This window comes from Lathamus discolor, chromosome 12 (assembly GCF_037157495.1).
Source record: "Lathamus discolor isolate bLatDis1 chromosome 12, bLatDis1.hap1, whole genome shotgun sequence".
NCBI classification, from domain to species: domain Eukaryota; kingdom Metazoa; phylum Chordata; class Aves; order Psittaciformes; family Psittacidae; genus Lathamus; species Lathamus discolor.
In genome coordinates this window covers 15292422-15360744 of record NC_088895.1, presented here as the reverse complement: position 1 = coordinate 15360744, position 68323 = coordinate 15292422, and the positions used below count along the sequence as shown (strand labels likewise).

The following is a 68323-nucleotide window of genomic DNA, read 5'->3' as shown; positions in this document are numbered from 1 at the left end:
AAATGGCTCAAAACGGGTTAGAAATGGTCAGAAATTCGTTAGAAGTGGCAAAAAAATGGCATAAAATGGGTTAGAAGTGGCCAAATTTGGGTTAGAGATGGCCAAAAATGGTTTAGAAATGGGAAAAAAAAGGTTTAAGATGGGTGAGAAATAGCCAAAAAATGGCTTAAACTGGTGAGAACAGGGCAAAAATGGGATAGAAATGGCCGTAAATGGCTCCTTCTTTCCCTCCCTCCGTCTTTCCTCTCCCTCCTTCCCTCTCTCCTTGCTTCCCTCCTTCCTTTTTTCCTTCCCTCCCTCCCTCCCTCCTTCCTTCCTTCGGAATGAGAGTGATTACAAGAGCAGAGGTTCTGAGACAATCTAATGGAAGAGAAGGTAAGAATACAGTTGAATACGGGGAAGAGAATAGAAGGGAAGAGGACCTAAGAGATTACTAGAGAAGAGCATCCAGGGGAAAAGAATACCAGGGAACATAAGAGATCTAACAGAATCTAAGATTAGAGAGCTAAAGAGCACCTAAGAAGAGAATATAGGGGGAGAGAGTATCATTGAATAGAAGAGAATCTAAGATTACAAGAGTAGAGAAGAGAATCTAAGAGAAGCCAAGAGAGAAAAATTGAAGAGCATACAGGAAAAGGGAAGAGAAATTTAGAGAATCTAAGAAAAGGAAAAGAAGAGACTGTAAGAGTATACCAGCAAATAAAACAGAAGGGAATCTAAGAGAACAATATGTAAGCAAATATAGAAGAGAGACAGGAATAAGTGAAAACACTATACACTGTAAGACAATATAGGAGAAAATAAGAAAATGTAGGACTACAAAAAAAGGGAAGAGAATATAAAAGAGGGAAGAGACTCTTAGAGAGCAAAAGAGAAGGGAATATAAGAGAAAGGAATATATGAGAAGAGACTATAAGAGAATCTAAGATAAGGGAAGAGAACGTAAGAGGAGAGAATTTAAAAGAAAAGAGAAGGGAATAAAAGAGAAGAGAATATAAGGGAGAGGAAGAGACTAAGAGAATACAGGACAAGAGAAGAGAGTAAAGAGAAGGGAATAGAAGAAAATGTGAAAGGATACAAGAGAAGGGAGAAGAAGAGAATAGAGATTAGAAAAGACTAGGAGAATGGATGGAAAGAGAATATAAAAGAATCTGAGAAAACAGAACCAGAAGGGAAAGGAAGAGACTATAAGAAAATGGAAGAGACTAAGAGAATAGAGGAGAACAGGAGAGAAAAGAGTACAAGAGACGGGAAGGGAAGGGAAGACAGACGGGAAGGGAAGAGACTGTAAGAGAGTATTAGAGAAGACAAAAGCAATGTGCTCCTGGCTTGATAAGGTCTTTATTTTTTCAGGACAACTATCTGACTTCATTAAAAGCAGGAATCTTTAAATATAAATAGTCTTGTCTGTCGTGGAGCTCCAAACCTTTGCAGCAGTCATCCAGCTGTGAGAGGCAGCTGCACAAAGGGAATCCTTTCTCTAAGGCGAGCAGCTGAGCAGCAACCTGTTATAGCCACCCATCAATGTCTAGCTGCGTGGCGACATGAATGCCACCAACGGAGCAGATAAGCTCTGGCACCAGCCCCCGAACAGGAGGGGACGCTGCTGCCTGCACGGAACGCAGAGGCAGAGCGCTTGCTGCGTGTGCACTGAGTAGCAAGAGTTTTCCATTCACATCCCCAGTGGCCTTACCTCTTCCTCCCCTGCCACTTTGCCGTGCTTCACTGCGGCACCCGAGGACCCTGTCCCTATACGGCTGGGTTCGTGAGCACACCGTGCGCCGGGCAGCCCGCATCACCTGCGGGGCTCTGTGATCACCAGGCTGCGGCAAAGGCAGCAGTAGAGAGGGGTCCCTTGGAAATGTGCTGTCTGCCTGCAGGCACCGCGCTGTTACGGCACCTCCTTGAAATCGGGGGCTAAATACACATCTCTGTCCTCTCGAGTGGTGCCCGGGGCTGCCGGGAAAGCGAATCTGTGGACTAGGCTCCGTGTGTTCTGGTCTGTGAGCCCCCCGTCAGCTGTGGTACAGCGGAAGTCCTGTCACTGTAAAATGTTTGGCAGATAATTCCCTTTAGGGAACTAGAAACCCGCACTAATGCTGCGTGCCTGGCAGGCTAGGAAAGGTAGATACATTTGGGGTTACGCACACGAAAGCTCTACACCCTGCTGCGGTTCAAGTGCCATTGTTCCTATAGGCAGATGGCAAAGCAGCCTCAGGCCTCCTGCTGGGCTCAGGGGTCCATCAGCTGCACCAGAGGAGCCTTGCTTTCAGGACGTGACACTCGCTATGCTGGTAAGTGACCAGTTCAAATAGGCTGAAATGCAAGCGAATTTGCCCAGAGCTGGGTGTTACTCCCACTGGTACCGGCACCTGTGGTAGCAAACATTTAATGAGAACCACATGCTGAGCAGACCTCAGTATTTCAAACAAGCCAGTTTCCCCTCCCTGGCTGCATTACACTATGTTCCTCCAGATGAACTGAACCTCATGTCAGCAAAGCACTTTAGCTCAAGGTACCAAAGATGAGCTTCAGCAAGGGCACAATCGCACCAGACACACCAAAGAGCGTGAGGAGGAGAAGCCCTTCCATAAGAAAGAAGGGTAGCTGTGGCTTTGGGGTTTTAAAGAGACCCTCAGCAGCTGCAGGGAAACACCTGCATGCCCTGGGGTTCTAACCATAGGATCACAGAATGGTTTTGGCTGGAAGGAACCTTTAAAGGTCACCTAGTCCAACGCCTCCCCTGCAACGAGCAGGGACATCTCCAACTACATCGGGGGGCTCAGAAACACATCCAGCCTGGCCTCGGATGTCTCCAGGGACGGTGCATCCACCACCTCTCTGGACAACCTGTGCCAGTGCTTTACCACCCTCATTACAGAAAAATAATGGGACTGACCTGCAGTGCCCGGTTCTCCCTCCCTCTGGCCCTTGCCTTCTCCTCAGCAGTGCAGCTCCTCTGCTGCAGAGCTGGGATCCCCCTCAGGAAAATCAACTCTGAGCCCTGAAACTGCCCCACGAGTCTCCGCCCACACAAGCAGGTCAGGATAGCAACGCTTTGTCAAGTTGTCACGCACATCACCTAGACGGAAGACATCGTAAACAAGGACAACACACAGGGACTCCCATCGGGTTGGAAAGACTGCATGGGTACTAATTCAACAAAGACAATACCAAGAGCTGTAAACTCTGCTGGCAGTACCCAAATGTCAAGAGGAAACTGGGGAGCTGCATTGTTACAACATCCAACAGGATGATGAGAAAAATAGTGGTAATTCCCCGCAGAGCTGCTGCAAAACAACCTGCAAGCAAATCGATTGCTGCTTAGGCAAAAAGCAATGCAATGGTCTCAAATCAGGAAAGCAAATCAAGCTGAGATTTCCTGTGACAATGCTTTCAATTACATGAATGTACTTGACTGGAAGGGAAAAAAACTTCTTGAATTAAGCACGCAAGCAAGTTGAACAAAATAATTCCGTCCTTGTTCAAGCAGAGGACGTGGTTTTGCTCTGATTTACTGGCCCCAGGTGTTCCTATAGGAGGATCTAGATCTGTCCAGCTGTTGAAGGGACACTCTGCATTTATGCCAATGTAAGAGGAAACAAAGTCCTGCATCCAGATCTTGGGCCCCAGCTCCAGAGGGCCGTGAAGCCGCGCAAGTGAGCCAGAGGAAACCATGGAGATGCTGAGAAGGCTGGAACACCTCTGCTCCGCAGCCAGGCTGAGAGAGATGGGCTTGTTCAGCCTGGAGAATAAAAAGTTCCTTAAGGGGAAACCTTAGAGCAGCTCCAGTGCCTACAGGGGCCACAAGAAACCTGGAGAGGGGCTTTGGACAAGGGCGTGTAGGGACAGGCCAAGGGGGAATGGCTTTAACCTGCCAGAGGGGAGACTGAGACGGGCTCTCAGGCAGAAGTTCTTCCCTGTGAGGGTGCTGAGGCGCTGGCATGGGGTGCCCAGAGAAGCTGTGGCTGCCCCATCCCTGGCAGTGTTCAAGGCCAGGTTGGACAGAGGGGCTTGGAGCAAGCTGCTCTAGTGTGAGGTGTCCCTGCACAAGGCAGGGGGTTGGAACTGGATGAGCTTTAAGGTCCCTTCCAACCCAAACCACACCACGACATTTTTCCATCCCTGGTGATAGGCAGGAAGGTGTTAAGTCCCCCGCTCCCCATCCCTCTCTGGGGATGGGCACTCACTGTAGGGGCAGCTCTCCAGCGCACAGGGCAATTCTCCTTTTGGAGACAGCCTCCTGGAAGGATGCAGCCATTTCATCCTGTTTCAGGGAAACACCTCTCCATGTGCTATCATCACAACCGGCCACAAACTTCCCCTTTGTTGGGGGAAGAGAGGGAAACTGATGTGTTTGACTCCTGGAAAGGCTCTGGGCTGTGATGAGAAACATCCTGCACACAGAAAAAAAAAAAAAAAATCAAGTAGTTTTGGGAAGGCCTGGCAAACTGCTGGACCTCGAGAAGAGCTTCACAGAAACTGCACTTTCCTGTTATTGTCAATCATTTGGGCTATACAGGCTGAGATACCAGAACATTGGAGTTACTGCAGATAAAGACTGTGAAGGTAGCATTTTATCCTGGCTGCTCTCCCCAGCCAAAACCACTGCAGCAAGCTGGGTTAATGCGTGGATTCACATGCTGCCAGCACCAATGCAGCCTCTGCTGCTGCACCTTTCTCTGCACAGTCACCCCAGCTCTAAACCTGGCTCCCACCCACATTTGCCTAGGGGCTCTTGTGCCTCTCAACACTCCCTCATGTTGTCTAGGCCTGAGGCTGCATTGAAGGTGCTGCTCAAATGCTAGAAACACCAGATGAAGGGACAACACTTGCAAGGGAGGCTCTTTAAGTAATACTTAAAAAACTAGTGCTCTGACCACTGTTAATTTTCTTGCAATGCACAAATGAGCACACCGGGGCAAGCTCTCCTCATTAAATTTCAGTGTGACAGAGCAGAATCTCACAGTGTTTGTCTTAAGTGATTCTCTTTTAATAGTAAAAATACATCATTACTTTTACTGTTAAGCAGGTATCCTGCTTGTATAGGTTTACTAGATTATTTTCCATGATAGATAAAATAACCAACTAGAACAGTCAACAATGAGTAGTAACCTCCAGGTCTGTCACCTACGTCAACTGCAGCTGGATAATATCTCTACCCTTTTCTTTATACAGCACTTGTGATTTTGGCAGAATAATGTTTTAAAATACATTGAGACATTGGTTAGCCAAATGCTTCTCTATGATTCTATGATACAACATTAGGTACAATGACCTACCTCCTTTCGCTAGGCAAAGCTCCAGGGTAATGGATATTTCGTAATATCAGAATTAGCAGTGGAATTCAGAACACTCTTTAGCCAGGCCCTGAAATATTTAACATGAAATAAGATACAACCTCCCCTACCTCAACTTCCAGACAATAACCCAGAAAGGACTGCTTCAGGGAAGCTTACTCTTGCCTGCAGATAACAGCAAAAAAAGCATCTGAAGAAAATAACATTATTTCTCAAACCCTTTTTTTGCTCCCCCAAACACATTTTCATGCTACTTTCTGTTGCCAGGTTTCCTTTTATAGAGAGCAATGATTTATGGGAGAACTCCTGACTTTCAACCAGCTGTAGCCACTGCTGAGATCAGGGAACAAACCTGACCTCAGTTAGGCAGGGAGTAATCTGCTTTCAATCCCGCCCCCCGCCCCCCCCCCCTTAAATGAACACAGTATATTTGAGAGTATTTTTCTTGTATAAAAACACAACACAATCAGCAGAAGGATATGAGGGGAAACTACAAAAAATGAACAAACTAAGTGCTCAAAGGCAAAAAATGAGCACTTTTCCACCAACAAATCCTAGTCTAGTAAGTGTATGTGCTATATTTATTAAGTAAAACAGTACAGAAATGACTTGATGATTACACTGAAGCTGACTGAAGTTTCTCCATCTATTTTCACCTTCCACTTGTGCTGCTAGAATCACACAAACTTGCTCTAAGATTAAAGAGCTGAGAGCACAGTGTCCCAGAACATTTCCTCTCTTAGTTGTGCACAGTGTTTGATTCATAACCCAGATCTTGTTTAAAGAGTCAGCTTCTGTCTGATTTCTGTTGGTGTCAGTTCAAATCCTACCGCTGCAATAGGAAGTAAAAGAATTCTCTGGACTCCACCTCCAGAAGGCAGAGTCTTAAACGCCTGAAGCACACCTCCTCTGACCCTGAGACACACTCATTAATTCCGGGTGCCTCAGAGGTTAGACAACATTTAAACCAGCCCGGCAGTGGTGGACGGTAGAGACAGCAGGCCCTCCAGCTCCAGCTCCTCCAGCTGAAACCAAGAAGTTTTGGGGAGGCAGTGGTAGACAAAGGGACAGTTTCCCTCAGCTGTGGGGTGTCTGGAGGTTTGCACAGGGACAGGGGAATTAGCTTCAGGTACCACAGATCTGACACAGTCTCAGAATCCAGACCCAGATAGTCAGAGATGACACGCTGCAGGCTGTCTTGTGCCAGTGGGATTGTTTTAAATATGCTGCCCTTTTAAGAGAAAGCAGTGAAGCTCTTGTGAAAACCACAAGTGATGACATTTGTCGTGGCTCATTCCACAGCCTCAGGTCAGCATTCAAGAAAATTCAGTGACCTGAATGTAAACAGGTCTACAAAAGATGCACAGAGTTTTTCATCTCAGTTCTGGGGCCCTCAAGGAGGGGGCATACACAGACAGAGAGAAAAATGCCTCTCCTTATCTTCATCAGGACTTAGTTATCGCCTTCTGCTTCCCCATTGTGAAGGCTGAACACAGAGCAAGTAGATTTCGAGGAACACAAGCGTTTTTCACTCTCATCACTACTGCGACTGCATTATGTCCCCTTACACATACACTAGTAGCCTTGCAGAAAAAGTATAAAGAGAATTTTGCTTACTTCTACGAGCGCCATATGCAGAGAAGATTTACCAAGGCAGAAACTGTAACAAGATCGTGGCTGAATCTCCTGAATATTTATTAACAGATACCAAGTTTAAAGGGCACTCACTAAACGCTAACCATGTTTGCCTGAGCTGCAGGTACACTCTGAAGTCTCTCTGGAATCCAGTACGAGAAACAGTGAGGTCAGATCCGGGTATTCCTTTAATATGGTTGTAAACAATGCCACATGCCTGTTAAAAAACAATCAAGATCAAGTGAGTGTTTCTGAAGAGTGCAAAGACAAGGCTGGGGTTGTTTTAAACCTTGACAAGTGAAGTGTTTTGCCCTCAGCACGTCAAGTAAGCGAAACCCAAACATGCATTACTGCAAGACTAGTCAGCTATAACATCACATCTATAGAAAAGCAAGATCAGTGCAAGTGAATGCAGACTAAGCACACCCTGATTAGATAGTTCAGGTTGCTACATCTGGTGCCAAGTACCAGCACAGATGGATTCTTACTAAATTTCGCTGCCATTTAAGCCCTTCTCGCTTAACCATGTTTAAACCTAGGCACTAGCTCTCCCAGCTACAGCATCTAATTGATGTAATCACTTACTTTCTGTGCCCAAAATTAAGCAATACGTAACTCAGCACATAACTCATTAAGCACATAACTCAGGAGCCTTAAGAACTGGTTTGACACGCTCTGCTCTACCACTGTGGAGTACTTAAGTACTATAGGATACTTGCCACAGTACCACAACCACATGGAAGTACTCCATCACCTCCTGATACGTACGGACCTTGTGAGGACTGTTAACGTAAGTCTTGCAGAACTGCTTGAAGTAACTCCACTGATTTGGTTTGTATCTGTAGGAAGCCTGAACGTCAGCGTAGGTCACAAACCTGCCTGGGCTCTCTGAGACACAAAGCTGCAAGAAAAGAAGGGTTTGAAATACCATAACTTCAACATGCACACTCTGTGCTTAAAGACAACGCCATCTTTGGGTGACAGTGTCGTGGTTTAAACCCAGTCAGCCATAAATCAGCCATGCAGTCTCTCTCTCACTTCCTCCCTTTTCTTCCCCCTGCTCCCAGAGGGACGGGAAGGAGAATTGAAAGAATATAACTCTCACGGGTTGAGATAAGAACAGTTTAGTAACTAAGGTATAACACAAATCACTGCTGCTACCACCAACAATAATGATAAAGGAAATAACAAGGGAAGAGCATACAACACCTCACCACTCGCCAATCGAAAACTCACCTCATCCAGCCTGACCAAACACCTACCGATACCTTGACCAACCATGCAGTGAACTAGCCCTTCTGGGTAACTCTCAGGTACATCCTGGGCATGACTTGCTGTGGTATGGAATACTTCTTTGGTTAGTTTGGGTCAGGTGTCCTGTCTCTGCTTCCTCCTGGCTTCCCCTCCTCCCTGGCAAAGCATGAGGCTCAGAAAGTCCTTGCTCAGACTAAACATCTGAGCAGTAACTAAAGACATCGGGGTTATCAGTGCTGTTCCCAGGCCAAAAGTCAAAAACACAGTGCTGCACCAGCTACTAAGAAGCAGCAAAAAATGACTGCTACTGCTGAACCCAGGACAGACAGACACGCTCTGCAGTTAAAAAGAATGCTATCTTTATACAACCTATGAAATTAAGCCACTGCAAACTGCTGTTGTAGTTAAACAGTAAGCTGGGGTACCAAATGTCTGCCAGAGAGTTCTGAAATCGAAACCTAAAAGGACATAAGTAAAGAAAGAAAAGGAAGGGGCCTGCTGGACACCTGCACAGGCAACACATGGCCAGAAGCCTGTCCACAGAGCACCAGGACAGTCTAGAAACAAGAGACTTTCCCAGAAACTAGTCCTGGAACATTTTCAATTCATCCTCAAGTAACCTCCTGTGACACTACGCTCATTTTCAGCCGCACGCAGCGACCAGCCAGGTCAGACATATTCTGTCCTGTGGGGTGCTGGATGCACAGGCTGCGCACTGGGCCATCCACAGCTGTCTCATATATTAAAAGCACGAGGATTCAAAGGGCGTTTGTAAAGCTTTAACGAGACAAACTCCGTTTCATCTTCAGACGGCATAATTTTTAGATGGCAGAAAATTCCATGAGCAACCCTTAGACCAACTGCTGCCACATCTAAGGCCTTCAGATCGACGGCCAGGGCAAATCAGCAGCAGAGCACATAAAGATCCTGCCTGTTCTCAACAGGTTGAGTCTTTAAATCATTCAGCATAAACAGAGCAGCCCTAAAGCCACCCAGTCTGATAGCTCGATGCGTCTCCTGCTACAAGCACCCTGCAACACAGATTGAGATCTGGATCAGCTCCCTCACAACGCTGTCTCTGCATCTGGAATACTAAGCATTTATGAAGAAACCTGATGACTTTACTGCAGCAAGGCTGGTGTCCAAAGTGGGGGAAACCAGAAGAGCAGCAGCAGCAACTGAAGTCAACAGAAAGGCTGTGATGAGCTGGCTGGGATCCCCCAGGGCACAACACAGTCTATTTGTAGAACAAAAGGAGCACAATGAGCCCTGCCCCTGCTGCTGCTGCTGCTGCTGCTGCAGACCTCACTCGTTTCATGGAGAGAGAATTTCAGTCTCCAGTTTCAGCATCTTAATGCTACCGTGAACAGCCTCATTTCCAAACTAACTCCAAGTTTAGATCCGAGGAAATAAACAGGGGATTCCTTGGCTACTTTCTAAATGGCTATTTCTATCTTCCCCCCTTTCCCTACCAATGAAGGTACAGTGTGAATTAAGGGCCCTCCGGGTAACCCGCCCCCCTCCCCCCCCGTTTATTTACTTCCCCCCAGTACCGAGCACAACGTGCTGTGGTACGTATGGAATACACCTTTGGCTAGCCCAGGTCCGGCGTCCTGCCTCTGCTCCCTCCCGGCTTCTTGTGCCCCTCCTCACTGGCAGAGCACGAGGAACCGAGCAACCACTGAAACGTCAGTGCGTTACCAGCGTTATTCTCAGAGGAAAGGCAAAACTCAGCCCTGCACCAGATCCTAGGAAGAGAATTAACTCTGCTGCAGCTGAAACCAGGGCAAAAGGGGAGAGACAAGCACAGTGGCAGGGCGCAGGATGCCGGGTCAGGAGCCTCCGAGGCGCCTGAGATTCATCAACGGAGACGAAGGCAGAATCAAGCGCGCCGGGGGCTCCTCACCCGGCTCATCCCCAGCAGCCGCAACCCTGCCGCACTGGGCGCTGTGAAGCTTTCCGCGCCGGGCGGCCAGAGGGCAGGAGACGCCCCTCTGCGCCCGCCCGAGCGGGCCCGCCTCCCCGATAACCCCGGCCTCCCAGTGGGCTCGGATCTCACCTGCTGCCGCCGCTGCCGGGACCCGGACCCGGGCCCTGCCCGCCGCCATGCTGCTCCCGGCAGCTGCGCATGCGGCACCGGAACGGCGCGCGGAGGGACCGGGGCCGGCGCGCGAACGCCGGGCTGCGGCCACGAGCACCCCTCGAGCCCACCCGCACCCCAACGCGGGTCCCCCGCAGCCATTGTTCACCGGAAGCCAGCAGCCACCACGTGACACCGGCCACTTCCGGAGACAGCAGCGGGGACAAACGCGGCGGCTCATTCGCGGAGGCGGGGCTGCAGTACCGAACTCCGGGCACAGGATGGCAGCAGCGAGAGCGCCGGGCGCCACACGGCGCCTCCCCCATACCCCCGCTGGACCGATTTTTGCGGGGATTTCCCCTCCCGGCATCCCCCCCGCCCCAACCCTTGCAGACCCAGAACGAAGGGGGTTGGAGTACTTTGGGGCCACCACAGCGGCTCCGGCTCCGCAAGCACAGCCCTTCATGGGAAGGTCTTTGTGGGGGAATCAGCCCCAAATCAGCTGTTACCCCCTTTCTTCAGAGGATTCCCCCCCCCAATCCTCTACTCACCTGCTCCTCTCTCGAATCACCGCACCCCAAACAACACCACCCACCCCCACACTCCCGTTTTTAGTCCCCGCTGAAGGGGGATAAATCCCATAATGCTCCGCGCTAAAAGTGGGAATAGATCCCATAATCCTCTCCGCTAGGGGAATATATCCCATGAACCTCCGCGCTAGGGGTATATCCCATGATCCTCTGGGATAAAGGGACTATATGTCCTACATACCGCAGAGGATTATGGGATATTCTCCCTGTCGCAAAGGCTCATGGGATATATCCCTCCTTTAGTGAGGAGGATTATGGGATATACCCCCCTTTAGCACGTCTCTAATCACGTGGCAACCGCTAATACGCGGGTTCGAGTCCAGAGTGGGACGAATTCTGGACCCCCCCCCCGAACCCAGCAACCCAACCACCCCCCCCCAACAGGTCCCAAGCATTTGAGAACCCCCAAAGCCCCCCCCCAAATGTTTGGGGTCCCTACATCCCAAATAACACCAGGAGGCGGCTGCAGTGATGGGGGTTTATTCCATTCGGGGGGGTCCAATGTACCGTGGGGGGGCGGAGCGGAAACGGGGCGGGACTGAGAGTGACTGACAGGCGCCTCAGCCAATGGGCACCGTGGAGGGGCGGAGCAGAAACGGGGCGGGACTGAGAGTGACTGACAAACACCTCAGCCAATGGGCGCCGTGGGGGGGCAGAGCGGAAACGGGGCGGGACTGAGAGTGACTGACAGGCGCCTCAGCCAATGAGCGCCGTGGGGGGGGCGGAGCGGAAAATGGGCGGGACTGAGAGTGACTGACAGGCGCCTCAGCCACTGGGAGTCTGGGGGTGTCGATGCTTAACGGGGCCACTCACTGCCAGCCCCCCGTCTCCAACACCTGCAGTACCGCGTTTTGGCCACATGATGGCAGCAGCTAGCGCTGCACTGAGCCACTCACTTGCCCCCCCCATCTCCAACATCTGCAGTACCGCGTTTTGGCCACATGATGGCAGCAGCTAGCGCTGCACTGAGCCACTCACTTGCCCCGCCATCGCCAACACCTGCAGTACCGCGTTTTGGCCACAGGATGGCAGCAGCCGTCCCAGTTTAGAAATAGACAATGAAATAGACAAAAATGGCTTAAAACAGGTTAGAAATGGGGGAAAACGGGTTAGAAACAGAAAAAAATGGCTTAAAATGGGTAGGAAATGGGAAATAATGTGTTTGAAGTGGCAAAAAATTGGTTAGAAATGAAGAAAAATGGTTTAGAAAGGGCCAAATGGCTTAAAAGAGGATAGAATCGGACACAAAAGGGTTACAAAGAGCTAAAAATGGCATAAATGATGTTAGAAGTGGCGAAAAATGGGTTAGAAATGGTCAAAACTGGCTTAAAACTGGTGACAAATGGGCAAACATGCATTAGAAAAAGAAAAAAGTGGTTTAAACGGAGTCAGAAACGGGCCAAAAAGAGGCAGAAACTGAAAAAATAATTGCATTAAACAGGTTAGAAGTGGCCAAAACTGGGTTAGAAACGGCGAAAACAGTTTAGAAATTGCAAATAAAAGCTCAAAACGGTTTAGAAGTGGGCATAAAAGTGTTAAAAGCGTTAAAATGGGTCTCAATTTGGCAAAGATGGGTTGGAAATGGCCAAAACCACTTCAGAAATACAAACACCCCCCCCAGCCAACATTAAAATGGGCTAGAAATGGGAAAAATGTGTTAAAAAAAAAGCCAAAAGGTCTTAAAATGGGTTAGAAATTACCAAAAATGGCTCAAAACGGGTTAGAAATGGTCAGAAATTGGTTAGAAGTGGCAAAAAATGGCATAAAATGGGTTAGAAGTGGCCAAATTTGGGTTAGAGATGGCCAAAAATGGTTTAGAAATGGGAAAAAAAGGTTTAAGATGGGTGAGAAATAGCCAAAAAATGGCTTAAACTGGTGAGAACAGGGCAAAAATGGGATAGAAATGGCCGTAAATGGCTCCTTGTTGCCCTCCCTCCTTCTTTCCTCTCCCTCCTTCCCTCTCTCCTTGCTTCCCTCCTTCCTTTTTTCCTTCCCTCCCTCCCTCCTTCCTTCCTTCCTTCGGAATGAGAGTGATTACAAGAGCAGAGGTTCTGAGACAATCTAATGGAAGAGAAGGTAAGAATACAGTTGAATACGGGGAAGAGAATAGAAGGGAAGAGGACCTAAGAGATTACTAGAGAAGAGCATCCAGGGGAAAAGAATACCAGGGAACATAAGAGATCTAACAGAATCTAAGATTAGAGAGCTAAAGAGCACCTAAGAAGAGAATATAGGGGGAGAGAGTATCATTGAATAGAAGAGAATCTAAGATTACAAGAGTAGAGAAGAGAATCTAAGAGAAGCCAAGAGAGAAAAATTGAAGAGCATACAGGAAAAGGGAAGAGAAATTTAGAGAATCTAAGAAAAGGAAAAGAAGAGACTGTAAGAGTATACCAGCAAATAAAACAGAAGGGAATCTAAGAGAACAATATGTAAGCAAATATAGAAGAGAGACAGGAATAAGTGAAAACACTATACACTGTAAGACAATATAGGAGAAAATAAGAAAATGTAGGACTACAAAAAAAGGGAAGAGAATATAAAAGAGGGAAGAGACTCTTAGAGAGCAAAAGAGAAGGGAATATAAGAGAAAGGAATATATGAGAAGAGACTATAAGAGAATCTAAGATAAGGGAAGAGAACGTAAGAGGAGAGAATTTAAAAGAAAAGAGAAGGGAATAAAAGAGAAGAGAATATAAGGGAGAGGAAGAGACTAAGAGAATACAGGACAAGAGAAGAGAGTAAAGAGAAGGGAATAGAAGAAAATGTGAAAGGATACAAGAGAAGGGAGAAGAAGAGAATAGAGATTAGAAAAGACTAGGAGAATGGATGGAAAGAGAATATAAAAGAATCTGAGAAAACAGAACCAGAAGGGAAAGGAAGAGACTATAAGAAAATGGAAGAGACTAAGAGAATAGAGGAGAACAGGAGAGAAAAGAGTACAAGAGACGGGAAGGGAAGGGAAGACAGACGGGAAGGGAAGAGACTGTAAGAGAGTATTAGAGAAGACAAAAGCAATGTGCTCCTGGCTTGATAAGGTCTTTATTTTTTCAGGACAACTATCTGACTTCATTAAAAGCAGGAATCTTTAAATATAAATAGTCTTGTCTGTCGTGGAGCTCCAAACCTTTGCAGCAGTCATCCAGCTGTGAGAGGCAGCTGCACAAAGGGAATCCTTTCTCTAAGGCGAGCAGCTGAGCAGCAACCTGTTATAGCCACCCATCAATGTCTAGCTGCGTGGCGACATGAATGCCACCAACGGAGCAGATAAGCTCTGGCACCAGCCCCCGAACAGGAGGGGACGCTGCTGCCTGCACGGAACGCAGAGGCAGAGCGCTTGCTGCGTGTGCACTGAGTAGCAAGAGTTTTCCATTCACATCCCCAGTGGCCTTACCTCTTCCTCCCCTGCCACTTTGCCGTGCTTCACTGCGGCACCCGAGGACCCTGTCCCTATACGGCTGGGTTCGTGAGCACACCGTGCGCCGGGCAGCCCGCATCACCTGCGGGGCTCTGTGATCACCAGGCTGCGGCAAAGGCAGCAGTAGAGAGGGGTCCCTTGGAAATGTGCTGTCTGCCTGCAGGCACCGCGCTGTTACGGCACCTCCTTGAAATCGGGGGCTAAATACACATCTCTGTCCTCTCGAGTGGTGCCCGGGGCTGCCGGGAAAGCGAATCTGTGGACTAGGCTCCGTGTGTTCTGGTCTGTGAGCCCCCCGTCAGCTGTGGTACAGCGGAAGTCCTGTCACTGTAAAATGTTTGGCAGATAATTCCCTTTAGGGAACTAGAAACCCGCACTAATGCTGCGTGCCTGGCAGGCTAGGAAAGGTAGATACATTTGGGGTTACGCACACGAAAGCTCTACACCCTGCTGCGGTTCAAGTGCCATTGTTCCTATAGGCAGATGGCAAAGCAGCCTCAGGCCTCCTGCTGGGCTCAGGGGTCCATCAGCTGCACCAGAGGAGCCTTGCTTTCAGGACGTGACACTCGCTATGCTGGTAAGTGACCAGTTCAAATAGGCTGAAATGCAAGCGAATTTGCCCAGAGCTGGGTGTTACTCCCACTGGTACCGGCACCTGTGGTAGCAAACATTTAATGAGAACCACATGCTGAGCAGACCTCAGTATTTCAAACAAGCCAGTTTCCCCTCCCTGGCTGCATTACACTATGTTCCTCCAGATGAACTGAACCTCATGTCAGCAAAGCACTTTAGCTCAAGGTACCAAAGATGAGCTTCAGCAAGGGCACAATCGCACCAGACACACCAAAGAGCGTGAGGAGGAGAAGCCCTTCCATAAGAAAGAAGGGTAGCTGTGGCTTTGGGGTTTTAAAGAGACCCTCAGCAGCTGCAGGGAAACACCTGCATGCCCTGGGGTTCTAACCATAGGATCACAGAATGGTTTTGGCTGGAAGGAACCTTTAAAGGTCACCTAGTCCAACGCCTCCCCTGCAACGAGCAGGGACATCTCCAACTACATCGGGGGGCTCAGAAACACATCCAGCCTGGCCTCGGATGTCTCCAGGGACGGTGCATCCACCACCTCTCCGGGCAACCTGTGCCAGTGCTTTACCACCCTCATTACAGAAAAATAATGGGACTGACCTGCAGTGCCCGGCTCTCCCTCCCTCTGGCCCTTGCCTTCTCCTCAGCAGTGCAGCTCCTCTGCTGCAGAGCTGGGATCCCCCTCAGGAAAATCAACTCTGAGCCCTGAAACTGCCCCACGAGTCTCCGCCCACACAAGCAGGTCAGGATAGCAACGCTTTGTCAAGTTGTCACGCACATCACCTAGACGGAAGACATCGTAAACAAGGACAACACACAGGGACTCCCATCGGGTTGGAAAGACTGCATGGGTACTAATTCAACAAAGACAATACCAAGAGCTGTAAACTCTGCTGGCAGTACCCAAATGTCAAGAGGAAACTGGGGAGCTGCATTGTTACAACATCCAACAGGATGATGAGAAAAATAGTGGTAATTCCCCGCAGAGCTACAGCAAAACAGCCTGCAAGCAAACCGATTGCTGCTTAGGCAAAAAGCAATGCAATGGTCTCAAATCAGGAAAGCAAATCAAGCTGAGATTTCCTGTGACAATGCTTTCAATTACATGAATGTACTTGACTGGAAGGGAAAAAAACTTCTTGAATTAAGCACGCAAGCAAGTTGAACAAAATAATTCCGTCCTTGTTCAAGCAGAGGACGTGGTTTTGCTCTGATTTACTGGCCCCAGGTGTTTCTATAGGAGGATCTAGATCTGTCCAGCTGTTGAAGGGACACTCTGCATTTATGCCAATGTAAGAGGAAACAAAGTCCTGCATCCAGATCTTGGGCCCCAACTCCAGAGGGACGTGGAGCCGCGCAAGTGAGCCAGAGGAAACCATGGAGATGCTGAGAAGGCTGGAGCACCTCTGCTCCGCAGCCAGGCTGAGAGAGATGGGCTTGTTCGGCCTGGAGAATAAAAGGTTCCTTAAGGGGGGGAAACCTTAGAGCAGCTCCAGTGCCTACAGGGGCCACAAGAAACCTGGAGAGGGGCTTTGGACAAGGGCGTGTAGGGACAGGCCAAGGGGGAATGGCTTTAACCTGCTAGAGGGGAGACTGATACGGGCTCTTAGGCAGAAGTTCTTCCCTGTGAGGGTGCTGAGGCGCTGGCACGGGGTGCCCAGAGAAGCTGTGGCTGCCCCATCCCCGGCAGTGTTCTAGGCCAGGTAGGACACAGGGGCTTGGAGCAAGCTGCTCTAGTGTGAGGTGTCCCTGCCCGCCTGTGGGTAGGGGTTGGAACTGGATGAGCTTTAAGGTCCCTTCCAACATGAACCATTCCAGGATTCTGTAAAATGCAGAAGCGGGGAGGGTAACTACAGGCAAACTACAGACCAATTGGTGAAAGCAGAGGGTAAATGGATTTCCTCTCTTGGCAACGTCCGAGGAGCATCTGCTACAATTACCAGACATACCTCCGCTCTCCTCCGTTGCTTCCCATTAGCAGAAACTTCTCTTTTCTTTTTGGTCTTGCAGCTGAAAGAAAGAGGTTAAAAAATCTTCTGGAGCTCCCGAAAGGGGCTGTTCCGGCACGCACAGTGTCCACGCGAGAGCACACTGCTCTGAAACAGAAGGGTTCTTTTATTTACCTTCTTTTATTCTAACACGGGAAACAAGTGATTCAAAAAACACCCCTTTTATGACCAAATGAGCCCTTGCATCCACTCCCAGGGTCTTCTGAAGCAGTTCCGTGGTTAGGGTGGTGTCATTACCGCTTTCAAGGGATGCGGTGACAGATGAGCCTGAAAGAACACAGGTTTCAAGAAAAGAAAAGAACAAAGTGTTGTGCCTTAGGTCACTGTATTTGAGAGCTGTGAACAACAGCAGCAAGGGCAGAGCAGGCAGTTTCCAGATTTCTTTATGCTGTTTGGAATCAGCGAGGAAAAGCCCCTCACCTAAGCGCTGTGGCCCTCACCCAGAGCTCTTCGACCCCAGAGGCAGTGTGTCCGCTCACTCTTTCTGGCTGTGCTTCCCTGCCAGGTCAGCTCGCTGCCCAGGGCCTGGCCAGCAGCGCCCACGGTTGCATTAACACCCCCGTGAAGTACTGCCCTGCCCAAGTCTAGTCTCCTACCTGTGCAGCATACATACTAAATCTTTGCTGACAGCTACCCATCCCTTTGAGAGGGAAAACCACGGCTGTTGCCACACATGTGGCAGGTTTGAGGGCAGGCGATGCAGAAAATGCCACGCTGTACACCATGCTTCCCGCCCTGTTTTCTTCTTCTTCTCCTCCCTCTGCTCAGTCCAGGTCCCTTCCCTCACACTGAATGAAGGTCCTCATTCTGCCTTTTAAAGTACGTTTTCAAAGAGAGCGAAAGAAACCAGACACAAACTGTGCCTGAACTGAAAAATCATCCGCTGCTTAAGGCGGCTGTGTGAGCCTTGTCGCCCTTGCAGCTGTCAGCAAGTACACTGCTATTAACTACCCTTGGAAAGCAAAAGGCTTAGGGTCCCCGTTAGCCCGTTCGCCTTTACGGTGTGCTGTCAATGCTCACGACGGGCATCACTTACGTGTCCAGGCGAGAGGGGTTCAGCAAGGAAGACACCTTCTGCTTTCAGGAACAGCACAGAGGGCCTTCAAAAACGCTCTCTCCTGTAGGATCCCCTTCTGGGCTTCTGCATTTCACTGGTTATAATGAATGCCTGTTCCAAACAGATTACCATAAAAATGTTCCTTACTTTGAAGAGAGACAAAGGTTGAGCCGTATCAACCCGTTCTCCTACCGTTAACCCAGAAAGCAAACTACTTACTTGTTTTGCAACCCCTGTCACGTTCCTGGTTTCTGCCTGTTGACATGGGGCACCCTGCCCAATTTCCAGTGAGCTCCACTGAAGTTGTCTACTCTGAAATACTGAAAAACAGTAATGTGTTTGTGTCTGTGGCCTCCTGGATAGGCCTCCTAGGATGGCAAATAAAACCTGCTGTTGAGATACCATTTGCTACTGTTTCGTAACCAAAGAATTTCAGAGCAATTTCTCCTTCCCCAAGCTCAGAGTGTTCTACTCCAGGAAGGACCACAGGCAAGGCACTCTACTAAATAAACTAAACAGCTTCCATGGTTTCAGCCCAGCCAGCAGCTAAGCACCACACAGACAACCCTTTACTCCCTGTCGATGCCAAAACCAGTGTAAATGTGCTCAACCATTTATAGTTAGCATTCCTACACAGAGCCAAGCTTGCTGCATTTAGAGCTGTGTGGAGTGAGTGTTTTTCTCTTGTAGGACGCAAACTGAGGCCTCCCACTGTTCGTGTTCTACATTAAAAACATTAAGTGTTTCTTTTTCTCATTGTCAACTAGAAATCTGTTGACGTCGCAATCCCAGTCATCGTGAAGTCATGGTTTTTGTTGTTTGCGCTGACTTCTAGGAAAACAAAAAAGGAAGCATTTTTAGCAAGTGATAATAAAGCTATGTCATAGTATTATACCTAGAAATAAACTTTCATTCATCGCCATTATACATCAGAGACCTCTATGACTAATGCTAAACTTATACCAGAGATTGCGCAGAGAGACTCAGCTAGCACGATATAAAAGCTGCCTTACAACAGGCTACTTACACTGTAACCCAAAAACGAGCAAGCAACTTCCTGATTACCTGAAGATGCAGACGCTACCTGGGACAAACGTGATTATCTGCTTTACATGCCAAGCTATAATGATGTTTGTTAACGGTGGGTTTCCGACACCCGCCTTCAGTCAGAACAAAACCTCAGTTCCGTGAGTGCTCCCAGTAAATGGAACAGCACCTTTGCCACAAGAAACCATGCAACCTGGCCCACGACAAACTAGCAGCCATCACACAGCACTGCAATAGCAAACCAGGAGGAGAGCGACACTGCGATCCACGCATCTTTCCGATTTCCTTGCACAGGAACCTCGCTCGCAATAGGAGGGAGTGGCAGCCACAGTCCATCAGAGCTCCAACAAGCAGGGCCGGACCACTGCATTCTGCTAATGCTTCAGCAAGACAGAACCTCTCTGTCCCTTGAAAGAAAAGATGCTGGCAATGGCTTAAACTTTAAATGAGGAAATTGATGCTGCAGTAAAAACTCAGGCTGTGGGGAGCGGGGGGGACGCAAATAAGATGCAAAAGAACACACAAGGAAAGCAATCCGGATTCTTGCTTCTGTGTGAGCAGCCATCAAATGCAGCAGTTTGGGCCCTTCTAAGCAGAAAAGGCAGGGGCTGGCATGAGGCATTATTTCACTGTGTTGATGCTGTGGGAGTAGGAAGACGGCTAGAGTACAGACAGACCTGCAAGGCAGACAAGGCAGAGATCTTGCCCGACAGAAAAAGGAGGCAGGAAGCCCATCAAACCTGTCTATTAGCAAACCGTACCAGGAGCACAAGAAAACCTCACGAGAAGGGCTTTCTTTGGCCGAGAAACAACCTCAAGCAGGACACCAGGCAGAGCTTACAAGGGAAGGAAAAACGACTGTACAAAACACAGTCAAATCTTAGAGATTAAGAAGTACAAAGATCAAACAGGTCTCAGCAAATTCCTCCCTTAGACATGACAAGTTACCTACAAATTACAAGCAAAGAAGTGAGATCACCTAGTACTGCTGCTGCTGCTAAAACCAGCAAACTTGTCCAGGTATGGCCTGAAAACCACCCTATTGCTTTGTCACAGCTTTCAGTAAGGATGAAGAACCCAGAAAGTCCAGAATTTTAAAGGAATTGGCACATGTAATCTCACACCAGCAACAAGGCTTTTAGGTAAGTCAGACAAAACAGGGTCGGGGGCAAAGACCACCAAACAGAGCCCCAGCTCTTCGTACAGGTGACGGTTCCCAGCAGTGTCCCCAGACTACCCCGACGGAGAGCTGCCAGCAAGGAAGGGAGGAAACAGCCCACGTCACCTGCACTGTGCCACACGGCGACAGCGCTCACAGGGCTGAGAAAGGCCGAGAACTGCTGGGGCAGGGGACACCACCAAGTGAGCATCACTGGCCCGACACAGAGGGGATAAAACCTGCAACTGGATGGAAGAAAGGAGCCATAAGGAGCTGCAAGAGCCTAGAGGGTAGCTGGTACGGAGCCGAGGTGGAGAAAAGAAAAGCACGAGGAACCTGACCCAGTGCTGTCCAGGAGTCACACAAAGACCCAGGAGCCACACCAGGAGCCGCACAAGGTCTCTGCAGGTAACACTTATTCACAGCTTTGCCTCCTGGTAGCTGGTGCTGAGTTGCTCTGACATATCCTGGTGAACACGACCATCACGACCAGCTGTTTTGCACCCGGTAACATGGTATGTCCCTCCCTTGAAGCCTCACCAGGCCCACGGGAGACACAGCTGCCCTTGTCTGGCGACCACAGCGCCAAGCTGCAGATGGGAAGCATCGCACCAAAGAGATGTTATGAGCTCAGCTCCCTTCGGGCTTCATTTTGCCTGCTCATGGTCAATACTGCTAGTGATTGCCTCGATACAGACACCAGGAATGTGTGGACAACATCTGAGGATGATGCAAAGCGCTTTCTGTACAGTGATGAAACTTTCACAACCCAGGAGCTGGGGGACTCGGAAAACTGAAGTACTAACAAAGACCATGACATGAAAATGACAGTGGTTGGGGATCAATGAGCTGGGCGTACTAAGTCAGTAACTAATTTATAAGCTTCCACCAACAAGCAGCCTAAGAAAGGCAAAATCCGTCCCTGGAAACGCAAGAGAAGCGTTTAAACCAAGCTCTATGCCGAGCATACTCTAATGACAAGGAATTAATCTCAAAGGCTGGTTTGTAATGCACAGACAGACAATGCACAAACACTTCTGAAGCTGCTTTAAGACAACCTGGGAAGTGGGAAGGGGAAATGCGCTTGCCCAAGACAGCAGTTCAGGGTACTGCAACCCCAGAGCAATCACAACGTCAGCAGGTACAGGGGCACAGTGCCACGTGTTCTCGGCATTGCTGGTGGAACAGAAATATGGCACGAGAGAATTACCGTGATTCAGAAGTGACGCAAAGACGCGACGTGAGAGAAGGGAGGAGGGAGGGGATTGGGTGTTGCTAGGAGACGGCGGTGAGGGTGACGCCTGGTGGGGAGAACGGGCATTGCATAGAGCCCCATAGGGCCCGAGGGAGCCCCAGAGAGACCCATAGAGGCCCCGGAGAGACTACAGAGATCCCACAGAACCCCATAGATGGGTCTTGCGCCCTAAGCCTGCCCCATAGCGCACCTTGTGGAGCCCCACAGAGAGCAACGCCAGGAGCAGGAGCCCCCCAGCAACCCCCCTAGCATGTGGGGCAGGAGGCTGGGGGCCTCCGAGTGCTCCAGCTGGGTCTGGAGCTGTGGGGCAGAAAGAGGGGGATGGGGGGCTGCCCCATAGAGACCCCAAAGGGACCCATAGAGCCCCACAGAGACACATAGAGCCCCACAGAGACCACATAGGGAACCCCAGAGACCCCATAGACCCCCCATAGCCCCGCACAGACACCCACATCCCCACTGGACCCCATTAGCCCAGGAGGGGGGGTGGTGTGTCCTTGGCTGACCGCCCCCCCGCGGCCCTTTACCGCCCCCTGCAGGCCACACTGCAAATCCCTGCCTGCACCCCCCATCGACACCCAATGGAGCCCCATAGCGCTCCACAGACGCCCCATAGCGCTCCACAGACGCCCCATAGCGCCCCATAAACACCCATAAGCCCCCTTGACCGCCATTTCCCACCTCCTTCATCCACCCCATAGTGAAGTCCTCCCCGACCTCAAAGCGCAGCACTTCGGGGGGGCTCCATGGGGCCCATTTGGCACTGGAGCTCCTTACACAAGGCCGCGGCGCAGTTCTATGGGGCACAGATGTGGGACAGAGCTTATGGGGCCCACAGAGCCCCATAGGGACCCACAGAGACCCTCAGTACATCAGGTAAGCAAAACCCAGACATGCGTTACTGCGAGACTCGTCAGATATAGCACTGCATCTATAAAAAAGCAACAGGTTGAGACTTTAAATCATTCAGCATAAACAGAGCAGCCCTAAAGCGACCCAGTCTGGTAGCTCGATGCATCTCCTGCTACAAGCACCTCCCAAGACAGACTGAGATCTGGATCAGCTCCCTCACAACGCTGTCTCTGCATCCAGAATACCAAGCATTTATGAAGAAACCTGATGGCTACTGCAGCAAGGCCGGCGTCCAAACCAGGGGAAACCAGGGGAGCAGCAGCAGCAGCTGCAGTCCTCACTGACAGTCTCAAGGGAAAGGCTGCGATGAGCTGGCTGGGGTCCCCTAGGGCACAACGCGGCAAGGTCTATTTGCAGAACAAAAGGAGGGCAATGAGCCCTGCCCCTGCTGCCGCAGACCTGACTCATTTCATGGAGGGAGAATTTCAGGCTCCAGATCTCTCAGCACCTTCAAGCTCCAGTGAACAGTCTCATTTCCAAACCACCCGCACGTTTAGATCAGAGGAAAGAAACAGGGAATTCCGTGGCTGCTTCCTAATCGGGTGTTTCCACCTCCGCCCCTTCCCCTGCCAGTGAAGGCACAGTGTGAATTAAGGACCTCCGGGTAACCCCCGCCCCGGGTCTTTACTCCCCCCAGTACCGAGCCCCTGGCGCTGTGAGGCTTCCCGCGCGGGCAGCCAGCGGGCAGGAGCCGCCCCTCTGCGCCCGCCCAAGGCACGGACGGACGGGCGGGCCGCCGGGCCCGCTCGCCTCCCCGATAACCCCGGCGCGCTCGGACCTCAGCTGCTGCCGCCGCTGCCGGGACCCGGACCCGGACCCTGCCCGCCGCCATGCTGCTCCCGGGCGCTGCGCATGCGGCACCGAAACGGCGCGCGGAGGGACCGGAGCCGGCGCGCCAACACCGGGCTGCGGCCACGAGCACCCCGCGGGCATGCCCGCACATCAACCCGCAACCGCGGCGGCCACCACGTGACACGGGCCACTTCCGGGGACAGCAGCGGGGACAAAGGGAGCACCACAGCTCATGCGCGGAGCCCGGGCTGCAGTACCGAACTCTGGACACAAGATGGCAGCAGCGAGACACCCGGGCGCCACACCGCCCCCCCCAGCCCATCATGGTGTGGTCGTTATGTGATCGCTATGGGGTCTGTACGAGTCTCTACCGATTGCTGTGCATCTCTGCCACAGCTCCTTGATGCAAGACTACTTTCATCACGTTGACAACTGATTCATAACAGATATCTGAAAAAACAACTGCAAAATTACCACCGAGATGCTAAAAAGCAACTCGGTTAATAACCACACAACCTTTTATCGCCAAAGACTATTGATGAGCCCAGAACCTGTAACCTCCATCCCAAGAAAACGCACAAGATTTGCCTCTAATCGTAGTACACACAGACTTGCACTACAGATGCTCCACCTGGCCCAACTACTGACCATGAGCAGAGCAACTCAAGGCAATCACACACACACACAAAGAACACTACAGACTCTGAGAAACCAAAATAAGAGAGAAAAATCTGAAGAGGTAGACTACCTCCCAGATGGAACACTACATCCACCCAGATCACCTGCACAGCCGCAAGAGCAACGCAACAGGGCTCCTCAGGAGACTGAGAACAAAGTTCAACATGACCATGTGTTTCCAAAAACAACCACAAAACCTGACATGATGGACATGCAAAAAGCATGAAGACCCATGAGCACGACCCAAAATTCAAGACCCAAGAGCATGAAAATGCACAGACTATGTCCTAACCAATGAAACGGGATGCCAAGATAACAGAGATACGAAAGCAGCCTGGAGACACTCAGACACTCTGGCTCAGACACTGACTCTTGATATACTATCACACCCACTCACAAGCAGACTCTCTGGCCCTGACTCATTAATTACAAGCTTATTCCCAGAGCTCTTCTGTCCATTCACACAGATCACGAGGAGTAGACAGCTACACTGATTATAGAAACCCACCACCTACGTTCCAGAGCGCAAGAGCTCCAGCTAAAAGAAAACTAGAGACAAACAGAGAACTCTCAACTAGTTTATTAACATGGGATACTATAGAGATAGTGAAGGATACTTCTCATGGTTGCTTATCTTACTGTCATGGGTTCTTTTTGGCACCCAACGTGGAGCTCGAAGGGTTGAGATAACGACAGATCTGACAAGATTAATAGTAAAACAACCGTGGTGGTTTATACAAGGTCAGCCATAAATCACGCAATTGCTCTCTCACTCCCCCCCCTTCTTGCCCTCCCCCTACTCCTGGGGGGACAGAGAGGAGAACCGAAAAGAATGCAAATCCCACAAGTTGAGTTAAGAAGAGTTATTAATTAAGGTAGAACACAAGTCACTACTGCTACCACCAATAATGATAATAATAAGGGAAATAACAAGGGAAGAGAATACAACACCTCACCACCAGTCGACAGATAACTCGCCTGCCCCCCAGCCAAACTGAGCACCAACCCATACCTCATCCAACCCTGCAGTCTCTAGCCCTTCCAGGTAACTCACAGTTAGATCCTGGGCATGATGTGCTGTGGTATGGAATACCTCTTTGGCTAGCTTGGGTCAGGTGTCCTGTTCTCTGCTTCCTCCCGGCTTTCCCTCCTCCCTGGCAGAGCATGAGGATCAGAAAGTCCTTGCTCAGACTAAAACATTTGTGTTATCAGCTCTGTTCCCAGGCTGGAAGTCAAAACACAGCGCTGCACCAGCTACTAAGAAAGAGAAAAAAAGACTGCTACTGCTGAACCCATGAGAACACACTTACGAACCCCAAGGACCCTGTGAAGACCATACACAAACCAGCTCCGAGAATCATCATGGCCGTGCGAGGTGGCAGGCTCAACCTTAGCGGGCGTCCCCGCGCAGGCAACGGTCGCCTGGGTGGGATGAGCTTCTGCCTCCCTCACACGGCATGAGGCTCGGGCTTCCATACTCACAAACGGGCACACTCATTGCGACGCAGGGGGCCAGCCCACATCGCAAGAAGTGGCCAACAATATCTGGGAAGGTCTGCAAGGGTCAGCACTTTTCCAGGCAGTTCTAAAGCACAACTTCCCGGGCAGGCACCAAAGCCGGACTTTTCGGGAAAAGCCCAAGCAGTACACCACAAGAGGGAGCCAAAGAGAACTAACAGTACTTGCCCATCTTGGTGTGTTTCACCACGGACCATTATTTCCTATTGTCCCCGACACAACACCCCAGACTCTGACCATTTACCTCCAGGCACCCTCTACTGTGTCCTCAGACATTCTGGCTCAAATACTACATTGGAATGCTACATCTCAAACCCCTTCCTGCCACTCTGACATTGTCCCCCACGCCCTCACCTCCGACAGGAGACCCTCTACTTAGCGTGCGTAGTGCCATGCGTCTCGAGGCGGCCTCACTGCTCGGAACTCCCACAGCAGATGACAGCCATGTTGCTGCCCTTGCCAAGTTGCTCTTCATCATCTGACAGAAACAAAAAAAGGGCAACACGTTGTGCTGGCCGTCATCTCCAGCATCCCAGCCATCTATGCCAGCCTTTCCTGTAACTCTACTTCGCCTTTACATTATGCTCACCTACTCCCAATCTATTGCAGAATACAATGCTGGGCTTCTCCTGCACTCTAGGACCTAGGAGCACAATAGAAAGAAATGACCATGGTGCTTGTAGAAAATGACCAACCCCACAACCATTATTGTTACCTCTCCGACTCACCTCAAATACTCATCTGACTCCAGAAGTAGAACGCAAGACCTGCAATAACCAACACTACTACTGAACCCTTTGCCATGTTATTCTCAGCTCTTACTCACCACTCACGCAGACAGCCTTCTCACAGCCCTCCTCAGCTGGCAGCTTCACCTCTCTTGATTTAAGTGTGGCACCTAAAAAAGAAATGGAAACAGGCACTCATGGAGAGAAAAACAGAAGCTTTGGCCGACCCTGAAATAAGTTGCTACTGGGGTGTTCCAAGCATGGCTCACCTTGACTGAGTCATCTGAATGTTATTTTTCAGCTCGAGTGTAAGGATGAGTTTGAGCCAGGGAATCTTAGCCAGGTAGTCAGAACCAGGAATGCTATGCTAGAATCAAAATGTGATTTGTGTGGATGCATGAGCCAGTCAGTGTCAGACTGAGCCTAAGCGAGTGTGAGGAGAAGTCAGCGCCAGAGAACGTCTGTGCACCTTAAACGTGAGTATGAGTCTGAGCCAGTCTGTGTGAGAGGGAGCCTGCACTGTCTGCCAGTCTTGAATATGAGTCTAAGCCAATGAAAGCCAGAAAATTAAAGCCGGGGAGCAGGCAATGAACCAGAACCAGATGAAACAAGACCCAGCTGTGGATCGTCAGGGTGCTCTTATCCCAGCTGGGGGTTTGCCTCACCCCTGACCCAGGTCACTGAGGGAAGGGCTGTGGGTGACACCCTCCCTCCCTAACACAGTCAAGCTGTAGCTGCCCTACCCATGTAAGCTCATGCTACAGAGTAACCCCCTGCCTTTCCCTCAGCCCCATGCTACATTTCAAACCCCTTCCTGCCATCCGGACCTTGTCCCCCACCCTCCAGCCCCAAGCAGCAGTCCCTCTACTTAGCTTCCATAGTGCCATGGGTTTCAAGCTGGCCTTGATGCTCAGAACACCCACATCAGAGTCCTGTGATCTTGCCACAGCTGCCAAGTTTCTCTTTATCACCTGCAGCAAACAAACGAGCAAACAGGAACACACTGTGCTGGCCACCATCATCACCACCACCCCACCCACCAGTGCTGGCCTGCTCTGTAACAGCTCTCTTCCTCCTTCAAAGCTCATCAACATTGTGCTTGCCTGTTCCAAACCCACAGTGGAGTCCGACATTGAGCCTCTCCTCACCTCCAGGTCCTAGGAGTACAATAGAGACAAATGATCACCCTGCTTGCAAAAAGGGACCGACCCCACTATCCTTCTCCTTACCTGTCTGACTCACTTCAAGCACTCATCCGACTCCAAAGGTAGAGGGCAGCCCTGCAACACCGAGCACAAATACTGAACCCCTTTGCCATGCTCTCCTCAACAATTAAGCACCCCCAACACACACAACCCCCGATCTTCTCACAGCCCTCCTGAGTTTGCAGCTTCACCTCCCTCGAGTTATCTGCAGCACCTAGAAAAGTAAAGGGAACATGCACACACTGACAGAGATACAGAAGCTGCACCCTTCCCTCAGGAAGTCCCATCTCTCTCTCCTGTCACTTTACTACTCATCCACTAGCCCTCAGAGCTTTTCCATCCCTTTATTCTAACGTGTACACCCCCTGGAATACACCACCAACAAAAAGTAATTGCAGCTTTATGAAAATGACAAGACCCTAAAATAAATTGCTGCTTGGGTGGTCTAAGCTTTGCTCACCTTGGCTAAATCACCTGAATGTCTTTGTTTAGTTAGAATGTGAGAGCGAGTCTGAACCAGGAAGCCTGTGTTAGTCTCGATGTGAGACTCGTGTGGTTGGGTGAGCCAGTCAATGCCAAATTGAGCCTAAATCTGAACTAGAGTGTCTGTGCTGTTTAAGTATATGAGCCTGAGCCAGTCTGTGTGGAAGAAAACCTCTTTGAGACTAAGCCCTAGAATGTGAGACAGAAAACCCCCACCCAGTCTGAAACCAAGTATAGTTTTGAGCCCAGCTTCATAAAAGTGAAGCTATGGAATCTGAGAATTTTGAAGAGAAATCTAAGCCCCAAAAAGAAACCCAAGAAGTTAAAATCAGAGAGCAGCCAAGAAACCAAACCCAAAACAACAAAAACCAGGTGCACCTTGTCAGGCTGTTTTTATCCCAGCAGCTGGTTTGCCCCACACCTGAGCCAGGGCACTGGGGGGGGTTGTGGGTAGGGCCTGGGGTATATAAGGCACAGCTTCGGAGTAAGGGTCTTCTTTAAGATTTGTTGCTATTCAAAGTAAGGTCTTTGGGGTGTTTTGTGGTTTTAATGATGTGTGTATTGCTTTTGTTTTTTGAGTTCTTTGAAATGATTTTTTCTGAGCTAAATTTTTTAAGCTATCTTTGGTTTTGCATCTTCTTGTATTAATGAATTTTTTTGTGCTGTGGTTTTACTTAAGATGCTGTTGTTAGTGGTGGTGTTCAGGTAAGTGTTTTTATTGCCCTTAGCCACAGAACTTAAAGGAAAAATTGTTTACAGTTTATGTTCTTATTACTTGTCTTTTATTTCTCATAAAATAGTTATAACAGTGGTTACTAAACAAACATTCCATTTATATGTTTAAGAGTTACTTCAAGAGTGCCTTTGGGTTTGTGCTCTTTCAAAAACTAAGTTGGACACTTGGGTCTAAAGAATACCAAACATAATATTAATGTTCTTTTAGGATGTAGTGACTGTTAAATAACTGATGACTTTTGGCAGGGAAAGATAAAAGAATGCTTTTCAGCTTGTATATTTCTCATTTTAAAACTCTAAATTACAGAGTGCTTGTTCATTACAGTCTGCATATAATAAATATTTCAGGGAATTTCCTTGTCTTAGTCTACAGAATGTTGTGTGGCAGTTCTTTTATTTTTTCTTTTACTCCTGTTACTGCAAATGATAAAAATAAATTGGGTGGGTGCAGTAAACACCCATGTGTCTAGTGTGGGAGATCTGAGCAACAACTTTAGTTTGAGACTTATGACACTATAAAAACTAAGCAGAAAGAAAAGTTTTCCACAGAACAGACGGGGGAAACAGCATCAGGATAGCAGAAAGAGATTTGAAATACACCATGGGGATGAGAAAAAATAAGTGGGACTTTTTTTAGCACCATCTTATAGTGGGCAGGGTAGTACAGCTTGACTGTTTTAATGAGAGCATTAGCTTGTAAGCTGTTTTGGTGCTTCCAACTCACTGCTAGAACTGAAAGTGTTAAGCTTGTTCTTGGAACTTAGTCCTTTATATACTGAGTGCTTGTGTTGGCTGGTTAAAAGCTGGTCAGGCATTCGTGTTCCTTACTTACAAACATAAAGCAGAGGACAGCTTTTTTTTCAGTCACATCAGCAGGAGCCTTCTAAGGGCTTCATCCAGCTTCCAGTTCCAGCTATGAAAAGGTAAAGGGTTTCATTTTGTGTGATGCCCTCATGTTTAGAAGAACATGGCAAAAAGATTTAGTATTTGTTTGGTATTGCAGGTCTTGTCTTTTATGTTGGGAGTCGGATGAGTGCTTGAAGTGAGTCAGAGGAATAAGCAGAAGGATTGTGGAGTTGATCACTTACGCAAGAACCATGGCAATTGGCTTCTGTTGAACTCTTAGGGCACGCAGGGGAGAAGGGGCCCTGCATCAGACTCTGGAGTTGCTTTGAGACAAGCAAGCATGGTGTGAGGAGCTTGGGAGGAGGCAGAAGGAAGGTAAGGAAAAGGCTGGGCTGGATGCCTGGGGTGCTGGAGGTGATGGCCAGCACAACGTGTTGCCCTTTTTTGCTTCTGTCAGATAATGAAGAGCAACTTGGCAAGGGCAGCAACATGACTGGCGTCTGCTGTGGGAGTTCCGAGCAGAGAGGCGGCCTTGACACGAATGGCACTACGCAAGGTAAGTAGAGGGCCTCCTGTAGGAGGCGAGGGCGTGGGGGACAATGTCAGAATGGCAGGAAGGGGTTTGAGATGTAGCATTCCAATGTAGTATTTGAGTCAGAATGTCTGAGGACACAGTAGAGGGTGCCTGGAGGCAAATGGTTAGCTCTAGAAAAAGCCAAAATGTGCTGGACTGGGCTAAACTGTTCTTGGGTGGGCTTAATTGCACTGGACTGAGCTAAAGTGGGCTGGACTGGTCTGAATTGGGTCAAAGTAGTGCCAAGCCATGCTGTGTAGCAAACGAGCCGTTTTGCCTGTAGCAAGCGAGGGTGGGCTGGGCTCTGCTGGGCTGGACAAGGCTAAACTGTGCTGAAGTGGGCTAAACTGGGCTGGACTGGTCTGAAGTGGGCCAAAGTGGTCTAAACTCTCCTGAAGTGGGCCAAACTGGGCTGAACGGTGCTGGAGTGGCTGAAGTGGGCTGAAGGGGGCTTCACTGGGTTAGACAGATCTGAGCTTGTCTGAAAGTGACTGGACTGGGCCGAATTGGAGTAAATTTTGCTGGGCTGGGCTGAACTGGGCTGAACTGAGGTAAACTGGCTTGAAGTGGCTGATCATGTCTTGGCTGGGCTGTGCTAAACCAGGCTGAACTGTGCTAAAGTGGGCCTAATTGGGCTCAGCTTGTCTGCGCTGAGCTGCAGTGGGCTGGGCTGTAAAGTGGGCTGAACTGGGTTAAATTGGGCAGGGATAAGATGGATTGGGCTAAACTGGGCTGGACTGAGCTGGCCTAAAGTACGCTACGTTGGTCTGGGAAGGGCTAAAGTGGGCTAAACTGTAGTGGGCTGGGCTGCGTTGGGCTAAAGTGGGCTGGAGTGGTCTGAATTGGGCTTAACTGTGACAAAGTGTTCTGGATAGATGTGAATTGGGATAAACTAGGCTGAACTGGTCTAAAGTGTGCTGGGCTGGTCTGAAGTGGGCTGAAGTGTGCTCAAAAGGGCTATGGTGTGCTGGATGGTCTGAATTGGGCTAAACGCTGCAGAACTGTGCTAAATTGGTTGGGACAGGTCTGAACTGGGCTGGGCTGAGCTAAGTTGGTCTGGCCAGGGCAAAACTGGTCTGAAGTGGGCTAAAGTGGGCTGGGCTGGGCTAAAGTGGAACGGACCTTGCTAAAGCTGGCTGCGCTGGGCTGAAGTGGGCTGAAGGGGCTGAGGTGAGCTGGAATGGGCTGGACAGGGCTAATGTGGCCTGAAGTGGGGTAAAGTGTCTGAAGTGAGATAAGCTGGGCTGGACTGGTGTGCACTGGGCTAAACTGGGCTGTGCTGGGCTAAAGTGGTCTGGAGAGGTCTGAAGTGGGCCAAAATGTGCTGGAGTGGGCTAAACTGTTCTTGGGTGGGCTTAATTGCACTGGACTGAGCTAAAGTGGGCTGGACTGGTCTGAATTGGGTCAAAGTAGTGCCAAGCCATGCTGTGTAGCAAACGAGCCGTTTTGCCTGTAGCAAGCGAGGGTGGGCTGGGCTCTGCTGGGCTGGACAAGGCTAAACTGTGCTGAAGTGGGCTAAACTGGGCTGGACTGGTCTGAAGTGGGCCAAAGTGGTCTAAACTCTCCTGAAGTGGGCCAAACTGGGCTGAACGGTGCTGGAGTGGCTGAAGTGGGCTGAAGGGGGCTTCACTGGGTTAGACAGATCTGAGCTTGTCTGAAAGTGACTGGACTGGGCCGAATTGGAGTAAATTTTGCTGGGCTGGGCTGAACTGGGCTGAACTGAGGTAAACTGGCTTGAAGTGGCTGATCATGTCTTGGCTGGGCTGTGCTAAACCAGGCTGAACTGTGCTAAAGTGGGCCTAATTGGGCTCAGCTTGTCTGCGCTGAGCTGCAGTGGGCTGGGCTGTAAAGTGGGCTGAACTGGGTTAAATTGGGCAGGGATAAGATGGATTGGGCTAAACTGGGCTGGACTGAGCTGGCCTAAAGTACGCTACGTTGGTCTGGGAAGGGCTAAAGTGGGCTAAACTGTAGTGGGCTGGGCTGCGTTGGGCTAAAGTGGGCTGGAGTGGTCTGAATTGGGCTTAACTGTGACAAAGTGTTCTGGATAGATGTGAATTGGGATAAACTAGGCTGAACTGGTCTAAAGTGTGCTGGGCTGGTCTGAAGTGGGCTGAAGTGTGCTCAAAAGGGCTATGGTGTGCTGGATGGTCTGAATTGGGCTAAACGCTGCAGAACTGTGCTAAATTGGTTGGGACAGGTCTGAACTGGGCTGGGCTGAGCTAAGTTGGTCTGGCCAGGGCAAAACTGGTCTGAAGTGGGCTAAAGTGGGCTGGGCTGGGCTAAAGTGGAACGGACCTTGCTAAAGCTGGCTGCGCTGGGCTGAAGTGGGCTGAAGGGGCTGGGGTGAGCTGGAATGGGCTGGACAGGGCTAATGTGGCCTGGACTGAAGTGGGGTAAAGTGTCTGAAGGGAGATAAGCTGGGCTGGACTGGTGTGCACTGGGCTAAACTGGGCTGTGCTGGGCTAAAGTGGTCTGGAGAGGTCTGAAGTGGGCCAAAATGTGCTGGAGTGGGCTAAACTGTTCTTGGGTGGGCTTAATTGCACTGGACTGAGCTAAAGTGGGCTGGACTGGTCTGAATTGGGTCAAAGTAGTGCCAAGCCATGCTGTGTAGCAAACGAGCCATTTTGCCTGTAGCAAGCGAGGGTGGGCTGAGCTCTGCTGGGCTGGACAAGGCTAAACTGTGCTGAAGTGGGCTAAACTGGGCTGGACTGGTCTGAAGTGGGCCAAAGTGGTCTAAACTCTCCTGAAGTGGGCCAAACTGGGCTGAACGGTGCTGGAGTGGCTGAAGTGGGCTGAAGGGGGCTTCACTGGGTTAGACAGATCTGAGCTTGTCTGAAAGTGACTGGACTGGGCCGAATTGGAGTAAATTTTGCTGGGCTGGGCTGAACTGGGCTGAACTGAGGTAAACTGGCTTGAAGTGGCTGATCATGTCTTGGCTGGGCTGTGCTAAACCAGGCTGAACTGTGCTAAAGTGGGCCTAATTGGGCTCAGCTTGTCTGCGCTGAGCTGCAGTGGGCTGGGCTGTAAAGTGGGCTGAACTGGGTTAAATTGGGCAGGGATAAGATGGATTGGGCTAAACTGGGCTGGACTGAGCTGGCCTAAAGTACGCTACGTTGATCTGGGAAGGGCTAAAGTGGGCTAAACTGTAGTGGGCTGGGCTGCGTTGGGCTAAAGTGGGCTGGACTGGTCTGAATTGGGCTTAACTGTGACAAAGTGTTCTGGATAGATGTGAATTGGGATAAACTAGGCTGAACTGGTCTAAAGTGTGCTGGGCTGGTCTGAAGTGGGCTGAAGTGTGCTCAAAAGGGCTATGGTGTGCTGGATGGTCTGAATTGGGCTAAACGCTGCAGAACTGTGCTAAATTGGTTGGGACAGGTCTGAACTGGGCTGGGCTGAGCTAAGTTGGTCTGGCCAGGGCAAAACTGGTCTGAAGTGGGCTAAAGTGGGCTGGGCTGGGCTAAAGTGGAACGGACCTTGCTAAAGCTGGCTGCGCTGGGCTGAAGTGGGCTGAAGGGGCTGGGGTGAGCTGGAATGGGCTGGACAGTGCTAATGTGGCCTGGACTGAAGTGGGGTAAAGTGTCTGAAGTGAGATAAGCTGGGCTGGACTGGTGTGCACTGGGTTAACTAGGCTGTGCTGGGCTAAAGTGGTCTGGAGAGGTCTGAAGTGGGCCAAAATGTGCTGGAGTGGGCTAAACTGTTCTTGGGTGGGCTTAATTGCACTGGACTGAGCTAAAGTGGGCTGGACTGGTCTGAATTGGGTCAAAGTAGTGCCAAGCCATGCTGTGTAGCAAACGAGCCGTTTTGCCTGTAGCAAGTGAGGGTGGGCTGAGCTCTGCTGGGCTGGACAAGGCTAAACTGTGCTGAAGTGGGCTAAACTGGGCTGGACTGGTCTGAAGTGGGCCAAAGTGGTCTAAATTCTCCTGAAGTGGGCCAAACTGGGCTGAACGGTGCTGGAGTGGCTGAAGTGGGCTGAAGGGGGCTTCACTGGGTTAGACAGATCTGAGCTTGTCTGAAAGTGACTGGACTGGGCCGAATTGGAGTAAATTTTGCTGGGCTGGGCTGAACTGGGCTGAACTGAGGTAAACTGGCTTGAAGTGGCTGATCATGTCTTGGCTGGGCTGGGCTGTGCTAAACAAGGCTGAACTGTGCTAAAGTGGGCCTAATTGGGCTCAGCTTGTCTGCGCTGAGCTGCAGTGGGCTGGGCTGTAAAGTGGGCTGAACTGGGTTAAATTGGGCAGGGATAAGATGGATTGGGCTAAACTGGGCTGGACTGAGCTGGCCTAAAGTACGCTACGTTGGTCTGGGAAGGGCTAAAGTGGGCTAAACTGTAGTGGGCTGGGCTGCGTTGGGCTAAAGTGGGCTGGAGTGTCTGAATTGGGCTTAACTGTGACAAAGTGTTCTGGATAGATGTGAATTGGGATAAACTAGGCTGAACTGGTCTAAAGTGTGCTGGGCTGGTCTGAAGTGGGCTGAAGTGTGCCCAAAAGGGCTATGGTGTGCTGGATGGTCTGAATTGGGCTAAACGCTGCAGAACTGTGCTAAATTGGTTGGGACAGGTCTGAACTGGGCTGGGCTGAGCTAAGTTGGTCTGGCCAGGGCAAAACTGGTCTGAAGTGGGCTAAAGTGGGCTGGGCTGGGCTAAAGTGGAACGGACCTTGCTAAAGCTGGCTGCGCTGGGCTGAAGTGGGCTGAAGGGGCTGGGGTGAGCTGGAATGGGCTGGACAGGGCTAATGTGGCCTGGACTGAAGTGGGGTAAAGTGTCTGAAGTGAGATAAGCTGGGCTGGACTGGTGTGCACTGGGCTAAACTGGGCTGTGCTGGGCTAAAGTGGTCTGGAGAGGTCTGAAGTGGGCCAAAATGTGCTGGAGTGGGCTAAACTGTTCTTGGGTGGGCTTAATTGCACTGGACTGAGCTAAAGTGGGCTGGACTGGTCTGAATTGGGTCAAAGTAGTGCCAAGCCATGCTGTGTAGCAAACGAGCCGTTTTGCCTGTAGCAAGCGAGGGTGGGCTGAGCTCTGCTGGGCTGGACAAGGCTAAACTGTGCTGAAGTGGGCTAAACTGGGCTGGACTGGTCTGAAGTGGGCCAAAGTGGTCTAAACTCTCCTGAAGTGGGCCAAACTGGGCTGAACGGTGCTGGAGTGGCTGAAGTGGGCTGAAGGGGGCTTCACTGGGTTAGACAGATCTGAGCTTGTCTGAAAGTGACTGGACTGGGCCGAATTGGAGTAAATTTTGCTGGGCTGGGCTGAACTGGGCTGAACTGAGGTAAACTGGCTTGAAGTGGCTGATCATGTCTTGGCTGGGCTGGGCTAAACCAGGCTGAACTGTGCTAAAGTGGGCCTAATTGGGCTCAGCTTGTCTGCGCTGAGCTGCAGTGGGCTGGGCTGTAAAGTGGGCTGAACTGGGTTAAATTGGGCAGGGATAAGATGGATTGGGCTAAACTGGGCTGGACTGAGCTGGCCTAAAGTACGCTACGTTGGTCTGGGAAGGGCTAAAGTGGGCTAAACTGTAGTGGGCTGGGCTGCGTTGGGCTAAAGTGGGCTGGAGTGGTCTGAATTGGGCTTAACTATGACAAAGTGTTCTGGATAGATGTGAATTGGGATAAACTAGGCTGAACTGGTCTAAAGTGTGCTGGGCTGGTCTGAAGTGGGCTGAAGTGTGCTCAAAAGGGCTATGGTGTGCTGGATGGTCTGAATTGGGCTAAACGCTGCAGAACTGTGCTAAATTGGTTGGGACAGGTCTGAACTGGGCTGGGCTGAGCTAAGTTGGTCTGGCCAGGGCAAAACTGGTCTGAAGTGGGCTAAAGTGGGCTGGGCTGGGCTAAAGTGGAACGGACCTTGCTAAAGCTGGCTGCGCTGGGCTGAAGTGGGCTGAAGGGGCTGGGGTGAGCTGGAATGGGCTGGACAGGGCTAATGTGGCCTGGACTGAAGTGGGGTAAAGTGTCTGAAGTGAGATAAGCTGGGCTGGACTGGTGTGCACTGGGCTAAACTGGGCTGTGCTGGGCTAAAGTGGTCTGGAGAGGTCTGAAGTGGGCCAAAATGTGCTGGAGTGGGCTAAACTGTTCTTGGGTGGGCTTAATTGCACTGGACTGAGCTAAAGTGGGCTGGACTGGTCTGAATTGGGTCAAAGTAGTGCCAAGCCATGCTGTGTAGCAAACGAGCCGTTTTGCCTGTAGCAAGCGAGGGTGGGCTGAGCTCTGCTGGGCTGGACAAGGCTGAACTGTGTTTAAGTGGGCTAAACTGGGCTGGACTGGTCTGAAGTGGGCCAAAGTGATCTAAACTCTCCTGAAGTGGGCCAAACTGGGCTGAACGGTGCTGGAGTGGCTGAAGTGGGCTGAAGGGGGCTTCACTGGGTTAGACAGATCTGAGCTTGTCTGAAAGTGACTGGACTGGGCCGAATTGGAGTAAATTTTGCTGGGCTGGGCTGAACTGGGCTGAACTGAGGTAAACTGGCTTGAAGTGGCTGATCATGTCTTGGCTGGGCTGGGCTGTGCTAAACCAGGCTGAACTGTGCTAAAGTGGGCCTAATTGGGCTCAGCTTGTCTGCGCTGAGCTGCAGTGGGCTGGGCTGTAAAGTGGGCTGAACTGGGTTAAATTGGGCAGGGATAAGATGGATTGGGCTAAACTGGGCTGGACTGAGCTGGCCTAAAGTACGCTACGTTGGTCTGGGAAGGGCTAAAGTGGGCTAAACTGTAGTGGGCTGGGCTGCGTTGGGCTAAAGTGGGCTGGAGTGTCTGAATTGGGCTTAACTGTGACAAAGTGTTCTGGATAGATGTGAATTGGGATAAACTAGGCTGAACTGGTCTAAAGTGTGCTGGGCTGGTCTGAAGTGGGCTGAAGTGTGCTCAAAAGGGCTATGGTGTGCTGGATGGTCTGAATTGGGCTAAACGCTGCAGAACTGTGCTAAATTGGTTGGGACAGGTCTGAACTGGGCTGGGCTGAGCTAAGTTGGTCTGGCCAGGGCAAAACTGGTCTGAAGTGGGCTAAAGTGGGCTGGGCTGGGCTAAAGTGGAACGGACCTTGCTAAAGCTGGCTGCGCTGGGCTGAAGTGGGCTGAAGGGGCTGGGGTGAGCTGGAATGGGCTGGACAGGGCTAATGTGGCCTGGACTGAAGTGGGGTAAAGTGTCTGAAGTGAGATAAGCTGGGCTGGACTGGTGTGCACTGGGCTAAACTGGGCTGTGCTGGGCTAAAGTGGTCTGGAGAGGTCTGAAGTGGGCCAAAATGTGCTGGAGTGGGCTAAACTGTTCTTGGGTGGGCTTAATTGCACTGGACTGAGCTAAAGTGGGGCTGGACTGGTCTGAATTGGGTCAAAGTAGTGCAAAGCCATGCTGTGTAGCAAACGAGCCGTTTTGCCTGTAGCAAGCGAGGGTGGGCTGAGCTCTGCTGGGCTGGACAAGGCTAAACTGTGCTGAAGTGGGCTAAACTGGGCTGGACTGGTCTGAAGTGGGCCAAAGTGGTCTAAACTCTCCTGAAGTGGGCCAAACTGGGCTGAACGGTGCTGGAGTGGCTGAAGTGGGCTGAAGGGGGCTTCACTGGGTTAGACAGATCTGAGCTTGTCTGAAAGTGACTGGACTGGGCCGAATTGGAGTAAATTTTGCTGGGCTGGGCTGAACTGGGCTGAACTGAGGTAAACTGGCTTGAAGTGGCTGATCATGTCTTGGCTGGGCTGGGCTAAACCAGGCTGAACTGTGCTAAAGTGGGCCTAATTGGGCTCAGCTTGTCTGCGCTGAGCTGCAGTGGGCTGGGCTGTAAAGTGGGCTGAACTGGGTTAAATTGGGCAGGGATAAGATGGATTGGGCTAAACTGGGCTGGACTGAGCTGGCCTAAAGTACGCTACGTTGGTCTGGGAAGGGCTAAAGTGGGCTAAACTGTAGTGGGCTGGGCTGCGTTGGGCTAAAGTGGGCTGGAGTGGTCTGAATTGGGCTTAACTATGACAAAGTGTTCTGGATAGATGTGAATTGGGATAAACTAGGCTGAACTGGTCTAAAGTGTGCTGGGCTGGTCTGAAGTGGGCTGAAGTGTGCTCAAAAGGGCTATGGTGTGCTGGATGGTCTGAATTGGGCTAAACGCTGCAGAACTGTGCTAAATTGGTTGGGACAGGTCTGAACTGGGCTGGGCTGAGCTAAGTTGGTCTGGCCAGGGCAAAACTGGTCTGAAGTGGGCTAAAGTGGGCTGGGCTGGGCTAAAGTGGAACGGACCTTGCTAAAGCTGGCTGCGCTGGGCTGAAGTGGGCTGAAGGGGCTGGGGTGAGCTGGAATGGGCTGGACAGGGCTAATGTGGCCTGGACTGAAGTGGGGTAAAGTGTCTGAAGTGAGATAAGCTGGGCTGGACTGGTGTGCACTGGGCTAAACTGGGCTGTGCTGGGCTAAAGTGGTCTGGAGAGGTCTGAAGTGGGCCAAAATGTGCTGGAGTGGGCTAAACTGTTCTTGGGTGGGCTTAATTGCACTGGACTGAGCTAAAGTGGGCTGGACTGGTCTGAATTGGGTCAAAGTAGTGCCAAGCCATGCTGTGTAGCAAACGAGCCGTTTTGCCTGTAGCAAGCGAGGGTGGGCTGAGCTCTGCTGGGCTGGACAAGGCTAAACTGTGTTTAAGTGGGCTAAACTGGGCTGGACTGGTCTGAAGTGGGCCAAAGTGATCTAAACTCTCCTGAAGTGGGCCAAACTGGGCTGAACGGTGCTGGAGTGGCTGAAGTGGGCTGAAGGGGGCTTCACTGGGTTAGACAGATCTGAGCTTGTCTGAAAGTGACTGGACTGGGCCGAATTGGAGTAAATTTTGCTGGGCTGGGCTGAACTGGGCTGAACTGAGGTAAACTGGCTTGAAGTGGCTGAACATGTCTTGGCTGGGCTGGGCTGTGCTAAACCAGGCTGAACTGTGCTAAAGTGGGCCTAATTGGGCTCAGCTTGTCTGCGCTGAGCTGCAGTGGGCTGGGCTGTAAAGTGGGCTGAACTGGGTTAAATTGGGCAGGGATAAGATGGATTGGGCTAAACTGGGCTGGACTGAGCTGGCCTAAAGTACGCTACGTTGGTCTGGGAAGGGCTAAAGTGGGCTAAACTGTAGTGGGCTGGGCTGCGTTGGGCTAAAGTGGGCTGGAGTGTCTGAATTGGGCTTAACTGTGACAAAGTGTTCTGGATAGATGTGAATTGGGATAAACTAGGCTGAACTGGTCTAAAGTGTGCTGGGCTGGTCTGAAGTGGGCTGAAGTGTGCTCAAAAGGGCTATGGTGTGCTGTATGGTCTGAATTGGGCTAAACGCTGCAGAACTGTGCTAAATTGGTTGGGACAGGTCTGAACTGGGCTGGGCTGAGCTAAGTTGGTCTGGCCAGGGCAAAACTGGTCTGAAGTGGGCTAAAGTGGGCTGGGCTGGGCTAAAGTGGAACGGACCTTGCTAAAGCTGGCTGCGCTGGGCTGAAGTGGGCTGAAGGGGCTGGGGTGAGCTGGAATGGGCTGGACAGGGCTAATGTGGCCTGAAGTGGGGTAAAGTGTCTGAAGGGAGATAAGCTGGGCTGGACTGGTGTGCACTGGGCTAAACTGGGCTGTGCTGGGCTAAAGTGGTCTGGAGAGGTCTGAAGTGGGCCAAAATGTGCTGGACTGGGCTAAACTGTTCTTGGGTGGGCTTAATTGCACTGGACTGAGCTAAAGTGGGCTGGACTGGTCTGAATTGGGTCAAAGTAGTGCCAAGCCATGCTGTGTAGCAAACGAGCCGTTTTGCCTGTAGCAAGCGAGGGTGGGCTGAGCTCTGCTGGGCTGGACAAGGCTAAACTGTGTTTAAGTCGGCTAAACTGGGCTGGACTGGTCTGAAGTGGGCCAAAGTGGTCTAAACTCTCCTGAAGTGGGCCAAACTGGGCTGAACGGTGCTGGAGTGGCTGAAGTGGGCTGAAGGGGGCTTCACTGGGTTAGACAGATCTGAGCTTGTCTGAAAGTGACTGGACTGGGCCGAATTGGAGTAAATTTTGCTGGGCTGGGCTGAACTGGGCTGAACTGAGGTAAACTGGCTTGAAGTGGCTGATCATGTCTTGGCTGGGCTGTGCTAAACCAGGCTGAACTGTGCGAAAGTGGGCCTAATTGGGCTCAGCTTGTCTGCGCTGAGCTGCAGTGGGCTGGGCTGTAAAGTGGGCTGAACTGGGTTAAATTGGGCAGGGATAAGATGGATTGGGCTAAACTGGGCTGGACTGAGCTGGCCTAAAGTACGCTACGTTGGTCTGGGAAGGGCTAAAGTGGGCTAAACTGTAGTGGGCTGGGCTGCGTTGGGCTAAAGTGGGCTAAACTGTAGTGGGCTGGGCTGCGTTGGGCTAAAGTGTGCTGGACTGGTCTGAATTGGGCTTAACTGTGGCAAAGTGTTCTGGATAGATGTGAATTGGGATAAACTAGGCTGAACTGGTCTAAAGTGTGCTGGGCTGGTCTGAAGTGGGCTGAAGTGTGCTCAAAAGGGCTATGGTGTGCTGGATGGTCTGAATTGGGCTAAACGCTGCAGAACTGTGCTAAATTGGTTGGGACAGGTCTGAACTGGGCTGGGCTGAGCTAAGTTGGTCTGGCCAGGGCAAAACTGGTCTGAAGTGGGCTAAAGTGGGCTGGGCTGGGCTAAAGTGGAACGGACCTTGCTAAAGCTGGCTGCGCTGGGCTGAAGTGGGCTGAAGGGGCTGGGGTGAGCTGGAATGGGCTGGACAGGGCTAATGTGGCCTGGACTGAAGTGGGGTAAAGTGTCTGAAGTGAGATAAGCTGGGCTGGACTGGTGTGCACTGGGCTAAACTGGGCTGTGCTGGGCTAAAGTGGTCTGGAGAGGTCTGAAGTGGGCCAAAATGTGCTGGAGTGGGCTAAACTGTTCTTGGGTGGGCTTAATTGCACTGGACTGAGCTAAAGTGGGCTGGACTGGTCTGAATTGGGTCAAAGTAGTGCCAAGCCATGCTGTGTAGCAAACGAGCCGTTTTGCCTGTAGCAAGCGAGGGTGGGCTGAGCTCTGCTGGGCTGGACAAGGCTAAACTGTGTTTAAGTGGGCTAAACTGGGCTGGACTGGTCTGAAGTGGGCCAAAGTGGTCTAAACTCTCCTGAAGTGGGCCAAACTGGGCTGAACGGTGCTGGAGTGGCTGAAGTGGGCTGAAGGGGGCTTCACTGGGTTAGACAGATCTGAGCTTGTCTGAAAGTGACTGGACTGGGCCGAATTGGAGTAAATTTTGCTGGGCTGGGCTGAACTGGGCTGAACTGAGGTAAACTGGCTTGAAGTGGCTGATCATGTCTTGGCTGGGCTGTGCTAAACCAGGCTGAACTGTGCTAAAGTGGGCCTAATTGGGCTCAGCTTGTCTGCGCTGAGCTGCAGTGGGCTGGGCTGTAAAGTGGGCTGAACTGGGTTAAATTGGGCAGGGATAAGATGGATTGGGCTAAACTGGGCTGGACTGAGCTGGCCTAAAGTACGCTACGTTGGTCTGGGAAGGGCTAAAGTGGGCTAAACTGTAGTGGGCTGGGCTGCGTTGGGCTAAAGTGGGCTAAACTGTAGTGGGCTGGGCTGCGTTGGGCTAAAGTGTGCTGGACTGGTCTGAATTGGGCTTAACTGTGGCAAAGTGTTCTGGATAGATGTGAATTGGGATAAACTAGGCTGAACTGGTCTAAAGTGTGCTGGGCTGGTCTGAAGTGGGCTGAAGTGTGCTCAAAAGGGCTATGGTGTGCTGGATGGTCTGAATTGGGCTAAACGCTGCAGAACTGTGCTAAATTGGTTGGGACAGGTCTGAACTGGGCTGGGCTGAGCTAAGTTGGTCTGGCCAGGGCAAAACTGGTCTGAAGTGGGCTAAAGTGGGCTGGGCTGGGCTAAAGTGGAACGGACCTTGCTAAAGCTGGCTGCGCTGGGCTGAAGTGGGCTGAAGGGGCTGGGGTGAGCTGGAATGGGCTGGACAGGGCTAATGTGGCCTGGACTGAAGTGGGGTAAAGTGTCTGAAGTGAGATAAGCTGGGCTGGACTGGTGTGCACTGGGCTAAACTGGGCTGTGCTGGGCTAAAGTGGTCTGGAGAGGTCTGAAGTGGGCCAAAATGTGCTGGAGTGGGCTAAACTGTTCTTGGGTGGGCTTAATTGCACTGGACTGAGCTAAAGTGGGCTGGACTGGTCTGAATTGGGTCAAAGTAGTGCCAAGCCATGCTGTGTAGCAAACGAGCCGTTTTGCCTGTAGCAAGCGAGGGTGGGCTGAGCTCTGCTGGGCTGGACAAGGCTAAACTGTGCTGAAGTGGGCTAAACTGGGCTGGACTGGTCTGAAGTGGGCCAAAGTGGTCTAAACTCTCCTGAAGTGGGCCAAACTGGGCTGAACGGTGCTGGAGTGGCTGAAGTGGGCTGAAGGGGGCTTCACTGGGTTAGACAGATCTGAGCTTGTCTGAAAGTGACTGGACTGGGCCGAATTGGAGTAAATTTTGCTGGGCTGGGCTGAACTGGGCTGAACTGAGGTAAACTGGCTTGAAGTGGCTGATCATGTCTTGGCTGGGCTGTGCTAAACCAGGCTGAACTGTGCTAAAGTGGGCCTAATTGGGCTCAGCTTGTCTGCGCTGAGCTGCAGTGGGCTGGGCTGTAAAGTGGGCTGAACTGGGTTAAATTGGGCAGGGATAAGATGGATTGGGCTAAACTGGGCTGGACTGAGCTGGCCTAAAGTACGCTACGTTGGTCTGGGAAGGGCTAAAGTGGGCTAAACTGTAGTGGGCTGGGCTGCGTTGGGCTAAAGTGGGCTAAACTGTAGTGGGCTGTGCTGCGTTGGTCTAAAGTGTGCTGGACTGGTCTGAATTGGGCTTAACTGTGGCAAAGTGTTCTGGATAGATGTGAATTGGGATAAACTAGGCTGAACTGGTCTAAAGTGTGCTGGGCTGGTCTGAAGTGGGCTGAAGTGTGCTCAAAAGGGCTATGGTGTGCTGGATGGTCTGAATTGGGCTAAACGCTGCAGAACTGTGCTAAATTGGTTGGGACAGGTCTGAACTGGGCTGGGCTGAGCTAAGTTGGTCTGGCCAGGGCAAAACTGGTCTGAAGTGGGCTAAAGTGGGCTGGGCTGGGCTAAAGTGGAACGGACCTTGCTAAAGCTGGCTGCGCTGGGCTGAAGTGGGCTGAAGGGGCTGGGGTGAGCTGGAATGGGCTGGACAGGGCTAATGTGGCCTGGACTGAAGTGGGGTAAAGTGTCTGAAGTGAGATAAGCTGGGCTGGACTGGTGTGCACTGGGCTAAACTGGGCTGTGCTGGGCTAAAGTGGTCTGGAGAGGTCTGAAGTGGGCCAAAATGTGCTGGAGTGGGCTAAACTGTTCTTGGGTGGGCTTAATTGCACTGGACTGAGCTAAAGTGGGCTGGACTGGTCTGAATTGGGTCAAAGTAGTGCCAAGCCATGCTGTGTAGCAAACGAGCCGTTTTGCCTGTAGCAAGCGAGGGTGGGCTGAGCTCTGCTGGGCTGGACAAGGCTAAACTGTGCTGAAGTGGGCTAAACTGGGCTGGACTGGTCTGAAGTGGGCCAAAGTGGTCTAAACTCTCCTGAAGTGAGCCAAACTGGGCTGAACGGTGCTGGAGTGGCTGAAGTGGGCTGAAGGGGGCTTCACTGGGTTAGACAGATCTGAGCTTGTCTGAAAGTGACTGGACTGGGCCGAATTGGAGTAAATTTTGCTGGGCTGGGCTGAACTGGGCTGAACTGAGGTTAACTGGCTTGAAGTGGCTGATCATGTCTTGGCTGGGCTGTGCTAAACCAGGCTGAACTGTGCTAAAGTGGGCCTAATTGGGCTCAGCTTGTCTGCGCTGAGCTGCAGTGGGCTGGGCTGTAAAGTGGGCTGAACTGGGTTAAATTGGGCAGGGATAAGATGGATTGGGCTAAACTGGGCTGGACTGAGCTGGCCTAAAGTATGCTACGTTGGTCTGGGAAGGGCTAAAGTGGGCTAAACTGTAGTGGGCTGGGCTGCGTTGGGCTAAAGTGGGCTAAACTGTAGTGGGCTGGGCTGCGTTGGGCTAAAGTGTGCTGGACTGGTCTGAATTGGGCTTAACTGTGGCAAAGTGTTCTGGATAGATGTGAATTGGGATAAACTAGGCTGAACTGGTCTAAAGTGTGCTGGGCTGGTCTGAAGTGGGCTGAAGTGTGCTCAAAAGGGCTATGGTGTGCTGGATGGTCTGAATTGGGCTAAACGCTGCAGAACTGTGCTAAATTGGTTGGGACAGGTCTGAACTGGGCTGGGCTGAGCTAAGTTGGTCTGGCCAGGGCAAAACTGGTCTGAAGTGGGCTAAAGTGGGCTGGGCTGGGCTAAAGTGGAACGGACCTTGCTAAAGCTGGCTGCGCTGGGCTGAAGTGGGCTGAAGGGGCTGGGGTGAGCTGGAATGGGCTGGACAGGGCTAATGTGGCCTGGACTGAAGTGGGGTAAAGTGTCTGAAGTGAGATAAGCTGGGCTGGACTGGTGTGCACTGGGCTAAACTGGGCTGTGCTGGGCTAAAGTGGTCTGGAGAGGTCTGAAGTGGGCCAAAATGTGCTGGAGTGGGCTAAACTGTTCTTGGGTGGGCTTAATTGCACTGGACTGAGCTAAAGTGGGCTGGACTGGTCTGAATTGGGTCAAAGTAGTGCCAAGCCATGCTGTGTAGCAAACGAGCCGTTTTGCCTGTAGCAAGCGAGGGTGGGCTGAGCTCTGCTGGGCTGGACAAGGCTAAACTGTGCTGAAGTGGGCTAAACTGGGCTGGACTGGTCTGAAGTGGGCCAAAGTGGTCTAAACTCTCCTGAAGTGGGCCAAACTGGGCTGAGTGACAGAGCACTGGAACAGGTTGCCCAGGGGGGTTGTGGAGTCTCCTACACTGGAGATATTCAAGGCCCGCCTGGACAAGTTCCTGTGTGATGTACTGTAGGTTACCCTGCTCTTGCAGGGGGGTTGGACTAGATGATCTTTTGAGGTCCCTTCCAACCCTTGGGATTCTGTGATTCTGTGATTCTGTGAACGGTGCTGGAGTGGCTGAAGTGGGCTGAAGGGGGCTTCACTGGGTTAGACAGATCTGAGCTTGTCTGAAAGTGACTGGACTGGGCCGAATTGGAGTAAATTTTGCTGGGCTGGGCTGAACTGGGCTGAACTGAGGTAAACTGGCTTGAAGTGGCTGATGATGTCTTGGCTGGGCTGTGCTAAACCAGGCTGAACTGTGCTAAAGTGGGCCTAATTGGGCTCAGCTTGTCTGCGCTGAGCTGCAGTGGGCTGGGCTGTAAAGTGGGCTGAACTGGGTTAAATTGGGCAGGGATAAGATGGATTGGGCTAAACTGGGCTGGACTGAGCTGGCCTAAAGTACGCTACGTTGGTCTGGGAAGGGCTAAAGTGGGCTAAACTGTAGTGGGCTGGGCTGCGTTGGGCTAAAGTGGGCTAAACTGTAGTGGGCTGTGCTGCGTTGGGCTAAAGTGTGCTGGACTGGTCTGAATTGGGCTTAACTGTGGCAAAGTGTTCTGGATAGATGTGAATTGGGATAAACTAGGCTGAACTGGTCTAAAGTGTGCTGGGCTGGTCTGAAGTGGGCTGAAGTGTGCTCAAAAGGGCTATGGTGTGCTGGATGGTCTGAATTGGGCTAAACGCTGCAGAACTGTGCTAAATTGGTTGGGACAGGTCTGAACTGGGCTGGGCTGAGCTAAGTTGGTCTGGCCAGGGCAAAACTGGTCTGAAGTGGGCTAAAGTGGGCTGGGCTGGGCTAAAGTGGAACGGACCTTGCTAAAGCTGGCTGCGCTGGGCTGAAGTGGGCTGAAGGGGCTGGGGTGAGCTGGAATGGGCTGGACAGGGCTAATGTGGCCTGGACTGAAGTGGGGTAAAGTGTCTGAAGTGAGATAAGCTGGGCTGGACTGGTGTGCACTGGGCTAAACTGGGCTGTGCTGGGCGAAAGTGGTCTGGAGAGGTCTGAAGTGGGCCAAAATGTGCTGGAGTGGGCTAAACTGTTCTTGGGTGGGCTTAATTGCACTGGACTGAGCTAAAGTGGGCTGGACTGGTCTGAATTGGGTCAAAGTAGTGCCAAGCCATGCTGTGTAGCAAACGAGCCGTTTTGCCTGTAGCAAGCGAGGGTGGGCTGAGCTCTGCTGGGCTGGACAAGGCTAAACTGTGCTGAAGTGGGCTAAACTGGGCTGGACTGGTCTGAAGTGGGCCAAAGTGGTCTAAACTCTCCTGAAGTGGGCCAAACTGGGCTGAACGGTGCTGGAGTGGCTGAAGTGGGCTGAAGGGGGCTTCACTGGGTTAGACAGATCTGAGCTTGTCTGAAAGTGACTGGACTGGGCCGAATTGGAGTAAATTTTGCTGGGCTGGGCTGAACTGGGCTGAACTGAGGTAAACTGGCTTGAAGTGGCTGATCATGTCTTGGCTGGGCTGTGCTAAACCAGGCTGAACTGTGCTAAAGTGGGCCTAATTGGGCTCAGCTTGTCTGCGCTGAGCTGCAGTGGGCTGGGCTGTAAAGTGGGCTGAACTGGGTTAAATTGGGCAGGGATAAGATGGATTGGGCTAAACTGGGCTGGACTGAGCTGGCCTAAAGTACGCTACGTTGGTCTGGGAAGGGCTAAAGTGGGCTAAACTGTAGTGGGCTGGGCTGCGTTGGGCTAAAGTGGGCTAAACTGTAGTGGGCTGTGCTGCGTTGGGCTAAAGTGTGCTGGACTGGTCTGAATTGGGCTTAACTGTGGCAAAGTGTTCTGGATAGATGTGAATTGGGATAAACTAGGCTGAACTGGTCTAAAGTGTGCTGGGCTGGTCTGAAGTGGGCTGAAGTGTGCTCAAAAGGGCTATGGTGTGCTGGATGGTCTGAATTGGGCTAAACGCTGCAGAACTGTGCTAAATTGGTTGGGACAGGTCTGAACTGGGCTGGGCTGAGCTAAGTTGGTCTGGCCAGGGCAAAACTGGTCTGAAGTGGGCTAAAGTGGGCTGGGCTGGGCTAAAGTGGAACGGACCTTGCTAAAGCTGGCTGCGCTGGGCTGAAGTGGGCTGAAGGGGCTGGGGTGAGCTGGAATGGGCTGGACAGGGCTAATGTGGCCTGGACTGAAGTGGGGTAAAGTGTCTGAAGTGAGATAAGCTGGGCTGGACTGGTGTGCACTGGGCTAAACTGGGCTGTGCTGGGCTAAAGTGGTCTGGAGAGGTCTGAAGTGGGCCAAAATGTGCTGGACTGGGCTAAACTGTTCTTGGGTGGGCTTAATTGCACTGGACTGAGCTAAAGTGGGCTGGACTGGTCTGAATTGGGTCAAAGTAGTGCCAAGCCATGCTGTGTAGCAAACGAGCCGTTTTGCCTGTAGCAAGCGAGGGTGGGCTGGGCTCTGCTGGGCTGGACAAGGCTAAACTGTGCTGAAGTGGGCTAAACTGGGCTGGACTGGTCTGAAGTGGGCCAAAGTGGTCTAAACTCTCCTGAAGTGAGCCAAACTGGGCTGAACGGTGCTGGAGTGGCTGAAGTGGGCTGAAGGGGGCTTCACTGGGTTAGACAGATCTGAGCTTGTCTGAAAGTGACTGGACTGGGCCGAATTGGAGTAAATTTTGCTGGGCTGGGCTGAACTGGGCTGAACTGAGGTAAACTGGCTTGAAGTGGCTGATCATGTCTTGGCTGGGCTGTGCTAAACCAGGCTGAACTGTGCTAAAGTGGGCCTAATTGGGCTCAGCTTGTCTGCGCTGAGCTGCAGTGGGCTGGGCTGTAAAGTGGGCTGAACTGGGTTAAATTGGGCAGGGATAAGATGGATTGTGCTAAACTGGGCTGGACTGAGCTGGCCTAAAGTACGCTACGTTGATCTGGGAAGGGCTAAAGTGGGCTAAACTGTAGTGGGCTGGGCTGCGTTGGGCTAAAGTGGGCTGGAGTGGTCTGAATTGGGCTTAACTGTGACAAAGTGTTCTGGATAGATGTGAATTGGGATAAACTAGGCTGAACTGGTCTAAAGTGTGCTGGGCTGGTCTGAAGTGGGCTGAAGTGTGCTCAAAAGGGCTATGGTGTGCTGGATGGTCTGAATTGGGCTAAACGCTGCAGAACTGTGCTAAATTGGTTGGGACAGGTCTGAACTGGGCTGGGCTGAGCTAAGTTGGTCTGGCCAGGGCAAAACTGGTCTGAAGTGGGCTAAAGTGGGCTGGGCTGGGCTAAAGTGGAACGGACCTTGCTAAAGCTGGCTGCGCTGGGCTGAAGTGGGCTGAAGGGGCTGGGGTGAGCTGGAATGGGCTGGACAGGGCTAATGTGGCCTGGACTGAAGTGGGGTAAAGTGTCTGAAGTGAGATAAGCTGGGCTGGACTGGTGTGCACTGGGCTAAACTGGGCTGTGCTGGGCTAAAGTGGTCTGGAGAGGTCTGAAGTGGGCCAAAATGTGCTGGAGTGGGCTAAACTGTTCTTGGGTGGGCTTAATTGCACTGGACTGAGCTAAAGTGGGCTGGACTGGTCTGAATTGGGTCAAAGTAGTGCCAAGCCATGCTGTGTAGCAAACGAGCCGTTTTGCCTGTAGCAAGCAAGGGTGGGCTGAGCTCTGCTGGGCTGGACAAGGCTAAACTGTGCTGAAGTGGGCTAAACTGGGCTGGACTGGTCTGAAGTGGGCCAAAGTGGTCTAAACTCTCCTGAAGTGGGCCAAACTGGGCTGAACGGTGCTGGAGTGGCTGAAGTGGGCTGAAGGGGGCTTCACTGGGTTAGACAGATCTGAGCTTGTCTGAAAGTGACTGGACTGGGCCGAATTGGAGTAAATTTTGCTGGGCTGGGCTGAACTGGGCTGAACTGAGGTAAACTGGCTTGAAGTGGCTGATCATGTCTTGGCTGGGCTGTGCTAAACCAGGCTGAACTGTGCTAAAGTGGGCCTAATTGGGCTCAGCTTGTCTGCGCTGAGCTGCAGTGGGCTGGGCTGTAAAGTGGGCTGAACTGGGTTAAATTGGGCAGGGATAAGATGGATTGGGCTAAACTGGGCTGGACTGAGCTGGCCTAAAGTACGCTACGTTGGTCTGGGAAGGGCTAAAGTGGGCTAAACTGTAGTGGGCTGGGCTGCGTTGGGCTAAAGTGGGCTAAACTGTAGTGGGCTGTGCTGCGTTGGGCTAAAGTGTGCTGGACTGGTCTGAATTGGGCTTAACTGTGGCAAAGTGTTCTGGATAGATGTGAATTGGGATAAACTAGGCTGAACTGGTCTAAAGTGTGCTGGGCTGGTCTGAAGTGGGCTGAAGTGTGCTCAAAAGGGCTATGGTGTGCTGGATGGTCTGAATTGGGCTAAACGCTGCAGAACTGTGCTAAATTGGTTGGGACAGGTCTGAACTGGGCTGGGCTGAGCTAAGTTGGTCTGGCCAGGGCAAAACTGGTCTGAAGTGGGCTAAAGTGGGCTGGGCTGGGCTAAAGTGGAACGGACCTTGCTAAAGCTGGCTGCGCTGGGCTGAAGTGGGCTGAAGGGGCTGGGGTGAGCTGGAATGGGCTGGACAGGGCTAATGTGGCCTGGACTGAAGTGGGGTAAAGTGTCTGAAGTGAGATAAGCTGGGCTGGACTGGTGTGCACTGGGCTAAACTGGGCTGTGCTGGGCTAAAGTGGTCTGGAGAGGTCTGAAGTGGGCCAAAATGTGCTGGACTGGGCTAAACTGTTCTTGGGTGGGCTTAATTGCACTGGACTGAGCTAAAGTGGGCTGGACTGGTCTGAATTGGGTCAAAGTAGTGCCAAGCCATGCTGTGTAGCAAACGAGCCGTTTTGCCTGTAGCAAGCGAGGGTGGGCTGGGCTCTGCTGGGCTGGACAAGGCTAAACTGTGCTGAAGTGGGCTAAACTGGGCTGGACTGGTCTGAAGTGGGCCAAAGTGGTCTAAACTCTCCTGAAGTGAGCCAAACTGGGCTGAACGGTGCTGGAGTGGCTGAAGTGGGCTGAAGGGGGCTTCACTGGGTTAGACAGATCTGAGCTTGTCTGAAAGTGACTGGACTGGGCCGAATTGGAGTAAATTTTGCTGGGCTGGGCTGAACTGGGCTGAACTGAGGTAAACTGGCTTGAAGTGGCTGATCATGTCTTGGCTGGGCTGTGCTAAACCAGGCTGAACTGTGCTAAAGTGGGCCTAATTGGGCTCAGCTTGTCTGCGCTGAGCTGCAGTGGGCTGGGCTGTAAAGTGGGCTGAACTGGGTTAAATTGGGCAGGGATAAGATGGATTGGGCTAAACTGGGCTGGACTGAGCTGGCCTAAAGTACGCTACGTTGGTCTGGGAAGGGCTAAAGTGGGCTAAACTGTAGTGGGCTGGGCTGCGTTGGGCTAAAGTGGGCTGGAGTGGTCTGAATTGGGCTTAACTGTGACAAAGTGTTCTGGATAGATGTGAATTGGGATAAACTAGGCTGAACTGGTCTAAAGTGTGCTGGGCTGGTCTGAAGTGGGCTGAAGTGTGCTCAAAAGGGCTATGGTGTGCTGGATGGTCTGAATTGGGCTAAACGCTGCAGAACTGTGCTAAATTGGTTGGGACAGGTCTGAACTGGGCTGGGCTGAGCTAAGTTGGTCTGGCCAGGGCAAAACTGGTCTGAAGTGGGCTAAAGTGGGCTGGGCTGGGCTAAAGTGGAACGGACCTTGCTAAAGCTGGCTGCGCTGGGCTGAAGTGGGCTGAAGGGGCTGGGGTGAGCTGGAATGGGCTGGACAGGGCTAATGTGGCCTGGACTGAAGTGGGGTAAAGTGTCTGAAGTGAGATAAGCTGGGCTGGACTGGTGTGCACTGGGCTAAACTGGGCTGTGCTGGGCTAAAGTGGTCTGGAGAGGTCTGAAGTGGGCCAAAATGTGCTGGAGTGGGCTAAACTGTTCTTGGGTGGGCTTAATTGCACTGGACTGAGCTAAAGTGGGCTGGACTGGTCTGAATTGGGTCAAAGTAGTGCCAAGCCATGCTGTGTAGCAAACGAGCCGTTTTGCCTGTAGCAAGCAAGGGTGGGCTGAGCTCTGCTGGGCTGGACAAGGCTAAACTGTGCTGAAGTGGGCTAAACTGGGCTGGACTGGTCTGAAGTGGGCCAAAGTGGTCTAAACTCTCCTGAAGTGGGCCAAACTGGGCTGAACGGTGCTGGAGTGGCTGAAGTGGGCTGAAGGGGGCTTCACTGGGTTAGACAGATCTGAGCTTGTCTGAAAGTGACTGGACTGGGCCGAATTGGAGTAAATTTTGCTGGGCTGGGCTGAACTGGGCTGAACTGAGGTAAACTGGCTTGAAGTGGCTGATCATGTCTTGGCTGGGCTGTGCTAAACCAGGCTGAACTGTGCTAAAGTGGGCCTAATTGGGCTCAGCTTGTCTGCGCTGAGCTGCAGTGGGCTGGGCTGTAAAGTGGGCTGAACTGGGTTAAATTGGGCAGGGATAAGATGGATTGGGCTAAACTGGGCTGGACTGAGCTGGCCTAAAGTACGCTACGTTGGTCTGGGAAGGGCTAAAGTGGGCTAAACTGTAGTGGGCTGGGCTGCGTTGGGCTAAAGTGGGCTAAACTGTAGTGGGCTGTGCTGCGTTGGGCTAAAGTGTGCTGGACTGGTCTGAATTGGGCTTAACTGTGGCAAAGTGTTCTGGATAGATGTGAATTGGGATAAACTAGGCTGAACTGGTCTAAAGTGTGCTGGGCTGGTCTGAAGTGGGCTGAAGTGTGCTCAAAAGGGCTATGGTGTGCTGGATGGTCTGAATTGGGCTAAACGCTGCAGAACTGTGCTAAATTGGTTGAGACAGGTCTGAACTGGGCTGGGCTGAGCTAAGTTGGTCTGGCCAGGGCAAAACTGGTCTGAAGTGGGCTAAAGTGGGCTGGGCTGGGCTAAAGTGGAACGGACCTTGCTAAAGCTGGCTGCGCTGGGCTGAAGTGGGCTGAAGGGGCTGGGGTGAGCTGGAATGGGCTGGACAGGGCTAATGTGGCCTGGACTGAAGTGGGGTAAAGTGTCTGAAGTGAGATAAGCTGGGCTGGACTGGTGTGCACTGGGCTAAACTGGGCTGTGCTGGGCTAAAGTGGTCTGGAGAGGTCTGAAGTGGGCCAAAATGTGCTGGACTGGGCTAAACTGTTCTTGGGTGGGCTTAATTGCACTGGACTGAGCTAAAGTGGGCTGGACTGGTCTGAATTGGGTCAAAGTAGTGCCAAGCCATGCTGTGTAGCAAACGAGCCGTTTTGCCTGTAGCAAGCGAGGGTGGGCTGGGCTCTGCTGGGCTGGACAAGGCTAAACTGTGCTGAAGTGAGCTAAACTGGGCTGGACTGGTCTGAAGTGGGCCAAAGTGGTCTAAACTCTCCTGAAGTGGGCCAAACTGGGCTGAACGGTGCTGGAGTGGCTGAAGTGGGCTGAAGGGGGCTTCACTGGGTTAGACAGATCTGAGCTTGTCTGAAAGTGACTGGACTGGGCCGAATTGGAGTAAATTTTGCTGGGCTGGGCTGAACTGGGCTGAACTGAGGTAAACTGGCTTGAAGTGGCTGATCATGTCTTGGCTGGGCTGTGCTAAACCAGGCTGAACTGTGCTAAAGTGGGCCTAATTGGGCTCAGCTTGTCTGCGCTGAGCTGCAGTGGGCTGGGCTGTAAAGTGGGCTGAACTGGGTTAAATTGGGCAGGGATAAGATGGATTGGGCTAAACTGGGCTGGACTGAGCTGGCCTAAAGTACGCTACGTTGGTCTGGGAAGGGCTAAAGTGGGCTAAACTGTAGTGGGCTGGGCTGCGTTGGGCTAAAGTGGGCTAAACTGTAGTGGGCTGGGCTGCGTTGGGCTAAAGTGTGCTGGACTGGTCTGAATTGGGTTTAACTGTGGCAAAGTGTTCTGGATAGATGTGAATTGGGATAAACTAGGCTGAACTGGTCTAAAGTGTGCTGGGCTGGTCTGAAGTGGGCTGAAGTGTGCTCAAAAGGGCTATGGTGTGCTGGATGGTCTGAATTGGGCTAAACGCTGCAGAACTGTGCTAAATTGGTTGGGACAGGTCTGAACTGGGCTGGGCTGAGCTAAGTTGGTCTGGCCAGGGCAAAACTGGTCTGAAGTGGGCTAAAGTGGGCTGGGCTGGGCTAAAGTGGAACGGACCTTGCTAAAGCTGGCTGCGCTGGGCTGAAGTGGGCTGAAGGGGCTGGGGTGAGCTGGAATGGGCTGGACAGGGCTAATGTGGCCTGGACTGAAGTGGGGTAAAGTGTCTGAAGTGAGATAAGCTGGGCTGGACTGGTGTGCACTGGGCTAAACTGGGCTGTGCTGGGCTAAAGTGGTCTGGAGAGGTCTGAAGTGGGCCAAAATGTGCTGGAGTGGGCTAAACTGTTCTTGGGTGGGCTTAATTGCACTGGAGTGAGCTAAAGTGGGCTGGACTGGTCTGAATTGGGTCAAAGTAGTGACAAGCCATGCTGTGTAGCAAACGAGCCGTTTTGCCTGTAGCAAGCGAGGGTGGGCTGGGCTCTGTTGGGCTGGACAATGCTAAACTGTGCTGAAGTGGGCTAAACTGGGCTGGACTGGTCTGAAGTGGGCCAAAGTGGTCTAAACTCTCCTGAAGTGGGCCAAACTGGGCTGAACGGTGCTGGAGTGGCTGAAGTGGGCTGAAGGGGGCTTCACTGGGTTAGACAGATCTGAGCTTGTCTGAAAGTGACTGGACTGGGCCGAATTGGAGTAAATTTTGCTGGGCTGGGCTGAACTGAGGTAAACTGGCTTGAAGTGGCTGATCATGTCTTGGCTGGGCTGTGCTAAACCAGGCTGAACTGTGCTAAAGTGGGCCTAATTGGGCTCAGCTTGTCTGCGCTGAGCTGCAGTGGGCTGGGCTGTAAAGTGGGCTGAACTGGGTTAAATTGGGCAGGGATAAGATGGATTGGGCTAAACTGGGCTGGACTGAGCTGGTCTAAAGTACGCTACGTTGGTCTGGGAAGGGCTAAAGTGGGCTAAACTGTAGTGGGCTGGGCTGCGTTGGGCTAAAGTGGGCTGGAGTGGTCTGAATTGGGCTTAACTGTGACAAAGTGTTTTGGATAGATGTGAATTGGGATAAACTAGGCTGAACTGGTCTAAAGTGTGCTGGGCTGGTCTGAAGTGGGCTGAAGTGTGCTCAAAAGGGCTATGGTGTGCTGGATGGTCTGAATTGGGCTAAACGCTGCAGAACTGTGCTAAATTGGTTGGGACAGGTCTGAACTGGGCTGGGCTGAGCTAAGTTGGTCTGGCCAGGGCAAAACTGGTCTGAAGTGGGCTAAAGTGGGCTGGGCTGGGCTAAAGTGGAACGGACCTTGCTAAAGCTGGCTGCGCTGGGCTGAAGTGGGCTGAAGGGGCTGGGGTGAGCTGGAATGGGCTGGACAGGGCTAATGTGGCCTGGACTGAAGTGGGGTAAAGTGTCTGAAGTGAGATAAGCTGGGCTGGACTGGTGTGCACTGGGCTAAACTGGGCTGTGCTGGGCTAAAGTGGTCTGGAGAGGTCTGAAGTGGGCCAAAATGTGCTGGAGTGGGCTAAACCGTTCTTGGGTGGGCTTAATTGCACTGGACTGAGCTAAAGTGGGCTGGACTGGTCTGAATTGGGTCAAAGTAGTGCCAAGCCATGCTGTGTAGCAAACGAGCCGTTTTGCCTGTAGCAAGCGAGGGTGGGCTGGGCTCTGCTGGGCTGGACAAGGCTAAACTGTGCTGAAGTGGGCTAAACTGGGCTGGACTGGTCTGAAGTGGGCCAAAGTGGTCTAAACTCTCCTGAAGTGAGCCAAACTGGGCTGAACGGTGCTGGAGTGGCTGAAGTGGGCTGAAGGGGGCTTCACTGGGTTAGACAGATCTGAGCTTGTCTGAAAGTGACTGGACTGGGCCGAATTGGAGTAAATTTTGCTGGGCTGGGCTGAACTGGGCTGAACTGAGGTAAACTGGCTTGAAGTGGCTGATCATGTCTTGGCTGGGCTGTGCTAAACCAGGCTGAACTGTGCTAAAGTGGGCCTAATTGGGCTCAGCTTGTCTGCGCTGAGCTGCAGTGGGCTGGGCTGTAAAGTGGGCTGAACTGGGTTAAATTGGGCAGGGATAAGATGGATTGGGCTAAACTGGGCTGGACTGAGCTGGCCTAAAGTACGCTACGTTGGTCTGGGAAGGGCTAAAGTGGGCTAAACTGTAGTGGGCTGGGCTGCGTTGGGCTAAAGTGGGCTGGAGTGGTCTGAATTGGGCTTAACTGTGACAAAGTGTTCTGGATAGATGTGAATTGGGATAAACTAGGCTGAACTGGTCTAAAGTGTGCTGGGCTGGTCTGAAGTGGGCTGAAGTGTGCTCAAAAGGGCTATGGTGTGCTGGATGGTCTGAATTGGGCTAAACGCTGCAGAACTGTGCTAAATTGGTTGGGACAGGTCTGAACTGGGCTGGGCTGAGCTAAGTTGGTCTGGCCAGGGCAAAACTGGTCTGAAGTGGGCTAAAGTGGGCTGGGCTGGGCTAAAGTGGAACGGACCTTGCTAAAGCTGGCTGCGCTGGGCTGAAGTGGGCTGAAGGGGCTGGGGTGAGCTGGAATGGGCTGGACAGGGCTAATGTGGCCTGGACTGAAGTGGGGTAAAGTGTCTGAAGTGAGATAAGCTGGGCTGGACTGGTGTGCACTGGGCTAAACTGGGCTGTGCTGGGCGAAAGTGGTCTGGAGAGGTCTGAAGTGGGCCAAAATGTGCTGGACTGGGCTAAACTGTTCTTGGGTGGGCTTAATTGCACTGGACTGAGCTAAAGTGGGCTGGACTGGTCTGAATTGGGTCAAAGTAGTGCCAAGCCATGCTGTGTAGCAAACGAGACGTTTTGCCTGTAGCAAGCGAGGGTGGGCTGAGCACTGCTGGGCTGGACAAGGCTAAACTGTGCTGAAGTGGGCTAAACTGGGCTGGACTGGTCTGAAGTGGGCCAAAGTGGTCTAAACTCTCCTGAAGTGGGCCAAACTGGGCTGAACGGTGCTGGAGTGGCTGAAGTGGGCTGAAGGGGGCTTCACTGGGTTAGACAGATCTGAGCTTGTCTGAAAGTGACTGGACTGGGCCGAATTGGAGTAAATTTTGCTGGGCTGGGCTGAACTGGGCTGAACTGAGGTAAACTGGCTTGAAGTGGCTGATCATGTCTTGGCTGGGCTGTGCTAAACCAGGCTGAACTGTGCTAAAGTGGGCCTAATTGGGCTCAGCTTGTCTGCGCTGAGCTGCAGTGGGCTGGGCTGTAAAGTGGGCTGAACTGGGTTAAATTGGGCAGGGATAAGATGGATTGGGCTAAACTGGGCTGGACTGAGCTGGCCTAAAGTACGCTACGTTGGTCTGGGAAGGGCTAAAGTGGGCTAAACTGTAGTGGGCTGGGCTGCGTTGGGCTAAAGTGGGCTGGAGTGGTCTGAATTGGGCTTAACTGTGACAAAGTGTTCTGGATAGATGTGAATTGGGATAAACTAGGCTGAACTGGTCTAAAGTGTGCTGGGCTGGTCTGAAGTGGGCTGAAGTGTGCTCAAAAGGGCTATGGTGTGCTGGATGGTCTGAATTGGGCTAAACGCTGCAGAACTGTGCTAAATTGGTTGGGACAGGTCTGAACTGGGCTGGGCTGAGCTAAGTTGGTCTGGCCAGGGCAAAACTGGTCTGAAGTGGGCTAAAGTGGGCTGGGCTGGGTTAAAGTGGAACGGACCTTGCTAAAGCTGGCTGCGCTGGGCTGAAGTGGGCTGAAGGGGCTGGGGTGAGCTGGAATGGGCTGGACAGGGCTAATGTGGCCTGGACTGAAGTGGGGTAAAGTGTCTGAAGTGAGATAAGCTGGGCTGGACTGGTGTGCACTGGGCTAAACTGGGCTGTGCTGGGCTAAAGTGGTCTGGAGAGGTCTGAAGTGGGCCAAAATGTGCTGGAGTGGGCTAAACCGTTCTTGGGTGGGCTTAATTGCACTGGACTGAGCTAAAGTGGGCTGGACTGGTCTGAATTGGGTCAAAGTAGTGCCAAGCCATGCTGTGTAGCAAACGAGCCGTTTTGCCTGTAGCAAGCGAGGGTGGGCTGAGCTCTGCTGGGCTGGACAAGGCTAAACTGTGCTGAAGTGGGCTAAACTGGGCTGGACTGGTCTGAAGTGGGCCAAAGTGGTCTAAACTCTCCTGAAGTGGGCCAAACTGGGCTGAACAGTGCTGGAGTGGCTGAAGTGGGCTGAAGGGGGCTTCACTGGGTTAGACAGATCTGAGCTTGTCTGAAAGTGACTGGACTGGGCCGAATTGGAGTAAATTTTGCTGGGCTGGGCTGAACTGGGCTGAACTGAGGTAAACTGGCTTGAAGTGGCTGATCATGTCTTGGCTGGGCTGGGCTGTGCTAAACCAGGCTGAACTGTGCTAAAGTGGGCCTAATTGGGCTCAGCTTGTCTGCGCTGAGCTGCAGTGGGCTGGGCTGTAAAGTGGGCTGAACTGGGTTAAATTGGGCAGGGATAAGATGGATTGGGCTAAACTGGGCTGGACTGAGCTGGCCTAAAGTACGCTACGTTGGTCTGGGAAGGGCTAAAGTGGGCTAAACTGTAGTGGGCTGGGCTGCGTTGGGCTAAAGTGGGCTGGAGTGGTCTGAATTGGGCTTAACTGTGACAAAGTGTTCTGGATAGATGTGAATTGGGATAAACTAGGCTGAACTGGTCTAAAGTGTGCTGGGCTGGTCTGAAGTGGGCTGAAGTGTGCTCAAAAGGGCTATGGTGTGCTGGATGGTCTGAATTGGGCTAAATGCTGCAGAACTGTGCTAAATTGGTTGGGACAGGTCTGAACTGGGCTGGGCTGAGCTAAGTTGGTCTGGCCAGGGCAAAACTGGTCTGAAGTGGGCTAAAGTGGGCTGGGCTGGGCTAAAGTGGAACGGACCTTGCTAAAGCTGGCTGCGCTGGGCTGAAGTGGGCTGAAGGGGCTGGGGTGAGCTGGAATGGGCTGGACAGGGCTAATGTGGCCTGGACTGAAGTGGGGTAAAGTGTCTGAAGTGAGATAAGCTGGGCTGGACTGGTGTGCACTGGGCTAAACTGGGCTGTGCTGGGCTAAAGTGGTCTGGAGAGGTCTGAAGTGGGCCAAAATGTGCTGGAGTGGGCTTAACTGTTCTTGGGTGGGCTTAATTGCACTGGACTGAGCTAAAGTGGGCTGGACTGGTCTGAATTGGGTCAAAGTAGTGCCAAGCCATGCTGTGTAGCAAACGAGCCGTTTTGCCTGTAGCAAGCGAGTGTGGGCTGGCTCTGCTGGGCTGGACAAGGCTAAACTGTGCTGAAGTGGGCTAAACTGGGCTGGACTGGTCTGAAGTGGGCCAAAGTGGTCTAAACTCTCCTGAAGTGGGCCAAACTGGGCTGAACGGTGCTGGAGTGGCTGAAGTGGGCTGAAGGGGGCTTCACTGGGTTAGACAGATCTGAGCTTGTCTGAAAGTGACTGGACTGGGCCGAATTGGAGTAAATTTTGCTGGGCTGGGCTGAACTGGGCTGAACTGAGGTAAACTGGCTTGAAGTGGCTGATCATGTCTTGGCTGGGCTGTGCTAAACCAGGCTGAACTGTGCTAAAGTGGGCCTAATTGGGCTCAGCTTGTCTGCGCTGAGCTGCAGTGGGCTGGGCTGTAAAGTGGGCTGAACTGGGTTAAATTGGGCAGGGATAAGATGGATTGGGCTAAACTGGGCTGGACTGAGCTGGCCTAAAGTACGCTACGTTGGTCTGGGAAGGGCTAAAGTGGGCTAAACTGTAGTGGGCTGGGCTGCGTTGGGCTAAAGTGGGCTGGAGTGGTCTGAATTGGGCTTAACTGTGACAAGTGTTCTGGATAGATGTGAATTGGGATAAACTAGGCTGAACTGGTCTAAAGTGTGCTGGGCTGGTCTGAAGTGGGCTGAAGTGTGCTCAAAAGGGCTATGGTGTGCTGGATGGTCTGAATTGGGCTAAACGCTGCAGAACTGTGCTAAATTGGTTGGGACAGGTCTGAACTGGGCTGGGCTGAGCTAAGTTGGTCTGGCCAGGGCAAAACTGGTCTGAAGTGGGCTAAAGTGGGCTGGGCTGGGCTAAAGTGGAACGGACCTTGCTAAAGCTGGCTGCGCTGGGCTGAAGTGGGCTGAAGGGGCTGGGGTGAGCTGGAATGGGCTGGACAGGGCTAATGTGGCCTGGACTGAAGTGGGGTAAAGTGTCTGAAGTGAGATAAGCTGGGCTGGACTGGTGTGCACTGGGCTAAACTGGGCTGTGCTGGGCTAAAGTGGTCTGGAGAGGTCTGAAGTGGGCCAAAATGTGCTGGACTGGGCTAAACTGTTCTTGGGTGGGCTTAATTGCACTGGACTGAGCTAAAGTGGGCTGGACTGGTCTGAATTGGGTCAAAGTAGTGCCAAGCCATGCTGTGTAGCAAACGAGCCGTTTTGCCTGTAGCAAGCGAGGGTGGGCTGAGCTCTGCTGGGCTGGACAAGGCTAAACTGTGCTGAAGTGGGCTAAACTGGGCTGGACTGGTCTGAAGTGGGCCAAAGTGGTCTAAACTCTCCTGAAGTGGGCCAAACTGGGCTGAACGGTGCTGGAGTGGCTGAAGTGGGCTGAAGGGGGCTTCACTGGGTTAGACAGATCTGAGCTTGTCTGAAAGTGACTGGACTGGGCCGAATTGGACTAAATTTTGCTGGGCTGGGCTGAACTGGGCTGAACTGAGGTAAACTGGCTTGAAGTGGCTGATCATGTCTTGGCTGGGCTGTGCTAAACCAGGCTGAACTGTGCTAAAGTGGGCCTAATTGGGCTCAGCTTGTCTGCGCTGAGCTGCAGTGGGCTGGGCTGTAAATTGGGCTGAACTGGGTTAAATTGGGCAGGGATAAGATGGATTGGGCTAAACTGGGCTGGACTGAGCTGGCCTAAAGTACGCTACGTTGGTCTGGGAAGGGCTAAAGTGGGCTAAACTGTAGTGGGCTGGGCTGCGTTGGGCTAAAGTGGGCTGGAGTGGTCTGAATTGGGCTTAACTGTGACAAAGTGTTCTGGATAGATGTGAATTGGGATAAACTAGGCTGAACTGGTCTAAAGTGTGCTGGGCTGGTCTGAAGTGGGCTGAAGTGTGCTCAAAAGGGCTATGGTGTGCTGGATGGTCTGAATTGGGCTAAACGCTGCAGAACTGTGCTAAATTGGTTGGGACAGGTCTGAACTGGGCTGGGCTGAGCTAAGTTGGTCTGGCCAGGGCAAAACTGGTCTGAAGTGGGCTAAAGTGGGCTGGGCTGGGCTAAAGTGGAACGGACCTTGCTAAAGCTGGCTGCGCTGGGCTGAAGTGGGCTGAAGGGGCTGGGGTGAGCTGGAATGGGCTGGACAGGGCTAATGTGGCCTGGACTGAAGTGGGGTAAAGTGTCTGAAGTGAGATAAGCTGGGCTGGACTGGTGTGCACTGGGCTAAACTGGGCTGTGCTGGGCGAAAGTGGTCTGGAGAGGTCTGAAGTGGGCCAAAATGTGCTGGAGTGGGCTAAACTGTTCTTGGGTGGGCTTAATTGCACTGGACTGAGCTAAAGTGGGCTGGACTGGTCTGAATTGGGTCAAAGTAGTGCCAAGCCATGCTGTGTAGCAAACGAGCCGTTTTGCCTGTAGCAAGCGAGGGTGGGCTGAGCTCTGCTGGGCTGGACAAGGCTAAACTGTGCTGAAGTGGGCTAAACTGGGCTGGACTGGTCTGAAGTGGGCCAAAGTGGTCTAAACTCTCCTGACGTGGGCCAAACTGGGCTGAACGGTGCTGGAGTGGCTGAAGTGGGCTGAAGGGGGCTTCACTGGGTTAGATAGATCTGAGCTTGTCTGAAAGTGACTGGACTGGGCCGAATTGGAGTAAATTTTGCTGGGCTGGGCTGAACTGGGCTGAACTGAGGTAAACTGGCTTGAAGTGGCTGATCATGTCTTGGCTGGGCTGTGCTAAACCAGGCTGAACTGTGCTAAAGTGGGCCTAATTGGGCTCAGCTTGTCTGCGCTGAGCTGCAGTGGGCTGGGCTGTAAAGTGGGCTGAACTGGGTTAAATTGGGCAGGGATAAGATGGATTGGGCTAAACTGGGCTGGACTGAGCTGGCCTAAAGTACGCTACGTTGGTCTGGGAAGGGCTAAAGTGGGCTAAACTGTAGTGGGCTGGGCTGCGTTGGGCTAAAGTGGGCTGGAGTGGTCTGAATTGGGCTTAACTGTGACAAAGTGTTCTGGATAGATGTGAATTGGGATAAACTAGGCTGAACTGGTCTAAAGTGTGCTGGGCTGGTCTGAAGTGGGCTGAAGTGTGCTCAAAAGGGCTATGGTGTGCTGGATGGTCTGAATTGGGCTAAATGCTGCAGAACTGTGCTAAATTGGTTGGGACAGGTCTGAACTGGGCTGGGCTGAGCTAAGTTGGTCTGGCCAGGGCAAAACTGGTCTGAAGTGGGCTAAAGTGGGCTGGGCTGGGCTAAAGTGGAACGGACCTTGCTAAAGCTGGCTGCGCTGGGCTGAAGTGGGCTGAAGGGGCTGGGGTGAGCTGGAATGGGCTGGACAGGGCTAATGTGGCCTGGACTGAAGTGGGGTAAAGTGTCTGAAGTGAGATAAGCTGGGCTGGACTGGTGTGCACTGGGCTAAACTGGGCTGTGCTGGGCTAAAGTGGTCTGGAGAGGTCTGAAGTGGGCCAGAATGTGCTGGACTGGGCTAAACTGTTCTTGGGTGGGCTTAATTGCACTGGACTGAGCTAAAGTGGGCTGGACTGGTCTGAATTGGGTCAAAGTAGTGCCAAGCCATGCTGTGTAGCAAACGAGCCGTTTTGCCTGTAGCAAGCGAGGGTGGGCTGAGCTCTGCTGGGCTGGACAAGGCTAAACTGTGCTGAAGTGGGCTAAACTGGGCTGGACTGGTCTGAAGTGGGCCAAAGTGGTCTAAACTCTCCTGAAGTGGGCCAAACTGGGCTGAACGGTGCTGGAGTGGCTGAAGTGGGCTGAAGGGGGCTTCACTGGGTTAGACAGATCTGAGCTTGTCTGAAAGTGACTGGACTGGGCCGAATTGGACTAAATTTTGCTGGGCTGGGCTGAACTGGGCTGAACTGAGGTAAACTGGCTTGAAGTGGCTGATCATGTCTTGGCTGGGCTGTGCTAAACCAGGCTGAACTGTGCTGAAGTGGGCCTAATTGGGCTCAGCTTGTCTGCGCTGAGCTGCAGTGGGCTGGGCTGTAAAGTGGGCTGAACTGGGTTAAATTGGGCAGGGATAAGATGGATTGGGCTAAACTGGGCTGGACTGAGCTGGCCTAAAGTACGCTACGTTGGTCTGGGAAGGGCTAAAGTGGGCTAAACTGTAGTGGGCTGGGCTGCGTTGGGCTAAAGTGGGCTGGAGTGGTCTGAATTGGGCTTAACTGTGACAAAGTGTTCTGGATAGATGTGAATTGGGATAAACTAGGCTGAACTGGTCTAAAGTGTGCTGGGCTGGTCTGAAGTGGGCTGAAGTGTGCTCAAAAGGGCTATGGTGTGCTGGATGGTCTGAATTGGGCTAAACGCTGCAGAACTGTGCTAAATTGGTTGGGACAGGTCTGAACTGGGCTGGGCTGAGCTAAGTTGGTCTGGCCAGGGCAAAACTGGTCTGAAGTGGGCTAAAGTGGGCTGGGCTGTGCTAAAGTGGAACGGACCTTGCTAAAGCTGGCTGCGCTGGGCTGAAGTGGGCTGAAGGGGCTGGGGTGAGCTGGCATGGGCTGGACAGGGCTAATGTGGCCTGGACTGAAGTGGGGTAAAGTGTCTGAAGTGAGATAAGCTGGGCTGGACTGGTGTGCACTGGGCTAAACTGGGCTGTGCTGGGCTAAAGTGGTCTGGAGAGGTCTGAAGTGGGCCAAAATGTGCTGGACTGGGCTAAACCGTTCTTGGGTGGGCTTAATTGCACTGGACTGAGCTAAAGTGGGCTGGACTGGTCTGAATTGGGTCAAAGTAGTGCCAAGCCATGCTGTGTAGCAAACGAGCCGTTTTGCCTGTAGCAAGCGAGGGTGGGCTGGGCTCTGCTGGGCTGGACAAGGCTAAACTGTGCTGAAGTGGGCTAAACTGGGCTGGACTGGTCTGAAGTGGGCCAAAGTGGTCTAAACTCTCCTGAAGTGGGCCAAACTGGGCTGAACGGTGCTGGAGTGGCTGAAGTGGGCTGAAGGGGGCTTCACTGGGTTAGACAGATCTGAGCTTGTCTGAAAGTGACTGGACTGGGCCGAATTGGAGTAAATTTTGCTGGGCTGGGCTGAACTGGGCTGAACTGAGGTAAACTGGCTTGAAGTGGCTGATCATGTCTTGGCTGGGCTGGGCTGTGCTAAACCAGGCTGAACTGTGCTAAAGTGGGCCTAATTGGGCTCAGCTTGTCTGCGCTGAGCTGCAGTGGGCTGGGCTGTAAAGTGGGCTGAACTGGGTTAAATTGGGCAGGGATAAGATGGATTGGGCTAAACTGGGCTGGACTGAGCTGGCCTAAAGTACGCTACGTTGGTCTGGGAAGGGCTAAAGTGGGCTAAACTGTAGTGGGCTGGGCTGCGTTGGGCTAAAGTGGGCTGGAGTGGTCTGAATTGGGCTTAACTGTGACAAAGTGTTCTGGATAGATGTGAATTGGGATAAACTAGGCTGAACTGGTCTAAAGTGTGCTGGGCTGGTCTGAAGTGGGCTGAAGTGTGCTCAAAAGGGCTATGGTGTGCTGGATGGTCTGAATTGGGCTAAACGCTGCAGAACTGTGCTAAATTGGTTGGGACAGGTCTGAACTGGGCTGGGCTGAGCTAAGTTGGTCTGGCCAGGGCAAAACTGGTCTGAAGTGGGCTAAAGTGGGCTGGGCTGGGCTAAAGTGGAACGGACCTTGCTAAAGCTGGCTGCGCTGGGCTGAAGTGGGCTGAAGGGGCTGGGGTGAGCTGGAATGGGCTGGACAGGGCTAATGTGGCCTGGACTGAAGTGGGGTAAAGTGTCTGAAGTGAGATAAGCTGGGCTGGACTGGTGTGCACTGGGCTAAACTGGGCTGTGCTGGGCTAAAGTGGTCTGGAGAGGTCTGAAGTGGGCCAAAATGTGCTGGAGTGGGCTAAACCGTTCTTGGGTGGGCTTAATTGCACTGGACTGAGCTAAAGTGGGCTGGACTGGTCTGAATTGGGTCAAAGTAGTGCCAAGCCATGCTGTGTAGCAAACGAGCCGTTTTGCCTGTAGCAAGCGAGGGTGGGCTGAGCTCTGCTGGGCTGGACAAGGCTAAACTGTGCTGAAGTGGGCTAAACTGGGCTGGACTGGTCTGAAGTGGGCCAAAGTGGTCTAAACTCTCCTGAAGTGGGCCAAACTGGGCTGAACGGTGCTGGAGTGGCTGAAGTGGGCTGAAGGGGGCTTCACTGGGTTAGACAGATCTGAGCTTGTCTGAAAGTGACTGGACTGGGCCGAATTGGACTAAATTTTGCTGGGCTGGGCTGAACTGGGCTGAACTGAGGTAAACTGGCTTGAAGTGGCTGATCATGTCTTGGCTGGGCTGGGCTAAACCAGGCTGAACTGTGCTGAAGTGGGCCTAATTGGGCTCAGCTTGTCTGCGCTGAGCTGCAGTGGGCTGGGCTGTAAAGTGGGCTGAACTGGGTTAAATTGGGCAGGGATAAGATGGATTGGGCTAAACTGGGCTGGACTGAGCTGGCCTAAAGTACGCTACGTTGGTCTGGGAAGGGCTAAAGTGGGCTAAACTGTAGTGGGCTGGGCTGCGTTGGGCTAAAGTGGGCTGGAGTGGTCTGAATTGGGCTTAACTGTGACAAAGTGTTCTGGATAGATGTGAATTGGGATAAACTAGGCTGAACTGGTCTAAAGTGTGCTGGGCTGGTCTGAAGTGGGCTGAAGTGTGCTCAAAAGGGCTATGGTGTGCTGGATGGTCTGAATTGGGCTAAACGCTGCAGAACTGTGCTAAATTGGTTGGGACAGGTCTGAACTGGGCTGGGCTGAGCTAAGTTGGTCTGGCCAGGGCAAAACTGGTCTGAAGTGGGCTAAAGTGGGCTGGGCTGGGCTAAAGTGGAACGGACCTTGCTAAAGCTGGCTGCGCTGGGCTGAAGTGGGCTGAAGGGGCTGGGGTGAGCTGGCATGGGCTGGACAGGGCTAATGTGGCCTGGACTGAAGTGGGGTAAAGTGTCTGAAGTGAGATAAGCTGGGCTGGACTGGTGTGCACTGGGCTAAACTGGGCTGTGCTGGGCTAAAGTGGTCTGGAGAGGTCTGAAGTGGGCCAAAATGTGCTGGAGTGGGCTAAACCGTTCTTGGGTGGGCTTAATTGCACTGGACTGAGCTAAAGTGGGCTGGACTGGTCTGAATTGGGTCAAAGTAGTGCCAAGCCATGCTGTGTAGCAAACGAGCCGTTTTGCCTGTAGCAAGCGAGGGTGGGCTGGGCTCTGCTGGGCTGGACAAGGCTAAACTGTGCTGAAGTGGGCTAAACTGGGCTGGACTGGTCTGAAGTGGGCCAAAGTGGTCTAAACTCTCCTGAAGTGGGCCAAACTGGGCTGAACGGTGCTGGAGTGGCTGAAGTGGGCTGAAGGGGGCTTCACTGGGTTAGACAGATCTGAGCTTGTCTGAAAGTGACTGGACTGGGCCGAATTGGAGTAAATTTTGCTGGGCTGGGCTGAACTGGGCTGAACTGAGGTAAACTGGCTTGAAGTGGCTGATCATGTCTTGGCTGGGCTGGGCTGTGCTAAACCAGGCTGAACTGTGCTAAAGTGGGCCTAATTGGGCTCAGCTTGTCTGCGCTGAGCTGCAGTGGGCTGGGCTGTAAAGTGGGCTGAACTGGGTTAAATTGGGCAGGGATAAGATGGATTGGGCTAAACTGGGCTGGACTGAGCTGGCCTAAAGTACGCTACGTTGGTCTGGGAAGGGCTAAAGTGGGCTAAACTGTAGTGGGCTGGGCTGCGTTGGGCTAAAGTGGGCTGGAGTGGTCTGAATTGGGCTTAACTGTGACAAAGTGTTCTGGATAGATGTGAATTGGGATAAACTAGGCTGAACTGGTCTAAAGTGTGCTGGGCTGGTCTGAAGTGGGCTGAAGTGTGCTCAAAAGGGCTATGGTGTGCTGGATGGTCTGAATTGGGCTAAACGCTGCAGAACTGTGCTAAATTGGTTGGGACAGGTCTGAACTGGGCTGGGCTGAGCTAAGTTGGTCTGGCCAGGGCAAAACTGGTCTGAAGTGGGCTAAAGTGGGCTGGGCTGGGCTAAAGTGGAACGGACCTTGCTAAAGCTGGCTGCGCTGGGCTGAAGTGGGCTGAAGGGGCTGGGGTGAGCTGGAATGGGCTGGACAGGGCTAATGTGGCCTGGACTGAAGTGGGGTAAAGTGTCTGAAGTGAGATAAGCTGGGCTGGACTGGTGTGCACTGGGCTAAACTGGGCTGTGCTGGGCTAAAGTGGTCTGGAGAGGTCTGAAGTGGGCCAAAATGTGCTGGAGTGGGCTAAACCGTTCTTGGGTGGGCTTAATTGCACTGGACTGAGCTAAAGTGGGCTGGACTGGTCTGAATTGGGTCAAAGTAGTGCCAAGCCATGCTGTGTAGCAAACGAGCCGTTTTGCCTGTAGCAAGCGAGGGTGGGCTGAGCTCTGCTGGGCTGGACAAGGCTAAACTGTGCTGAAGTGGGCTAAACTGGGCTGGACTGGTCTGAAGTGGGCCAAAGTGGTCTAAACTCTCCTGAAGTGGGCCAAACTGGGCTGAACGGTGCTGGAGTGGCTGAAGTGGGCTGAAGGGGGCTTCACTGGGTTAGACAGATCTGAGCTTGTCTGAAAGTGACTGGACTGGGCCGAATTGGAGTAAATTTTGCTGGGCTGGGCTGAACTGGGCTGAACTGAGGTAAACTGGCTTGAAGTGGCTGATCATGTCTTGGCTGGGCTGGGCTGTGCTAAACCAGGCTGAACTGTGCTAAAGTGGGCCTAATTGGGCTCAGCTTGTCTGCGCTGAGCTGCAGTGGGCTGGGCTGTAAAGTGGGCTGAACTGGGTTAAATTGGGCAGGGATAAGATGGATTGGGCTAAACTGGGCTGGACTGAGCTGGCCTAAAGTACGCTACGTTGGTCTGGGAAGGGCTAAAGTGGGCTAAACTGTAGTGGGCTGGGCTGCGTTGGGCTAAAGTGGGCTGGAGTGGTCTGAATTGGGCTTAACTGTGACAAAGTGTTCTGGATAGATGTGAATTGGGATAAACTAGGCTGAACTGGTCTAAAGTGTGCTGGGCTGGTCTGAAGTGGGCTGAAGTGTGCTCAAAAGGGCTATGGTGTGCTGGATGGTCTGAATTGGGCTAAACGCTGCAGAACTGTGCTAAATTGGTTGGGACAGGTCTGAACTGGGCTGGGCTGAGCTAAGTTGGTCTGGCCAGGGCAAAACTGGTCTGAAGTGGGCTAAAGTGGGCTGGGCTGGGCTAAAGTGGAACGGACCTTGCTAAAGCTGGCTGCGCTGGGCTGAAGTGGGCTGAAGGGGCTGGGGTGAGCTGGAATGGGCTGGACAGGGCTAATGTGGCCTGGACTGAAGTGGGGTAAAGTGTCTGAAGTGAGATAAGCTGGGCTGGACTGGTGTGCACTGGGCTAAACTGGGCTGTGCTGGGCGAAAGTGGTCTGGAGAGGTCTGAAGTGGGCCAAAATGTGCTGGAGTGGGCTAAACCGTTCTTGGGTGGGCTTAATTGCACTGGACTGAGCTAAAGTGGGCTGGACTGGTCTGAATTGGGTCAAAGTAGTGCCAAGCCATGCTGTGTAGCAAACGAGCCGTTTTGCCTGTAGCAAGCGAGGGTGGGCTGAGCTCTGCTGGGCTGGACAAGGCTAAACTGTGCTGAAGTGGGCTAAACTGGGCTGGACTGGTCTGAAGTGGGCCAAAGTGGTCTAAACTCTCCTGAAGTGGGCCAAACTGGGCTGAACGGTGCTGGAGTGGCTGAAGTGGGCTGAAGGGGGCTTCACTGGGTTAGACAGATCTGAGCTTGTCTGAAAGTGACTGGACTGGGCCGAATTGGACTAAATTTTGCTGGGCTGGGCTGAACTGGGCTGAACTGAGGTAAACTGGCTTGAAGTGGCTGATCATGTCTTGGCTGGGCTGGGCTGTGCTAAACCAGGCTGAACTGTGCTAAAGTGGGCCTAATTGGGCTCAGCTTGTCTGCGCTGAGCTGCAGTGGGCTGGGCTGTAAAGTGGGCTGAACTGGGTTAAATTGGGCAGGGATAAGATGGATTGGGCTAAACTGGGCTGGACTGAGCTGGCCTAAAGTACGCTACGTTGGTCTGGGAAGGGCTAAAGTGGGCTAAACTGTAGTGGGCTGGGCTGCGTTGGGCTAAAGTGGGCTGGAGTGGTCTGAATTGGGCTTAACTGTGACAAAGTGTTCTGGATAGATGTGAATTGGGATAAACTAGGCTGAACTGGTCTAAAGTGTGCTGGGCTGGTCTGAAGTGGGCTGAAGTGTGCTCAAAAGGGCTATGGTGTGCTGGATGGTCTGAATTGGGCTAAACGCTGCAGAACTGTGCTAAATTGGTTGGGACAGGTCTGAACTGGGCTGGGCTGAGCTAAGTTGGTCTGGCCAGGGCAAAACTGGTCTGAAGTGGGCTAAAGTGGGCTGGGCTGGGCTAAAGTGGAACGGACCTTGCTAAAGCTGGCTGCGCTGGGCTGAAGTGGGCTGAAGGGGCTGGGGTGAGCTGGAATGGGCTGGACAGGGCTAATGTGGCCTGGACTGAAGTGGGGTAAAGTGTCTGAAGTGAGATAAGCTGGGCTGGACTGGTGTGCACTGGGCTAAACTGGGCTGTGCTGGGCGAAAGTGGTCTGGAGAGGTCTGAAGTGGGCCAAAATGTGCTGGACTGGGCTAAACTGTTCTTGGGTGGGCTTAATTGCACTGGACTGAGCTA

At 52.1% G+C, this 68323-nt stretch overlaps 1 protein-coding gene and 2 long non-coding RNA genes across 28 annotated transcripts; all 3 read right to left on the bottom strand.

Moving 5' to 3' along the window:
• Nucleotides 1-1322: 1322 nt before the first annotated feature.
• On the bottom strand, nt 1323-10973 carry LOC136020916 (choline transporter-like protein 5-A). 14 transcript variants are annotated; one of them, XR_010615564.1, is made up of 6 exons: nt 10249-10453; nt 7708-7836; nt 7040-7152; nt 6918-6960; nt 5283-5370; nt 1323-4397 (listed from the first exon to the last, which is right to left on the bottom strand). XR_010615564.1 is itself a non-coding variant. In XM_065692570.1 (5 exons), exons 1-4 carry the CDS (start codon nt 10429-10431, stop codon nt 5292-5294), a joined length of 504 nt encoding a protein of 167 aa, XP_065548642.1. In that variant the 5' UTR covers nt 10432-10453; the 3' UTR covers nt 1323-4397; nt 5283-5291. The 14 variants fall into 14 exon arrangements, 3 of the variants coding, with proteins under 3 accessions (XP_065548642.1, XP_065548645.1, XP_065548644.1); XR_010615565.1 differs by lacking the exon at nt 6918-6960 and having other exon boundaries at nt 7029-7152; XM_065692570.1 differs by lacking the exon at nt 6918-6960.
• Nucleotides 10974-13882: 2909 nt separating this feature from the next.
• On the bottom strand, nt 13883-26342 carry LOC136020946 (uncharacterized). 13 transcript variants are annotated; one of them, XR_010615605.1, is made up of 10 exons: nt 26284-26342; nt 26113-26208; nt 25876-25929; nt 25641-25764; nt 24823-24922; nt 18145-18245; nt 17905-18036; nt 16983-17135; nt 16438-16869; nt 13883-16305 (listed from the first exon to the last, which is right to left on the bottom strand). It is a non-coding gene; the product is annotated as an uncharacterized LOC136020946 (long non-coding RNA). The 13 variants fall into 13 exon arrangements; XR_010615606.1 differs by having other exon boundaries at nt 26113-26184; nt 26284-26327; XR_010615602.1 differs by having other exon boundaries at nt 26113-26326.
• Nucleotides 26343-26431: 89 nt separating this feature from the next.
• Nucleotides 26432-28049, bottom strand: LOC136020947 (uncharacterized). Its single transcript, XR_010615610.1, has 4 exons — nt 27680-28049; nt 27244-27433; nt 27118-27171; nt 26432-26985 (listed from the first exon to the last, which is right to left on the bottom strand). It is a non-coding gene; the product is annotated as an uncharacterized LOC136020947 (long non-coding RNA).
• Between the last annotated feature and the right edge of the window lie 40274 nt (nt 28050-68323).

What these genes read in the sequence shown, in the direction of transcription:
- LOC136020916 (XM_065692570.1), bottom strand. Translation starts at nt 10,431, where the DNA reads ATGGCTGCGGGGGACCCGCGTTGGGGTGCGGGTGGGCTCGAGGGGTGC. An exon ending in CCCGGCAGCGGCGGCAGCAG is followed by an intron (nt 7,837 to 10,248) that starts GTGAGATCCGAG and finishes CTTTTCTTGCAG; the next exon opens with CTTTGTGTCTCAGAGAGCCC. An exon ending in ACGTTAACAGTCCTCACAAG is followed by an intron (nt 7,153 to 7,707) that starts GTCCGTACGTAT and finishes GTTTTTTAACAG; the next exon opens with GCATGTGGCATTGTTTACAA.